Source organism: Tympanuchus pallidicinctus, unplaced genomic scaffold, assembly GCF_026119805.1.
Source record: "Tympanuchus pallidicinctus isolate F22 unplaced genomic scaffold, pur_lepc_1.0 scaffold6, whole genome shotgun sequence".
NCBI lineage: Eukaryota > Metazoa > Chordata > Aves > Galliformes > Phasianidae > Tympanuchus > Tympanuchus pallidicinctus.
Genome location: NW_026294780.1, coordinates 28,827,923 through 28,900,011, shown reverse-complemented (window position 1 = coordinate 28,900,011; position 72,089 = coordinate 28,827,923). Strand labels below are relative to the sequence as shown.

The 72,089-nt window shown below is 39.0% G+C and overlaps 2 long non-coding RNA genes across 4 annotated transcripts; both read left to right on the top strand.

The window, feature by feature from the left end:
- The first annotated feature begins 24,297 nt into the window (after window positions 1-24,297).
- Window positions 24,298-57,444, top strand: LOC128071606 (uncharacterized). Of its 3 annotated transcripts, XR_008201896.1 has the most exons (6): window positions 24,298-25,230; window positions 28,583-28,679; window positions 30,223-30,334; window positions 40,301-40,424; window positions 45,540-46,603; window positions 50,112-51,604. It is a non-coding gene; the product is annotated as an uncharacterized LOC128071606 (long non-coding RNA). The 3 variants fall into 3 exon arrangements; XR_008201897.1 differs by lacking the exon at window positions 30,223-30,334; XR_008201898.1 differs by lacking the exons at window positions 40,301-40,424; window positions 45,540-46,603; window positions 50,112-51,604 and adding an exon at window positions 55,045-57,444.
- A 2,314-nt stretch (window positions 57,445-59,758) lies between these two features.
- LOC128071623 (uncharacterized) lies at window positions 59,759-63,628 on the top strand. The gene is made up of 2 exons (XR_008201920.1): window positions 59,759-61,377; window positions 61,410-63,628. It is a non-coding gene; the product is annotated as an uncharacterized LOC128071623 (long non-coding RNA).
- Window positions 63,629-72,089: the final 8,461 nt, after the last annotated feature.

Sequence of the window (72,089 nt, the reverse complement as noted above, 5' to 3'; positions counted from 1 at the left end):
AGTGCCTATAGACTTTACTGGTTACATCTTAAAAGATATCTCTACTGCTGCGATGATGATGAACTGTATACATCACATATGTTGTAAAAAGAAAGGGATAGGGAGAGGAGAGCAAACAAGCGCCAATTAACATCTGGTTTCACCTGGAACACATGGGTTTCACATCTTGGAGTCTGTTCTGTTTTAGAGTTCACATACGGGCTTCGTGAGAGGCCAGATGCACATGCTGATTGTAAGCAGAGTCTATCCTTCGTGTATAAGTACCTAAAACTTCACTGTCTATTGCTGTACCCAGAGAGAATCACAGAATCATAGAATTGCTCAGGTTGGAAAAGACCTTAAAGATCATCAAGTCCAACTGCAACCTGACCATGCTATCCTAAATCTAACAACCCATCTCTAATTCATGTCCCTGAGAGAAGGACAAAAGCACCCACATTCATCTCAAAGTTGTAGTCAGAAAGGGAAATAAAAATACACATCTGTTGTCCAGGACATTACACTGTGTTTCAGTGGTTTCCCAGTGAGTTGCCCTGTAGACCCTTTTGCCTCTTTAGTAAAAATTTTTGATATAATTTTCCTCCCCAGTATTAGGCTAGCTCTTTTTTCTAACAGCAATTAACAAAAGGCACAAGAGATCTGTTTGAACAAGTGGCCTGGAAATGCCAAATTTTTACTGCAGTGAAGTTGAAGGTTTGTGTAAACGTCTTCAGCCTGAGATCTGAGTTCAAATATTGGTTAATTCAGCATGCTGGAAAGAGCTTGAGAGTTTATTTGTGTGCATCTCAAAACCACTGCATAGTTTGGCATGGGAAGGGAATAGCAGAGAATTTGCAGGTCAAGAATGAGGTTAGTTGGCAGAAGGGTGAGGAAGCTTGCACAATACCTGCCCACAATTGGTTTGGCTCTTGCTGATACAAATGTCCCTTGCTGTCATGAGCTCTGAAATCATCTACAAATCAAACAATTTTAAAGAAACATCTAGTATGTTATAGACATTTTAATAAAACTGTAAACAGGAATCAAGCTTATTAATGAAATGGTCTTTATCAATGGAAAAGGGGGTCTGGTTCTTGAGGAGCAGAGATTGATGGGAGAGGTCTTTCAGGGGAGGGAGAGGAGCCTCTTCTGTGCAGTGAAATGCATCCATCTGGACTGTCCCCACCAGGTGTTTTGGTGAAGTTCTCCATAGGAATGTGTACTCATAAAAAATGGAGATTCAGTGAACAAGCCAACAGGCAGGGATGGATTTATGTCCTTGGCAATCCAGACCGGTCTCCATATGTTGTTAACATTAGATGGCGAGAGAAATTAACTGTATCACATGCTGTTGCACAGCCTGTATTTTGAGCCTCTCCTGTTTAAAAACAGCGTAAAACAAATGGAAAAGATAAAACAAGTATTTTCCTCAAGTGAGAACAGATGGCAATGTTTTCAGGTGCTGGAAGGCCTCCATGACCAGGAGGCAGCAGAGGTGCAATGAGTGCTCCTCAGGGCACTGGATGACCTCTTTATGCAGCAGGAATGTCTAAATCCTCCAGAAACACACTTTTTGTCACAATAATGTATATTTTTTAACCAGCTGATCTCCTTTTGCCTTACTGTGGCTTAAAGTTGAAAATGTGAGTATGAAGTTTCTTGATGGACACAATTGTTACTCATTATGATGGTTGGTTCATTAGACTGAATTTTTCCCGTTGTCCTGCAAATCTTATGGGGCCTTTAATATGGCACCATCGAGCATCTCAGCTTTCTTCCTTTCATATGTTTCAGGAAACGTGGGAGTTTGTTATTGATTTTTGCAACATCTAATTTGCTTGCAGGCTGCCTGGCCAGTCGATATCTTCAGCCGTTTATGGGCTTCAGTGCCAGGAAGCCAAGGAACCGTGCCTGGGTTTGGGTGAGGGACCAGATATTGGCAAGGCTTGGAGGTAACCTCCCACTCACATGAATAAATCATGGAGTTGCTTTGGAAAGCAATTAGCTTAATAACTCTGCAGTTCAGCCCTATGTATAATTAATTTACAAAATATGTGGGCTGACTTGAGCTCCTTAAAAGCCTGAGTTGGAATGTTGTTTAACAATGTGAATTTTAAGTCTCTGCAACACAAAAAAATTGAAACAAAACAAAATGAAAAAAACCCACTTGATATTGTCCAACAATTTTGTCAGTAGAGCATCTGTTTGGAGAGACTTCAATTCTGATTTCACCTGTGGGCAATTTCAGCTTCCCAAAGGGGTGCCCCAAGCACCAGGTTGACTGGGAGCTGTTTTCATTATCCCTGATCACATTTTCTTCTTCAATAAAAACGACTGGCCTACTGAAATAATATCATTAATGAAGTTGCTTTACTTCCCAGTAGAACACCCTAACCAATAGGCCTTCAGGTCATTTCCCTCTCTTTGTTCAATCTATATTTAAGTTAATTAATTGATACAAAGTGTGGAGTGGAAGGGTTGCAGCAGGAGAGCTGCAACTCCCCAGAGATGGCAGTTATGGCTTTCAAATCCCCAGCACGGAAAATGGGAGCTTGTAGCAGTATCTCCCAAACCTTGCATGTGGGCTGCTGGATAAATGCACTGCTGCCTTTCTTTTGTAAATGGTACCTAAGCAAAGCTGTTAAACCATTAGGAAAGAGGTTTTGCTAGTCTGGTATTGTTTGGTTTTGGTTTTTTTGTTTGTTTGTTTGAGTGTCAGTGAGAACCCCCTTCTTCAAACTACTTTTTGCTTTGGAAAAAAATAGCTTTTTCGGTTTTTCAGTGGTTTAATGCCAGGCTTAAGTAAAACAAACTACCCAAATGAATTTGTTTACCCATCTATAACTACCTGGGCCTTGCAGAGAAAAGGCAGAGGGGAATGCAGCTGCAGGGCAAGGAGAGACCTTGCTGTTATTTCATCTTCCATCTGCTGCAAGATGATGAATTTTGCTGCATGTGGAAAATAGTCATGGCTATAGGATTGCAGTTTAGCTCTGACCTTCCGGGCAGTTCATAGTACTGGGGAGCTTGACGGTTTGATGGGTTTGCAATCGTCGTTGCACTTCCTTACACTCCGTAAATGTTTTGAAAGCAAATGCTCTAGCTCCAACCACTAGAGACTTTATTTTTCAGTGTAATCTGAGATTGGAGAGCATATTTTGCAGAAGGGCTGAAATGCAGGCCTTTGTGAAATATAGAGCAAAGGCTGCCATCATTTGTTCATGCCTGTATTTCTAATCACTGACAATCTGGAAACAACCAAAGTGCTTTATACCTTCTGCAAATGAAAATGACTGAAATACTAGGCCAGCCAAATGCTGTGATATGACTACAAATAAACTACAATGTCTGGACAAATCTAGAGTGGATTATCTGTCTAATCAAAATTTGTAAGGTGTTTTCAATGGAACAGAATCTGAATTTCTCAGCATCAAATCATCAAATAACTTAACAATTGGCCAGGAAGTCAATTGTTTACACTAAAACAGCTTTCTTTCAAGGCTTTGGGTGTGGATGAATCAGAATATTTATTTAATGGTGGAGATGAGAATTTACCATAAACACATAATCTTGCGTGTACATCTTTGATGTAAATACCTTCTTATCCCTAATGCCTCTAACTGCTGCAATTATGTATTGTGCTATTTATACAATCAGGAACATACAAATTAAAAGAGAAAATCCTACACAGAGTGCGCAGAAGCACCTGATGCAGGGAACCGGAGCCCTTGCTTCCTTATGGGTTTTGTGTTTCTAGCAAAAAAGATGGCTTCCAAGCACAAATGTTTTCCTTCTTCCATTTAGTTACAATGTAGGTGACTTCTAGAGAAGAAGAATCAACTTCTTTTCTCCATCTTCATAATCATAGTATTGTAGGGGCTTGCAAACTTTGTCCTTTCTCCTTTGCTGGGTTCAGCAGTGTGCTGGCTGTGTGCTCGGCAGCACTTGGAGCAGTTAATGGTGAAGTGATCACTGCTGGAGGAGATGCTTTGCAGGCCGGTTCCATCAAGGCATGTGTCTCCCTTACTGAGGATTTTAAAATTGTACACTGGGAAAACCCTACTTGCCAGAACAAGATCTTTTTACTCACAGCAAGAACAATCTCCTATTGTCTCCAGGGATAAAATGGTGCCAGTAAAAGATAAAATCCCCGTGCCAACATGGTGATACACAGTTATGTTAACTGCTTCACCACTATGTTTAACTATGAGGTAAAGGCCTCAAAGTGATTTTTTTATTTTTTATTTTTTCCCTTCTGAACTGAATCTGAAGGAACTGAACACAGCAATTACACTGAAATAAAAACAAATTATATGTTCACAGTAAGAATGAGTACTGCCATTTTTGGTGGGTTCTTAAATCCTGTCTGTATGGCAGGGAATGAAATTCTGAGCCTAAAGGGTGCACTCTCCTTTCCCTTTGTGCACCTCTGTTATCTCATGACCCAAGTGAAAAATTGCATCCTGCCTGGGGACATCCATGCAGCATTTTGAAGCTTCGGGAAGGATGGGGCCTTTTACAAGGCTACATGGTGGCCCATCCCTAATTGGCAAAGTGATGAGCTACTTCTATGCAACATGCACTCTCTACATAGCCCTCTTTGTGAGAGGAACCTGGAGCACCTCTTTTAAGAGCCATTGTCAGCTTAGGGTATGAGGTTCTGTGTGCACCAGAGCAATTCCTGGAAGAGATGCTGGATGCAGCAACACTAAATTTGAGTGGAAAAACATTTAGCTATCCCGTGCTTGTTATTTTCCACCATAGGGATGTCTTCAGGACATGATGTAGGGATTCACAGGGCATCTTCTTGTGGCACACGAGTGTGTTATTGCTGTGCTGGTGTCTCTTCCCGGACAACACTCTGCCAATGGCTGTGTGCCCAGGAGATGCGTAGGGTAGACTGCAGGGGAGATGCTGGTAGACTGCAGAGCTGTCAGGCTTAGGCACTGCTGGTCAGTAGAGGCTTTCATGATCCTTTGGCTACTTGGATATATGCAACGGCAAGGAGAATTTGGTGGTCTGAGGCGTGCTCTGTGCTTTTGTCTGATATTCCCTACACAAACTGCTGATTGTGCCAGCAGTTTCCAAAGAAGTCTATGGCTTCTCCTCTGATCTCCCATTGCTCTTCCTGTCCTGTTAAAGCCCACTTTGTAAGTTAGCTAGAGGATTGACTGTCTTTCATAGCACTGGTGTTATTTTTGAGCAGTCCTCAAATGTGTGTGATATGTCTCATCTCACCTTGCTTCTCTTTCTTTTCCATGTTCCCCTGCTCCAACTTCCCTTCACTAAATTAAAAACATCTCTCTTATTAATCAGGCAACTGAACAGTCAGTAGTGTATATTGCACTGTCTGTATACGTACAACACATATACACATTCATGTCTATGCATATGTAGATAGAGCGTTGCAGAAGAGCTCCAAATTCAGCATAGCTCCTAAATGCTACTGCGTTACAAACAACCAGCCCTGCTTTCAAAATCTTTTTAAGTTCAGATGTGCTCATTGTGGAGAGCTGGCCCCATTATGGGACTTGCCCTTTTCCACTGATTACGTGGCACCAAAATGTAGAATTGAATGCAAGTCTAGGTTCATGCTGAGAAAACCCTGCTAACCTCAGGGAGAAGGAATTAGTCAGTTTTGGAATTTTAATTTGGTCCTGACTGTATTTCAACTTTCTTTCAAAAATCTGAAAAGCACGAAAAGCAGGAAAACCATGCTACATAGATGCATGTCATTGAGTTAAAATGTTTGTTTGGAATAAATAAATGAAAGTGCAAACTGTTGCAAACAATCTGGCTGCAGATTGTTGTCAAAATTATATACACACATGTATATACATTTTCATTTCCTTCCTCTCCAAGATAAATTATCCCTTAAGCTTCTCCTGTGGAACATATGTGTCTCTGGAATTTCAGGACACTAAAATGTGTGGAAATGCAACATGTGAAATCAGAAATACATCTGGTTATGTACTTTTTGACTCTGGTATGGCTCAGCTTCTTGCTTCTCAACAATGTTTAGATTAAGCCCTCCAAGACAAAAATCGATTCTCTTTGTGTCTCTAAATTTGCAGCCATGAAAATTAAAAACAAAAATAAAAATAAAAAAGAGGTGCTTTTTTTTGGTAGGGTCTTTTCCTGTCTAGCTTTACATCTTTTCTAATTGGTAAAATCAGCTGTTATGACAGAGGCAGCATCATAAATAATAAGCAGCAAGCTGTCCAACTCAAAGCTTCTTTCTCACGCTATTTCCTGCGGAGTCAGATTGTATGGATGCCTGCGAATATCTAAACTTGAACATCCCTATTACCTTTCTGAGCTTTAGAGTCTGCTCTTTGATTTGTTCTCTCAAGCTCCTTAGAGCTCCTTCTCTGCCAGTTTGGATGATGTGTAGGAGTCTGATGAATACGCTCATTATCTAATACAAAGTGGCATAAAACACTCATGCCATGAACTCCGCCACACAGCTATACCCTGCTGCAATTCTCTGATTCATGCTGTACGAGATTAATAGCATTTATGTTATTCATATATCTTAGTTGACCTTGATCTGTTAGAAACTCCCTCCTTTTTATCTCTGTCCCATACTGGGGAGGTTTTGTCCCACATTAACAATGGATCTTTTGTACTTCAAAGCACATTCCCCCCACGCCCAACATCCTGAGTTTTAATTTTCCTTACATATATAATATCTGCTCCCTTCTCTTTCCCTCTCATATTCTTACCTGTGTTTAATGGGCTGATACTATCTCAGGAGCTGCAAGCTTTTATTTTTGAAAAACATCATCTGAAGTTAACCCTTTGGAAGCTAATTGCAGGGGAAAAAAAAAAAAAAAAAAGATTTTAATTCTGTTCTCTTACTGAAGGAAACAAAAAATGTGCTGTAAGACAGCCAATGCTTGTAGCTTTTCGCTTCAGGGGCTGTGGAGAAAACAGCTGGGAAGCTACATAAGATGTGTGCGTGTATTGTATACAAGGGGGAAAGATGATATGAGAAGTGAAATGAGGGGAAAATGTCACAGATACGATTTTTTTCTGAAAGCTATGGTTCCTGCAGGAGCTAGCGATGAGTCTCACTATGAGCTAATGACAAAAACGGGCCTCTGAGTATGCTGAAGAAAGCCTGCCTTTAGCTCTGGGGCTGGCCTCATAGCTGTGCAACCAGCATCAGGGGCCACAGGCACTCAGCCCTACTGGCCTATCTCACTTGGCTGTGAATGCTGTCCCCATGTTGCCATTGCTGTGACACCACTGCAGGTGAGCTGGGAGCTCTACTTTGGCTCCTGAAGAGCACACGCCAATGCTTGGGGCTGTCAGAACAGGCCCCAGTCCTGAACACCCCAGTCCTGAACCTGCAGCTGGCAGGAACTGTGCAATTCTTTGGGGTAGAGCGGCTTTTCAGCCTAGTTATTTATTTACTTAGCCCTCTGGATTATGGTCAGCGGCTCATTAATTTTTGTGCCCTTGGCTGTCCTGGCCTTAAGCATACCGTCAGACTGCCTCCAGCCCCAGCCCTCCCCTCTCCCTCACGGAGTAAGGATGATGTCTGGCCCCACTCCACATCCCAGTGATGCTCCTGGCTGCAGCGTGGGCTGTGGGAGGTTTATGGGAAAGGAAAGAAAGCGACTGTGCAGAGGAAATAAAGCACCTTTCCTTGAGATGTTCTGCAAATTCCTGCTGTTTTCTGTTTCTTGTTTGCTTGGTTTGTATTGTTTTGTTTTTACATGAATTACCATGGAATGGAGTTTTTCTTATGAGTTTTCCTTGTGCATGTGTTGTTGTTGACACCAGGTCTGAAGCACACTAAATGGTCTATGTTATAATCCATTGAATTAGTCAGGGGAGAAGAGAGAGAGAGAGAGAGAGAGTTTTTTTCTTCTAATCTCTGCTTTAATCCTTCACAGAAAAACCTGACACTTTCTGAAAGAATTCCTAAGTGATAACAGCCTTATCGTACTGGACCTGTGGTATAACTGTGCTGTACTGTGCTAAAGGAAAGCTCTGTTGACTCTGGGTTTGCAACAGAGCATAGGCTGCTTTCACGGGATTAGAAACCCATATTCTTCGGCCTTGTGAAATTGTTTTGCTTTCTTGGCATGTTCGAACTTTCTGAGGAAGTGAAGGACTTCCTCTATGAAGGGCTGCACTGACTTCATTTCTTTGTGCTCCAAGTACTGAGACAGCAAGTTCCTCGGGAGATCTGTTCTTTGTTCACGTTGGGTTTATTTATGACATGCATCTGTCTGCCTTTTCCTCTCTGTGTTCAATACGAAGAAGAAAAAAGAAAGAAAAAAAGCACAAAGAAGAGAAGCCCTTGGTGCTTCTACAAAACCCTGTTCTCCAGTCTTTATTCAGGAACAGACTGTCACTGTAATGCATGGTGAATTACATGGCAGAGTGCAGTGCCAGCAAGTGTTTCTGAACATCAGCAGGGAGAGCATCCTGCCCACCACCTCTTCCTGGACTCTGAGGAGAGGAGCTCTATTATATATTTTTTTCTATTTCTTTCTCTTACTCTTTTTTTTTTTATTATTATTTTCTTTTTCCCTTGTAAATAATGAAAGACAAACCATGCATCAGTATGGACAACCATTTTCTAGATTTATGGCCCACCAGGACCCACCTTTTAGGCCCAAAATTTTCTGACTTTTGAAGCCTGAAGTTTTTCATGTGACACTATGTGACAAATTCCTCTTTTCCACGCAGGCCATTTGAATTCCTGCAAGTGCTACAACACACAGGTACAACTTTCAAAGTGGCGCAGGGGTCTTCATTAACAAGGTGAGGTCCCAACACAGTGCATGAAATGGGGCTGTGTTGCTGCTGTCCTGGGACACCCACATTGCTTGAAAAAAAGACTTGCTATCCTGAAAAGTCTATACCTGAACACTGTTAATTTTTGTCGTGGATCAGACAGATAGATATGTAGTTTGTGATCGCAGAGTTGGTTGCTAAATTGAAAGTTTCTCTGTCTCCACATTAAAGTCATTCTTTAATATCCTGATTAGTCACACTCAAGAGGAACAAAGGTGGATGTGGAGTGAATTACTTTACAGGGATTCTTCTTCATTCAGGGGTGACCCAGGTGATATGCTTTGACTAGCTGACACCATTTTACATATCCATATTTAGTCAGAGTGAATCCCACCATGAACAAACACAGGCAGTTCCCAGCTGGAAGCCAAGAGAATGCTTGTAACAATTCCTCAAAAAATCACACAGCTTAGATCTACCCATGGGACTTCCTTAAAGGATGGATGGAGTTTCTACCTATTAGACATGTGACAGCATGTACTTAGCTGCTTGCCAGTCCACAACATAACATCGTGAAGAAGATGCAGTGGAAGGAAAAAGGGGTGAATGATCATGGAACTTAAATTACTTCTTCCAATAGGAGAGGAATTATTTGCTTTTTGTGTTCATGGGGTCCAAGAAGTAATTTTGTTTAACTGGAGTGAACACAATTTTTCTGGTGTAAAGGTTGATTAAATGCTAAGCTGAATGAGGAGGCCATGAAAATCTACCACTATGGTTATTTCAGTAAGAGATTAAACAAACTTTAGTTTAGTTTAGGTAAAGAAATAAGATTAGTTGAAGAAAGATGGATCTTCCTTGCAACGGCAACCTCTGGGCGCAGAAGCCTCCTTCCTATTTCCAGTAGTGAGCAGAAGTTCAGAGGAGACTGACTTTCACAGCATTTGAGAATGGCTCAACTGACGAGTCTGGATTTGTGGGAAAACTGTGAAGTGCTGACAATTCATGAATACAGGGATTATAACAGAATTCTGAATAAGTACTTCATTGCTCATCAAGGGCTGCTGAAAAGCCATTTGAATTAATGAGTTACATGACATGAACCTGGAAACCAGGCAGCCAAGCCCTGTCTGACATCAATTTTAACAACTTGGTAAAACATCTTTGAGAATGAATATAAAATAACTAAGCATTTGTTAGAAATTCCGGAAAATGCACTGAATAGAGGTAGTGGGAAATGTGACAATACAGTGATTATATGATGTGTCTTGCTGTGCATGTTTTTGTGTGTCCCTGCCACTGTGTTCGCTATAACCATCTGCAGTTGTTGCCTGTCTTGTTTGGAATCAAGACAGTGGCTGTATTTAACTGCCACCCTTTAACTCCCACCCCTTTAACTGCCGCCATATTTCATAGTTACATTGTGACTTGTTTCTTAAGCTCCTCTTAGAACTGGATTCAAGCTGGCACCTTAGATCGGGCTGTTGTGCTAAGGGATGTGGCACAGTATGGAAACACCAATTCCTCTTCACTTACTGAAGAGGGAGCTTAGAGGACTAGCTTACGTTGCACATTCATCTATCAAACTGCTGACATCAGATTAATCTAGCTCTGCCACCAGTAAAATCAAACCATTAGAGAGAAAGTGCCGGAAAACAAATCCACAGAAGTCAGTACAGAATGGAAAAACTCAGCTGGCTGTTAGGAAATACTTACTGAGATAGTGAGGTTTAGGCAATGCTTCTGAAAGTGCAATATCTGTGTTGACATTGCATAGAAACGCTTGCTGGTAACTGGGTCACAGCTATGAAACAACTCCTGGTTACCATACTGCATCTTCTCTCACAAAACCAGCAGAAGATGGGGGCCATATCCCTGGCCAATTGTTAAAGTATTTCATGTCAATGTGAACAATACGAGACTTTTCTTTCTACTTTGACTGTTATTTGAAGGAAATGGCTGGCTTAATTACTGAAGTCCAAAAGAAGGTTCTTGGCTGTGAATTCCACATGTTCACATGTAGGGAGGCAAGTTCCTTGCTGTCCAGACTTAGGTATATATTTTATTTTGAGAGAAGTAGAAAGGAATGACACAAAAACAATCCAAGACTGGTCTTTACAGGCCGAAGTTTGTGTAGTCTCTCAACTGTCTGTCTTTTGATGTGAATTATGTGTCAGCTTGCTTCTTGACATCTCATCACATCTTTAGGTTGTGTGAACTCCCAGGAGAAATTTTTTTTGGTACTAAAGGAAGTTTACTAGAGAAACCATGAGTTAGGTACTTCTGAGGTTACTTGGCATCTAAACAGAGAATTTGAAAATACAAATTTGACCTCAGAGATATAGAATAAAACAACCGTAACACAATTCTGTCCTAATAGTTGCTCTGTATGGAATGCAGAATCCCCATTTGAGTCTTCAGCAACTTTCACTTGTGCAATGAATAACAGGCTGTAGGGGCTAGAGGACTTTCAGTTCCTGTGACTAAAATTTCTATATCTATAACTGGCTGTCTATCTATCTGTAGATAATAGGTCTCAGCAGGTATACCAACCTTGAGGAATCAACTGACTTCATTGTGTTTTGCTACCGAAGTTGTGAACATTTTTACAATACGCTGCAGTGCCAGTTCTAACTACTCTGGGAAAATAGACCCTGTACATTTTGGATACTTTGCTTTTAGCCCCTAAGACTCAGAATTTTAGAGGCATTGAGGTCCTAATTGTGTGTGAAATCCCTTGTAGGAAAAGGAATCATTTGCAGAAAGGAGGTACTCCTGCCTTTGTGACACAGCTGAGGTGACTGTGACACCTTTGTGCTGCTTAGTGTGGGGACTTCGTCTTTGCTATTATCACAGACGAGACCTCACATTTCTCCTTGAAATGTTTATTTGCAATTAATTTGGAGACAGCATGAATTCATGTGTCCTAGGTATAGGTGTTTGGGGGACAAAAAGAGAATTGTCTTATACAACCTGTCATGTTGTATGATGCTACTAATCCTACGTGTTTACTTTCAATTTACATTGTTAGCTCTATTTATCGCCTTTTATTAAAGCTTATCAGGCTGATTGTCCTGTTATGAGAAAGATGAACACCAACATGTAGAACAACCTAGATAAAAAAGCTGAAAGTAGTTGAAAGCTTCCATACTCAGAAGCACCTTATTTGAACTTCTTGCGTGGGAGTATTTACTTGCAAAAGACAGGATATTGATAATCAAACGTACAATTAACTGAAAAGGTTCTGTGTTCTTTGAGTTAAACAAAAGAATATTGCATAAAATCTCTTGCAGTTAATTTTTTCAACTTTTTTTCACTCCTTTAAGTGAATGAACATATATGTTGCAATCTGCTTTACCGTAAGCTGGCTAAATGTAGGGACATTATGTGAACAAAAAAGATCAGCTTTCAATGATTTAAAATCTCATGGAACTGTTGATATAAATGGCTTCATCTGTGCAAGCTGATCTGTCCATCTGTTATATTTTAAAGTGACTCATTTCTATATTTTGGTCAGAGGCTCATTATGAACTTCCTATCAGATCTCCTATGTAATTCAGACCACAGCTCAAATAACAGTTTTGAATCAATCCTATAGTGTCTACAGGAGCTGAAGAGTCTCTTAAATGACATCTCATTGACTTAGAAATTTATATATTATAAACTAATGGCAAGACATTTTTGCCTTAATACCCCCTTCCATTGCATTTCAGAAATGATTTTATGTCACCATCTTCCTGTGTGAGCCTTTCTAGTGCACTTGTTTCTTCCCTTCCCTTCCCTTCCCTTCCCTTCCCTTCCCTTCCCTTCCCTTCCCTTCCCTTCCCTTCCCTTCCCTTCCCTTCCCTTCCCTTCCCTTCCCTTCCCTTCCCTTCCCTTCCCTTCCCTTCCCTTCCCTTCCCTTCCCTTCCCTTCCCTTCCCTTCCCTTCCCTTCCCTTCCCTTCCCTTCCCTTCCCTTCCCTTCCCTTCCCTTCCCTTCCCTTCCCTTCCCTTCCCTTCCCTTCCCTTCCCTTCCCTTCCCTTCCCTTCCCTTCCCTCTTTTTCTTCTTCCCCCCTTCCTCCCTTCCTTTCCTCTTTCCCTCCTTATGCCCTCCTACTCTCCCTTCCCTCTTCCTTCCTTCCTTCCTTCCTTCCTTCCTTCCTTCCTTCCTTCCTTCCTTCCTTCCTTCCTTCCTTCCTTCCTTCCTTCCTTCCTTCCTTCCTTCCTTCCTTCCTTCCTTCCTTCCTTCCTTCCTTCCTTCCTTCCTTCCTTCCTTCCTTCCTTCCTTCCTTCCTTCCTTCCTTCCTTCCTTCTCTCTCTCTCTCCCCTTCCCCCTCTGCCTCCCCTTCCCTCCCCCCCCTTTTTTTTTCTCCCTTGGCTTCTCACAAGCATCTGTGTTCACACTTTTGAGTGACTATTTGCATGTCACTTCACCATCTGACACCCTGGCTCTGTGCAGGGATGTACTTCTACAATTCCAGTCTTTCCTATTTCCTTTTCAGTTGTCATTTTTATCCTACTCTTTACTACCAAATACAAAGTTACCTTTGTGCTTTTGACATCTCTAGCAGATGTCTTTATCTGATCTGAGCCCTCCCCAGCACCTGTTAGTTTTTCCCCAGTTCCTGTTTTAAATAACCCCTTCCCCTCCTAATTGTCATCTTTAACTTGGCTCCACAGCACTACCGTGAAAGATCCTTCCCTTCCTTATTCCTAGCTTATCCCTTGTTTAGGAAAAGTAACCCTCCTTTCACACATCTGCTTAACCCTCCATTACCATCTGCTGCAAGGTGGAACAATGAATAGCGGTTCAGGATTTATGTGGATTTTCATACATTGGAGAAGAAGCCCTAAGGACTGGGTAGTCATACTGGAATAGAGATGTGTGCTGCATGGTGCACCGCTCGCAGGAATAAATCGCACTACTGCTACATCAGCCACGTTACCCAAGTTCAAGCATAGCCTAAGATTGTAAGGTCAAACTGGTAAGCAGAACTTAAAGGGTTCAAGAGAGGATTTAATTACCTAGAAGTTTCAGGATTGAAACCGAGTCCTTAATAATTGAAGCATTACTCCCATGATTGCTTAACTCCTCCCTAGACATGCAGGGTATGTGGATACACTGTGAGGTACTGTTTGGTCTTGTGGTGACATCTGAGGTCTGATGGTGAACAGTGCTGTGTCAAAACAGCTGCACATGGGTGCAGCAACTCCTTCCATAGATGACATAGAAAGTAGGAATATGACCAACTGAAGATTTTCCCAAACTTTCTGAAACTATAAGAGAGTGATCCAATCTGATGCGCTTCCTGGCTTCTCCTAACCCAAATTCGGGCTCCACAGCTTCAAATCAAAATCAAAAAGATTTGCCTTTTCTTAAAACTGCTCTCCCCCTTCCCACTGCCCTAGCTGGACAGCTTTTTCCCCATTCCCACACCTTCATGTGAACGTCTGAGCTAAGCTATCCTTCACATTTTGGAAGCATGGTGCAGAATGTCCAAGCCTGCCCAGATTCAGCTTATTTGCTTTGCTGAACTGCCACCCTTGTGGGCTTGTGTCACACAAGTGAGGCATGGGTGTACTGGCAGCAGCTTGGCATGCAGAGCAAACCATTTGTTCTATTTTAAAGTGAATAAAACTTTGCTCTTTGAACTGTGTGGTATGAACATCTCTTCTAAGAAATGTTTGTTCTAAGTGAAGGGAGAATACGTCATCTGTAAACCCATCGACAGATTCTCTGCATGTGGAAAATATGATCTCTGCTGAAATCCAGCAGGTGTATATAAATGCAACAGAAAGTGTTGAGATTCTCTTGTCAAAATATGTTTCTCATTAGTCGGTACTGACAAAATACTGTAAGGTGTGAGCTTTAGCATGCTGGTATTCAAGAGTTTTCCCATCTCTTTCCCTTTTACTTCTCCTATCCTAAAATTGCAGGATGTCTTGCCCTGTTCCCGAGCTGTCCCATTGAGCAATGACTGTATTTGGCTGTTGATCTCTGGTCATACATCTTATGAATGATTTGTTTGCTTTATGGAGGGGCTAAGAGCATTTAGTAGCCTAGGGAAATATAGGGGTGACATGTAGGAAAACAACCACTATCACAGACATTGCCACTGAAATGTGGCCACTTTAGCTGCTGTCAGCCTGCACGGCCACCTCTCAGCCTTCTGAGCAGCCAACAGCACATCTGTTCCGGACCTGCAGCTGCATTAACCTTGGGATTATGACATCAAGAATGGCATTTGTACAATTAAAAATGTTATCTCACAGGGCAGCCCCCTGCCCCTGGCCACCTTCGGGTAAATTGCGTTGTAGAAAAGGTTAAAAAAAGCTGCTGGAACTAATCCTTTTGATGAAACATTTAGCAAGTATGTCAGGCCGCTCTGATCCCAGCCCTAGCGGAGCACAGCTCTAGTTAACATTCCCGACGCTAACTCCCTGTCTCAGATCCTCTTTCCTGCAGCGTGTTTTCTTCATCAGTTTGTATTTCTGCCAGTCAGTGTCACAAAGCACTTCCTGTTTCATCCCTGCTTGACAGGGTTAAGCCACGCTGATGGTCTGCAGTTGTGTGCAGCTTCATTTTTCATAGATTCTTTCTGATAACCATAACATGAACTCTGGAGTATGTGTTAGGAACTGAAAACAGGCCAACTGTTTTGTATTAGAGCCTGTATTCCCACATTCACTAATTCTCCAAGGGTTGGAAATGTATCAGTGACATGTATGAGAAAAAAAAAGGCTGAGACCAAAATCAATTTTCCCCCCTCTTGCCTATATGAAACAAAATTAAAAGCACAATGAGCTGTATTCCTTTTTCATTTAAGGCTTAAATTCTACTGCAGCCTGTAAAGCAACTCCTATTACATCACCATAACCGGATGGAGAATCGAAGCTGGTGTCTTCTGCATATGGCTGTTCCTTAGAAAAAGGGGAAGTTGCAGAGATTTTATATTAACTTTCTCTGTTTTTCCTTATTTTTCTGAAAAAGCCAGTAAATATTTTATTAGCATGGTTGGAACCAGGCTTTGGAAAACTGTATTTATCAAGCTGTGTAACCCACTCTAAACGAACAATTTGATACTATCATATACATGAGTGGCTTTCAGTATCACAGCACCAGTCACCTTGAGCTGTCAGTTTAACACCTATGTTAGCACAGATCAAAGAGAACAGAAACAAAATATAAAAATTAGCAATAAATAACCCAGCATGCTTTCTTATCTCCAGTGAGAATTTTATATTAGACTGGTATATTTGCTTGGTATTACACAGTCTTCTCTACTTCCGTTGAAGAAACTGAGGTGAGAAGCCACAGTAATCCTTCCGACAAAATGGAAAGAGTTATTTATGCCTGCACTATTAATAGATACCTCTCTCTTCTTAGAAAACAGCCATTTGTGGTGTTTTACACCCCTTTTATTATTATTATTATTATTATTTTTACGGTAATGCACACCCGTGTTAACAATTCTGCCTTCCTGGCTGTCAAAGAGATTTCCTGTGGTTGGTTTTTGGCTGTGCACTCAGCCAGTTGCAGTGTATATTAGGCATTTGTTTAAAGAGTAAACAGCCACCGTCATCACTGGCATAAAAATTAACCCATGCTGTGCAGGATTTTCTACTTTTCTAGCACGAATCCAAGAGCCACCCAAAGACTGGAGGAGAGATGGACACAGCTGAGGAGCTGCATGCAATTGGGGTGATAGTTGCCATGTAGAAGGCAAGTGATGCTATCCAGATGTTAAAAAGGGGTAGTCATGGATGTACTCCTGTGATTTGGTTCCTCTGCACTGCTTTGGTTCCTCAACTGGAGTTGAGGAAACACTACTGGGGCTTTGTCATCTGGGGACAGGGTGGAGATCCCTGTGGCTCTAGCCCAGTGTGCCAGCACAGCACCAGTCTGGGTGCAGCCTTCAAATCTCCCTACAGAATGCCAAGTTCATTCTCTAAGAAACAGATCAGATACAGACAGATTTCTTGACATTATTTGAAGAATGACTTGTGTTTTCCCAAGTCACTTCTCATGGTAAAACGTGAAGAAAAAGCTACATTACTCTACGTTGGTCAGGATGTAGGGGCATGTATATTCACCAAGTATAGAACCTTAAGACTTAGAAACCCAGTAACTTTCAATTTTATTTTCAATTTTTTAATTTTTTGTTTTTTTTACACTTCAATTTTGAAATGAGGTGTCTAGTCCTGTTTAAAACATCAGATCACTGTCTGGCTCTATCTCAGATTTCCTAAGTATTAAAAATGTTTTTTTCGAGGCTTGCCAAGAATGCTATGTAAGTGAGTAATGCAAACTGACCTACTGAAAGGGTTCTAATGCAACATTGATTGAATGCAACAAACATCTTGCTGAGCAGTAATGCAGTTTCCTTTAAAAGCTGGTGAGATACCATATTATAAAGATTTGCAGTGCATTACTTTCAGACCTGGCTACTAAAAATTGTGCAGCACACAGATTAAAATGCCTAATTAGTAACTTCAGCTTTGAGAATGAATCAGTTTACATTTCTTACATTAAACTGTTCTTTTAAAATAGGTGTCATTAGAAACAAATTCCTTTGTAGTTGTGATGTATAATAACACATATTCCAGAATTCTCCTATTATTTCTGATATAGAAAAAAATGTTGATAAACTGTATAGAGGAACACAGATTTTTCTCATTTTTAGGAAAATGAAACTCAGGTTACGCAATAAATTTCATATACACAAACTGCTGTACAAAGTCATCATACAGGATAATTTGGGTAGGTCTCACTTCATCCAACTTATTCATCCAAGTTAGGTGCCAGGAAGTCTCCAGATGCAGACACTTCTAGTCAGCTATACATCACACAGAATCACAGAATGACCAGGATTGGAAGGGACCTCAAGAAGCATGAATCTCAACCCCCCCGCCACATGCAGGGCCACCAACCTCCACACCTAGTACTAGACCATGCTTCCTAGGGCCGCATCCTCCCTTCTTTCAGGGACTCTTGAATATTTGTTAGCCCTCCTTTTATTTTATCATCCCAGTGGTGTGCTCTAAGATTTTACGTTCACTCAAAAGAACAAGGGGCCCATCCTTTCCCAGATAGTTCCAAACTGTCAAGTACAAAGCCCACACCCCAGGGAAACTGAGTGATTTGTACCATGTCTTCAGGAAGTGTCCCTGTGTAATGTTACAGAGCAGGGCCAGGAATGGGGAAATGTCTCCAGCTTCTTCCAAGAGAAGCTGTGGATGTCCCATCCCTAGAGGCACTCAAGGCCAGGCTGGATGAGCATCCTGATCCAGACGGTGTCAGCCCTGCCTACATCAGGTAGTTGGAACTGGATGATCTTTGAGATCCTTTCCAGCCTAAGCCATTCCACAATTCTATGATTCTTTGATTCAGCTGAATCCTGCCTGTGGTACAGCAGTGCTGCACGAAACTGGAGAAGCTCAGGAGAGAAGAGACATTGTATTGTGTGTCAAGAAAGAGACTAGGATGGGGATTAGAGGAAGATTTGGGTTTGTGTTGGAATGGCGGTTCTCCTTTTCTATGTCATGTCTGAAGTACAAAGCATGTGCAGCCCAACTTGCTGTTGCAATTCAAGGACTGCTCAAAAAAGATGATTCCAGGATTTATCAAAACAAAGAAAAAGAAGAAATGGGAAGTGAAAATTTGGAGTTAATGCTGTTCTCAGAGCAGCAGGAGTGCCTGGCTTAGAGAGTGGCTTGGGAAAGCACTTCACATTTGGGGGCCCTTTATGGGATGTGACATGAAATCACTTCCTAAGCTGAAACCCTGTACTTCAAGTGCTGATGAAGATGCCATTGCAAGTCACTCATTTCACGTATTAAGTGGATCAATTATTTTGGCTCTCTGACCTTCCACTTCCAGGAATGCCCTAGGCTTTTTTGTTCTTCCCAAGCTGCATTTCTTTTTTCACAGACCACGAACCCAATTCATTTCTCTAAGGAACATGAATAAAGTTTGTTTTTTCTAAATTCCTGGCAAACAAGTTGATGAAATCCATATGGATCACAAAGACTGAACGCTTGAGTACAATGTTCCTCATGTGAGCAAACACTTGTCTTTTAAAATAGATGACTTTAGCTGTGTGGATTATATATATACATATTTGAGATCCGTTCTGTGAGCCATCAGCTAGATTTCAAAAGCATAAGACAGGAAGCTGACTGCCTCTGAAGGTGTTTTCCTTCTTTCTATGTTAACCATACGTGCATTTCAGATAAGAGTTGTTAATTTTAATTTGTCAGCATATCCAACAAGGAAAGAAGGAAAAACAGTCAAAAAGGGGTTTGAAGCTGTCAGACTCATGCCTTCACCCTCACCACTTTCTGGCTTTAAAACTCAAATGTTCTCAGCCCAAATGGCTGAGTTTTAACCTTGTCCTCACAATTGCCAAAACCCCATTAGCACATGCATGCATTCTGCCTCTACCACCTTGGTCAAGCTGCAGACAATTCATCCCAATGGGACTCTGAAGCAGTGTATATTCAGTATGTCCTGTGCGTGCCTCCATGCCCCAGCACATCCTCCAGCCCACACCTTCCTAGCACCATACTACCTGAAACCACATATGAATGCAGGCTGGAGAGGGAAGGGACTTTTGTAGGGAGCAATCTGAGAGGCAGCTTCCACAGTGAGGGAAAACCGTGCCTTTCTCTCCTTTTGGAAAAAAAAGGGTTGGCTATCCTTGGAAATAAATAAATAAATAAATGCTGGGAATTTCTTTTTTGTTGTTGGATAGTTTGTTTTTTTGTTGTTTTTTTTTTTTTTTTTTTTAGTTGTGAAATGAGTGGCAGCAACATGAATTTTCAGTTAGCAGAGTTCATCTGCATATACTTAAAATCTGCATGGTGCTTTCTTATCCATGTCTGTAGATGGAATGTAGCTAAGGTGCTGGGCTGTCCTGGCTGTTTCACAAGTTGGGGACTGTGGCCCTTCATTTCTGCACCGTTTCTGGCTTCACCATGCATGGCCTTCCACCATCCAGTGTAGGAGTGAGAAGGTGTGTTTACCTATATTCCCTGCTGTCCTATCCCCAGATCCCTTTGAAGAACACAGAAGTAGAAAGAGTAGGAAAACTTCCTTGAAAACTGCATAAAATAAAGCTGAGAGCCAACAGCATTGGTAGTAGGAGAATGAGTAGCAAAATGGGGAGACAACTAAACAGGATGGTTAGACCTCAATGGCTATAAATGGCTGTGAGTAATCAGTCGCCATCCTTTGGTTTAAGGGACTGGATGGGACTGTGCAGCTGCCCATACACATGGAGGTGGCTCCCAGCCATCCATGGAGGCTTTGCTCAGTGGTGCACAATCATCAGTTTATCTGCAAAACCAAGTGTAAGCTTTTTAATGCACAGCCTCGGAAACCTTGAAGATGGCACGAGAGAAGCATTAAAAAATTAGCAAAATATGTGGTTAGAACTGATGCAGTTTCCTCTGTTTCTTATTTTTTTCTTTTTCCAAACTGTTTATTCTGTGAGAGTGAACAGTGTGTAGTGAAAAAAAAAAAAAAAAAATTAAATAATTGAGAAAAGTTTTTCTTGGCAAAAAGAAAGCATTTTAAAAGCAGCAGAAGATGAAATGTCATGGCAGCTGTTGGACTGTTGTTGCTATGGTAATCATAACACAACACTTCAGAGAGGCACATGATGGAGATTGTGGGTAAGAGTCGGGGGTGGGAGGTGGAAGGGCAGGTTGTTGTTTCTTGAGAAAGTTTTAAAGCCCCAGTGCAGAGAAGGATCTGGCCTCTTTAAAGGACACTGTATGCTGAGTTTTCCATTAAAGTGTGTTCAGATGCACATTTTGCAGCTTTGAAAAATGCTTCCCTTAAGATTAGTAATGGGCACTTCTTGCCGAAAGAGTCCTTGTAGGACCAAAGGATGACTCCCTTAATATGGAATCTGAGCCTTCCAAGTCTTTTATGTACTGACGTACACAACACCCAATGGAACAAGGAAGTTTTTTATTTCCATTTTTTCATGGGGACCAAGAGGTGTGAATGTATTAAAAACATGGGTATTTTTAACTCTGTATCACCTACTGCAGGTACTTCCAATGAGGTGAGACAATCAATGCAGCCTTTGAGGCTGGCAATGCTACCTGGATATTGGTCCAGCCCTGGTTTCTTTGTGAGACATCCCTAAGTGCCAAGCACATCAGCCTCTGCCTCCCAGAAAGTTCTAACTACTCACCTAGTGAGTTAAGTTCACCCAAGTTTCTATTTTTGCAGATAATGACATGAAAGAAGCACACTGAATGCGAGGCAGAGATTTCCTTCCTGCTCTCCTCCACTTCCCACTAACCAGAAGCGAGTCCTAAATACGGTCATTTTTTGAAAAGAAAGAAACTAGTCTGTTCCTTCCTGCTTCTGAATAAAATACCATGGAATGAGACTGTGGAATAATTCCTGGTGGAGCTGACTGAGGATATGTCCAGGTAGAAGAGTGCGGACGGGTGTGACATCAGCTTTTCCCCTGCTCTGAGCTGCTGGCTCACTGCAAACAAGGACATTCCAGCATGGTGTTTGTAGCATTCCTTTGCACCTTTTGTCTGCTATGATTATTTTGACTAGAAACTCCTTCACTCCTTCATGTGGTGCTAAGGGGTGAGGGGACTGGCTTCTATTACATGTGTGCACAGCATTGTGTGCTTCTGAGGTGTTTTGTATGTCATGGGTACACGTCACCAACATCACCATTGCAAACAATACAAATAATGTGAAATATTATTTCAGTGTTGAAAGATACAAATCACCTAGGATTACACACTGACTGTTTATCCTTTGTCTTTCTAAAAAAGACAAATCAAGATCAACTTATTTCACATGAGTAACTTTGAACAGGAATGACAGATTGGAATCTTGTAAGCAGGCTTCACAAGGACAGATTTTCTTATTTCTTTCAGAGCTGTTACCAATTTAATCAGGTGCCGTACCACACTCAGAAGTCATGGTGACAAAATCTCCATTTTGTCTGTCAGACTGGTTTGCAGGGCTGACACCTCAGCACCTGGTCTCAGCACTTCAGCCTCAAAATTCTGGAGTAATACATACATAAAGTAGATTCCAAAGCAAACCCACAAAACCTAAAAGGCAGAGATTTAAATCCTGTAATTGCCCAAAGCTTTGCTAATTGTGAGACCTCCAGCTGTGATAAAGGAAATTGATTTCATCAGTTGTCAGTCATCCTTTTTTTATTAATGATCAGAAATTCATGTCTCCTCCAGGCAGTGTAAAGTTCTTCTCTGCTCTGCTCCTGCCTGTCATGCTGAAAGGTTTGTCCGCAGCAAACCATTGCATGTTACATGGTGATTTCTCTCATGGTTTCTCCTGCTGGGATCACGCTGAGATGAACCCTTGTCCTAGTGACATCATTCGGAAGTTTCTTGCCAGGCTTGTTTCTTCACCCCTTCAATTATTAACTAATATATCTGACTTCTGGGGCAGAATTTTCCTGTGCTGTGGCTAAACTGGCTTCTGTTAAACACAGCTCGACAGCTACATTGCCCTGAAAGTGTGTGGTAAGTGTAAAGAGTAGTACAGAGAAGAGGTACTACACCAACAGCTTCTAAGAAGGAAAGAGTTTGCTTCTTTCACATTTATGTGACAATGATTTAACAATAGCCATTTTGCCAGCAAAGGTGTTGGTGGTTTTTGACTGTCAGTGTAGCAGGAACTGTTCCTCTCCATCTCTACCTTACTGCGGAGAAAAATTAACTCTTATGAAAGTTGACAAAAGGTGAAATATTGCTGGCTGTGCATCCATCATTACTTGGTCATTAGGTCTTCAGTTTCAGATAGATGTCTATTGACAAACCATGGCACTGCTCTTGGAAAAGTGAGAGGTCTTAAAAATAATTTAAAAAAAAAAAAAAAGTAAACTAGACTAGGTGTGTTCTTCCTCTTCAATCTGAGCAAATGGTACTGGTACTGCTGGATCTAAATGGAGGCAAAGCTGTACCGGACTTCGCAATTGTCACACTGGACTTTGTTCTCAGTGAAAGCAGATCATTTTAAAATTTACTTAGGAAAAAATTCTGAAAAAAAAAAAATGTTGGGAGTCAGATGAAATTTTTGCCTAGACATTGACTTTTCATGGAATCTTAGAATGGCCTGGGTTGAAAAGGATCATCATGATCATCTAGTTTCAACCCTCCTGTTATGTGCAGGTTTGCCAACCACCAGAACAGACTGCCCAGAATCACATGCAGCCTGGCCTTGAATGCCTTCAGGGATGGGGCATCCACAATCTCTCTGGACTCTCTTGTCTACTGAATTCAGACTTGTCCATCTAAGTTTTAGACATCTGCAGTAAGGACGATGAATCCCCATCGCTGAAGTCTGATAGAAAAATTGGTATTGCAGTGCACAAGTTCTGAATAATTGTGGGGCCACATCTTCAGTGTTTCATGCAAAAATACTACTGACTCTGGCACTGGAGAATGATTGCATAGGAATGAATGGATTAAGCGGGTCTTCGGATCTGCACTGTCCATGCGAAACAGTGCTATTCATTAATTTTGAAGATTAATTAAAGCCTTGTGAATGATGACCTGTGAATTTCACTGCCTTATTAAGAATTTATTTGTGGAAAACATAGCTTTATCTAATCTCAAGCTCTTAACATCTTGGAGAAACTCAATGTATTTTAATGTAACATTTGAATCATAGCTGCTCAAGTGAAAATATTATTTTTATGAAAAGAATATATGAAGGAAATGCATGATGTGGAGTCCCACACAGCTGCAGCAGTGAGCCTCTGGGGTTGCTACACACATACATACATCCAAAAAAAAAAGGAAAAAGAAAAAGGGATTTGAGTGCTGCCTTTTATGATGTGCAGAAAGCTTCTCTGGAAAGCTCATGTAATGAATGCTGTGCAGTTCCAGGAAGAGTGTTGTGGCAAGAAGAACGTTTCTTGTAGTTTCTCATCACTGTGTGACCTTGATATGTTTTATTGTTTTAAACACTTAATTGTGTTATTCAAAACCTCTTATAATTACTCAGTTCTCTAGAGGCATACTTAGGGCTTTTGCACAACAGTCCTAGGTGGATCCTGAAGAAATTATTGAGGAAATCCTGTGAAATACTATATTGTAGAAGCACTCTACGGGTTAGTTATAATAACTACAGGAATGCACATAACATGCTAGCTTACTGCTTCTTGATGCCTGCAGTAGGAAATCACAGCTCCGCAGAGGCAGTACGAGGAGTGCAGTACTGCAGCCCCTGCCAGAAGTGTTTTGCTCCACAGTTCTACCCGAGCGTTGCTCTTCACCTGAGGCCATGTCTGGCAGTACCAGAGTCCAACTACAGTGCAGACAGACAGAGGTCAACAAACAGAAATGCTAGTCCTTACAGCTGTTGGATGGCTCTTTGGGTTGAATTAACTTTTTTTTTCTTTTTTTTTTTTCTGTTCTTAGATGCAGCTGTAGTTTCAGACATGTACTAAAAATTAATAAAATGTAAATTACAAGTAAATTCTAGTGGTTTTTTTTTTTTTTTTCTTTCCTCACCTGCTTGTTTGGATTTATGGAGTAATTTCTGTATAACCTTCTCGTAGAACTTCACACTGTTCTGTGTATTTGAAAAGTTTTTCTCTGTTCTGCTTAAAAACTTGGAGTGGTACAAAACAAGCATAGCATTTTGGCATCCACAGCTCCTTCTCCTGGAAGTGCCACTTTGTGCAGGCAGGAAGCCCGGTGCCCCTTTGAAGAATGTCTGCAGGGGAGAACAGATATTTTTAGAGGCACCCTCCAGCAATGAGCAGTTCATTGCCAGCTTATCTCTGTGTTTAAACAATAATCAACCCCTTCCGCTCTCAGTTGGTGATTCACAGTAATTTTGTGTTATACGGGCTCTAGACAAGATGAAGGCAGCTGCATACATTTGATCAGACTCTCACATTAGCTGGATTCTGACAGGCTGGCACTGTCCTCTTTTAGCAGTATCCTTTGTGCATACAAATGTGCTGGCAAAGGATTTCCTGAACCGCGTGGCTGAGTATGACCAGCATGGGAACGCTCCTACCACAGGGAGTGAATCGGTGCCTTGCCTACAAGGTCCAGACAATTTTGTTTCCTGTTTCGGGCACTGCACTGGAAACATGATACATCCAGTTAATCTTCAACGGGCGATTTCAGACGTTATAGGTCCACTTATACCTTGTGATGAATTACTGCAGTGTTTGGCAAATATTAAATAACATTTTTTTGTTGACATGGAAGTGAGACCTGCAGGCTGCAGCTGGTCCCAGTGTTCGGCACAGTTTGTGTCCTGCCGTCTGGTTCTTCCTCCCTCTGTTCACTTGCTATTGAAACACAGCTGGTTTACGTCCATCACAATCAATGGAAGGACATTTCCGAGCTGGTAATTGCTTAAAGGATCCGGTGCTGATGGCTTCTGGAGCTGCCAATCCAGGGAGCAGCTTTTGGCTCCTGCTGTGTACAGTATGTCTGCAGTTTGACCATTTATCTCACTTTACATACTTGAATTGAAAGAAAGGTTTGTGCAATGACTTGCTCTCATTCCCTGGCTTGTCTGCTACCCCTCCTCTTCTCCTTCCCTCCCTCTCTTGCATGTTATCAACTATTGCAACAGTACTAAAATGTGTTATATAAGGTGAATGATAGCGCCTAGATCCAAAATAATGCTAATGGAGAACTGAATCATTGTATAATATGTGACTTTGAAATAGTCATTTGTTGATGATTATAGGAAAAGGTATGTAGTTATACTGGCTGTATTTTAATTGATTGCTATTGATCCAGGCTTTGATTGTCAATTGCAGGTACAGAAAATACATTTGGCTTTTTCACTGTCATTTTTGTAAGCTCAGAATTTTCTCTGCTAAGGAGATACAGGAGGTGAAGGGACCATGAAGCCAGTCTTCTTCTGTATGTGCTTGAATAGCATCAATTACAATATCACAGGATAAAAATATTTGGTGGGATCCAATCTGCAGATCCTGTTTATTTTAGGACTTCCATTTCTAGAAGCCACTCTTGTTAATCCTGTAGGCATCTAAATTCACTCAGCCACTAAACCTCACTACCTAGCTGAAAGCTCCTTGGGTTTGTGGTTTTATTCACTTGTAAAAGCTCATATTGCTGCTGTGAGGAAATTGGTGTCTATCTGTCATCCAAAGCAGTTTGTGATTCAAGCTGAGGAAGACAGTACTCAAACGCTGCTCCCTTACCCACAAAACCAAACCAAACCAAAACAAAACCCAATAACAACAACAAAAAACCTTTAAAAAAAAAAAAAAGACCAACGAACAAATAAAAAACAAAAAAAAACAAAAAAACAAAAAAAACCACCAACAACAAACAAATAAACAAAAATCAAAGTGAACCAAACCTGAAAAATGAGGTTTTATCAAACCAGTAATTAGTTTCCTTTGACATAATGACACTGCCCATGTGTTGCTGAATAGCTGGATGTCTAACATGCTAACATAAGAAGGGCAATGCTGAGTGGTTAGCACACTGACAGAAAACTGACAACGGAAGGGAAATGCTATTTATCAACTTTCTTTCATCTCAAAGGCATGTGGATTCTTTAGAGCTCTTACTGGAGACCCAGTTAATTGCAACATGCATCTCCATTAGATTGGATTATCAGTAGATAAAAAAAGAAAAAATGCACTGAGAGCATTCGTCTACTTTTTCCCCTTCCACTCCCCAGTGTTTTTTAAGCTATACAGGAAGGAAGTTCCCCCAAAAAAAATTTTACTCTTTTTCCTTCCTTTGCTTTTTCCCTTCCCATTCCCATTCCCCTTCTCCTTCCCCCCATCACAACTTTAATGATTTTGCTCACTTCAATGCATATCAATTCATAGATATTTGTACAGGGAGGAATGCTATCTTTCTGCTTTGACATCTGTGTTTTATCTCACCTGTTTCTCATGACTACTGCCACCCTTTTGCTTCCCAAGCTCCTTGGAGACTGCATATAAATCCAAATGGACAAAAAGCATCATAAAGCATCTGATTTCTGCAAGTCAGATACTGAGAAAGCTCTGATATGTAGCTATCAGATAACTGGAAGTAAAAGAACTCCCACCTCTACAGAATATAGAAAGTTCCTAATAATTTCTCTTATTTTTTGATTTTATACATTCAATGAGGTGTCACCAGATAGCAAGAAATGTATTTAACTTCCCCCACCCTACTTTTCTCCTCAAAATTTTCATCATTAGTCCATTATGTCAGTTCTGTTCTGGGTGTAAGATAGATCATGCTTGACAGAGAAGAATGCTTCTTTTCTTTACGATAGACTGGATTTAAACAACTGCTATTCAGATCTGTAGAAACCTCAATCCATGTATACTAAACCCCTCTGTTTGGTTGTGTTATGGTGTGCACATACATAATGTGGCAGAATACTTGAAGGTAAGAAAAAGAGTGTGACAGTCTGTTTCCTTTACAAGGAAGAGCCCTGGAAGAAAGAAGCTCAGCTCAGAGATGCAGCAGAATGGAATCCTTTCCTAGTTTAGTTGCATGAACATGGCCAAAAAAATAATAAATACATTTTGGAATGACTTTCTGGCTCAAAACTGTTTAGTTATTGAAATGTGGCCAAGCAATATGGAAGGGGATTAGCAATTAATTTGACAACTGGCAGAAATACCTCTGTGATACAATCTATTTCTAGTTATTATTAAATTATATATATATATACATGCCATGTCTACTAAAGTGTATTCTTAAAGGAAAAGTCTTCAAAAGAACAGGACTAAACATGAGCAAAGAACTTTCTTGCTGACTTATTAGCAATGCCCATCAGTTTCGTATTGGCTGCAGATGACTACAGATAGAGTGCAGTAGAGCAAATCAGACCATAGGAGAGTATCTACAATAATTAAACCTGTAGGCAACAAGGCGAAAGATAACTGTCACAAATACTTAGCTTTTAAATAGGAATTGAAACGTGCTAACTCATGTTTTTAACAGGACAGAAAAGACTGAAATTCAAGAACTTTTAGTATTATCTGGGGCAGTCATGTTCCTGCAATTTTATAGTCTTTTTAAGAAAATTTCTGTTTTCCTGAATTTTATAGGAGTAGATGTTTGAGTAGAGAAAATATCATAGTGAGAACACTCATAGGGTGCATGTTCAATTATAGTGAACAAATTTCTACATTCAAATGTAATACAATTTGCTGTCTGAAGATTTTGTAGGAAAATGTGTGTGCACTTAACAGACAACCTTCATTTATTTCTGTTAAAATACTAATTGTAGAAGTGACATGGGCACAGCAACATGCAGGCTTTAATAGTCCAAGATATCATGGGGATGCTTTTCTCTCAGTGCAAAGGTAGAATTACCATTTTCCCCATAGTTTGAATTTTAAATTAAGATTTATGAAGTGTAGATTTCCTGCTGTCTGGGATACTTACCTGATGGAATAGAAATGTTTGCCTGCTTTTGCAAGATATAAAAAACATTAATTGAATATGAAATTTGCCAAACTTTCCTACGATTTATAAGTGAGTGAACAGATTAGAAGAGAGACAAATGTCATTCATAGTTTAAGTACTCCTGAGCTGCAACACAATTCTGCAGAATTTATTTTAGCCAATAGTGTTTCTAAGACAGTCATTGTAGATTTGGTCTTATCCTACACCAAACAAACAAGTTCACAAATATGATGCATTTATCTGAAGATTAAAAGAAGAAACCCTGAAAATGGCAGTGCCTTAATAAAACTACAATAATGAAAAAGGAACAGTAGGAACTGATCTTCCTGTTTGCAGCAAACAGCAGGTGGACTAATGCATCTAAGCTCCTTACATGAAATAAAAAAAGATAAAAGCTCGTTCTGAATTGTGTGCATTTCTCTTCTATTTCCCAGAATAAACAGTGTAAATCTGTGTCAGACAACAGATGTCCATCACATTACAGCATGGTGGTCTAATTCCAAATATCTGAATGTTGCATGGATGCATGATGTGAGTATGATTGAAGTTTCTTATTCCTTAATAAATGAATAAATAAGACAAATCAGCAACTGAATTGTGCCACTTCTTAAGCAGTGCTGATTCACATGAAAATACTCAAAATGATAAATGATGCCTTCACTCTGACCACTAATTCTGTGGCAAATAAAGGGGACAAAAGGGAAATAGTCACAGATGAATGCATGATTCAGATTTGTCAAATTCAAGTGACAATCTCAACATGCCTCGGCGATGAATAAAACAGAGACTTTATGTCTTAAGGAAATAATTCAGTCACTGTCATCTTAAAGGCCCATATTCTTGTAATTCTTGTCCTGCAAGATGACTGCAAGATAATTAAAATAATATGTTAATTCATAACTGCAAACCTTTGTATCAGAGAGGAAATAACTAACAATTATGTAATCTGTGATTGTAAATACTCATAGAATATGGATGTATTTATATCACAAATTCTTTGGTATCTTTGAGACTTTTGGGTGGTACATGGAAGAGTAAAGACACAAAAGTGAAAATAACATCAAAGAGAGAATAAAGGAAACAATGGAATATAAAAAAATCAACTGTGTGGGACAGTACCAGAGGTTCTTTTATCCCAGTTTCTTCTATCTTGCATGCATACATATTTGTTTATTTTGTTTGATGCAGATAAATGCATCATATTATGTTTGTTTTTAGCATAAAGAAGCATAAAAGACCCTCCAGAATTCCCTGCTCAATGTTATCTACTCTTCACACAAGGATATATTGCGATTTTATTGTTCATACCAAGCAGTATGAAATCTCTAACTGTTCCCTTTTCTTTCGGTTTAGTTAGCAGATGTAAGACATAGTTTTCTGATCAAAGGTTTGATGTTTGATATCTTTACAATAAAAATATACCATACATGCTTACAATTTTTTTATAGCTCACGTTTAATTTCATTTTCTCTTTGCCCCTTAAAATTGGCCTCACATAAGTGATTTTGAAACCCATAGTTTACTGTTTCATACAGTCAGAAAATTTTGCTGAAAAGAAAAAATGAGTGGTGAACTTAATTTTCATTTGTTATGCCCTTATATATAGTATCTCATCTGCTTGACTAAGTCATTAACACTATGAGTTCATAAATAACATGAACAACTTGCTTTTTGAGAGCATTTTCGATGTAGTCCAGTCAGGCTGAATTCAAAACATTCCTAGAGCTCTAAAAATATACATACTCATGGTTTCTCCTGTTACAGATTGGTTATTACACTTGATACTAAGATCTACACACTAGCAGCTCCAACATGGAATTTTCTTACTCATTTGTTTATCTTTGGCTCAGATTTAGACACAATAACACGGGCTAATAACTGCCTAGTTGTGCTTGCTGTCATAGAGCATTTTCTGTTCTGTGTTGTGATAGTCCAAAAAATAAATAATAGTAACATTGATTAACTCTGATGGCAACGAGGTCAGACTGTGCAATTCAATGGACTCTTCATAAATATGCTTCTCAGCATTTTAGAGGCTTAAATTCATTTTCTCCTTCGCTATTGTTTCATCCAGATTTATTGTACATCTATTTCTGGAAAGCTTCCTTTGGCATCCTACCAGTAATTTCCATTGTTTAATTCTACTATTACTGCATTTTGGAAAGAAAAATCAAACAAGAATATACGTAAGTTTTATCTTCATCTTCCTTTTTACAAACTCTTTGAAATATCAGAACTTATTTTCTTTTTGCTTGAAAACAGCAGGATGAACACAGGTAGAGCCTACTTCTCATCTTAAGTTTTCAGTTTGTCAGTGTAACATCTTCAGCATCAGTACTTGACTAGCAAGATATCAGATATTACCTACTACTTTAATTAAGACATCTGTTTTTCTTCCAAGAGCACTGAAAACTTTCTAATCTTTGGGGGGGGGGGGGGGGAAGGGAAAGAAGAATTAAAAAAAGCTTATGGGTCTCTTGTTACTTTGACCATTGAAAGAAGCTTGGGACTTTTCAAACTCACTGCTCATTCAGGTATCTAGTGCGTATGAAAACTTTAACTGGGCATTTAGTCAAAGGGATAGGCCATGTTTAAATGTTACAGTGTACAAGTATGTCACTAAAATCAGAGTCACTAACCTGAGAACATGGACCATGAAAGTAAATTGATCGATTGCACCTGAATGAGGATGGTTTGCAAGTTTTTCCATTAGTAATGGAAATGATGAAATCTGTCTTATACATTTGTTCCCTACTTCCTTGCACCCTTGCAGTTAGAACACTTAGTGGAACACAGTTTGCAATTCTGACTGTAAGTTCAAAAAGCTTATAAACAAGCCTGGTTCCTTTTCTGCATCTACTCTGGGACAAGATGTAGCCTATGGTGTCTGATTTTGGTCTCTCCACACATTCGTTGGCTGGATGAGAAGTACAAGCGAAACATTCAGGTAAACAGTGAAACCTCATAATCTTTAGTAGGAAACCCATCTGGAAGACAAGTGGAAGAATGGAGAAAAATGGAAAGCTTATAGACTGAGTTGCTTATGTGTCTTGATATCTGAATGTGCTGTGATCATCAGATGTGATACACATACCTTGGTGGCACACGTATCTTTGTCTAGCATGGCACAATCCTCAAATCACCCTTGTGGTAGAAAGAAAGGTGATGGTAGCAGACACCAAGAAATTCTGGGTCCAACTGGTCTGGGCCAGCAAGAGCAACATTGTAGATGACACCACTCACGTCCAGCAGATATGATATGTACAATCCTGAGGAATCCAACAGATATATGTTTCCAGCAGTCTCTAATTTCTCACTGATCATTCTAGGGTAAAGTGATCCTCAGTATCACAAAACAACTTGTTGCCAACTCACTGTTCTAGTAATCTCAGAAATAATGTGTCAAAAGGGCAGCTTCTCAGTTTCAAGGTTCAGACAGCCTCTATTTTTTGTCTGAGCATCCTGATTCTGCAAGGGAAACCTGCTCAAATGCTGAAGAAGCCTCTGAGCATTTCAGCAAGTTTACTAGTCTGTATGGCCAATCGACCATGACACAATCACCTGCCATTTAGATGTTTTGTGTGCTGTAGCATGGTTTTCCCCTTAGTCGTGATCTTTTCTAAACAGCAGTCTTTGCATAAATTCAAGTTATGTCACGTCTGTGGGCACAGTTGTCTGAACTCGTTGGAACTGCTGCCTTTATGTGCCTTACTAGGCAATTATCTCACTGACATTCATGTCGCTCCTTTCTGGAATGTGGAATAAGACTGTAAAATGACTTCACTCACGTTGCTAAGAAATAGAAGCACCGAACCCCTGATTGTCCTCGCAGATTAACTGCTGGTTCACTTTCTGAGCCCTCTCTTGTCTGGGCTGAATAGCTTCAAGCTCTCTCAGCCTTTCCTCATAGGAGAGGTGCTCCAGTCCTTTGGTCATCTTCATAGCCCTATGCTGGACTCTACAGTACGACCATATCCATCTTGTACTGGGTAGCCCAGAACTGGATGCAGTTCTGCAGATACAGGCTCATTAGTGCTGCCTAGGGATGCAAGATCACCTCCCTTGACCTGACAGCTGTAGTCTTTCCAAAAGTCCAGGAGGCTGTCTTTGCTTTAAGAGCACACTGCTAGCTGTCAACTCTGTGTCCATCAGTAACTTGAGGTTTCCAGTCAGGTGGTCCTCAGGGTATTAATGCCTACAGTTATTCCTCTCTAGATGCAGGACTTTGCATTTCCCTTTATTGGACTTCATGAGATACACTTTTACCCCGTTCTCCAGTTTGACAAGGTTCCCCTGAGTGGTGGCACACTCCTTGTATTGGCCACTCATCTCCTTTTTTATGATGTTGGTGGTGATTCTTTATTTTTTTTCATCTGTCTACTCTCGCTAGGTCATTAATGAAAAGATTGAACAGTGTTGTTCAATGGTGACATTTCTCCACCTGGACTTAGTGCCACTGATCACAATCCTCTGATCCTGAATATTCAGCCAGATTTCAATCCACCTCACCATCTACTTATTTCACCTGCACTTTATCAGCCTGTCTATGAGAATGTTATATGACATGATGTCTAAGCCTTACTGAAGTTGAAGAAAAAACACCTACTGCTAGCTCTATCAAAGTCAGTCCTTCTACATGGTTCAAGTGATTGATCATTCAAGAACTTTTGTGTGTGTTTGTCCATCAGCAAGATGCAGCCAATTACCTTCTTCAAGATTGCCTCTAACAGATTCTTATTGAAGGCTACAAAAATATCTTCTTTTTTTCTGTTTTTGTTTTTATACGAATGATAGGTGTATCTCCTAACCACAAAATCTAGTCCAGTGCAGTTTTGTCCACTGATATGTACCATACCATTAACATTTTTAAGATAGTTGAGTTCCAAATAATGCACACATAATTGAAAAAATCCACTTGATATTCCTAGGGATATTTTCTGGATACCCTCCACAGCATTTTTAGCTATCTGTGGCCTACCCAGACAAAGTATTGAACATTTAAATAAGATGATGAACAAATTTTTCATTTTTCGGAGCACAAAATTTTTTAGGCCATGCACACACCCCTAACTTTTCATTTTTTGCCTTTTCTGTTGTCTGAGAATGACAGTGTGGAGACACATGGACAAATGAGAAGTGAGTATTCTGCAATGAATTTTACTCTTTTCAATAACATGCTTTATGCTTTTATCTCATTCCTATTTTTGTACTGTAATGTTCTCACTCATGTCTTTCCCTCTACTATTCAGCCAAGCAGGCCATGATGGTCCTGACCCTTCTGTGGTTCTTATTCTTTCCCCAGAATGTTATTCTTCTTTGATAGAGTTTCTATCCAGTTTATTACAAAATGTTATTTCTATTTAGAGAATATCTTTGGTTACTTCTGTCACTGCTCAGATTCTCTGATTATGGTCTTCAATTTGTTTTTCCTTGGACAAAGACACTATTTACATACCTTATCATCAAAATATTTACTAATTTTCATTGAAAAACAAAAACAAACAAACAAACAAAAACGTTACCCAATGCAAGCTAGATGGAGGTTTATTTTTCAGAAAAGACTGATCAATAAAGACAAATATTTTGCTGTGTCTCCAATAGCAGAAAAATATTTGATATCAATAGCACCTCAAAAAATTTACTTTGCAGAGATAATATTCTCTTTTTTTTTTTCTACATTTATTGATTATTCTGTGCCTATACACTACTGTGTCTGCCATTTCTCCCTATAGTGGTTTCTTTATGTTTTCTCTACTGTCTGGTATGTAGAGGAGCTAGTCTTCCTCTGATTTTGCACAAAGGGAACTTTCACAGTAGCTAGTCTACCTGTAATGGGCAGTTCACATACCTGAGTTTAATCTGCTTTCTTTCTTCAGCCTGGACTCTTCTTATGGTGCTATTGCCATTGTTTCTGACTTCATATTAATCTGTATACCCACCCACCTTAATCATGATATCTCAACTGCTTTCATAATCTTCTGATGTTCTGCTATGATATAAGCAAATGCTCCATTAGGAAATACCATTTGAGGTTATACTGCTGTTGCCATATTTGTTGCCCAAGCAATGAAACTGGACAGGTTTGCAAAATAATGTTCTCCATTGCAATCCTAGCTTTTCTACAAGGTGCCAAAGATTTTCTTGGCTTACTGTATTTAGCAGTATGTATTTAGCAAATTGAAGTTTTGGGACTTAAAGAAATTCAAGGAGTACAGATATAACTTAGGGATGTGTGACAAGCGAACATGGTCTTCTCCAGGAGGGCTAAAGCTGAATGATGTGGATATAAACTACTTGCAACACTTTTACCAAGTGAGGATCTAACTGAGGATCACTTCCTCGGAACAATGCATTTAACAGTGTAGCATATTTATGTACCATATGAGCTGATGAAGGGTTGGCAGCTTTCAGACTTAGTTCCCTAGCAATCCAGTTCATAGCCTATCAGCAGGGCAAGTGAAATGACAGGAAACGAAACAGTCAGCTTTTGGATGGAAACTTTCAGTATCAGCAGATTCTGAAACCGAACTATGCTTCAAAACTTTGTCTGCCTCATATCATTTCTGAGAAATATCTCACTTTTGAATAATCACCTGTCTTCATGCAAAAAAGCTCAATTGAAAGCCCAGAACCTTTATCGTATGCATGGCTATAATTTGAAGTAGACTTATACATAATCAGGATTTTTTAAGACAAGTTTTTTTAGTAACATAGAGTAAAAGTCTGCTCTGTCTCACAGGGAGCAAGGAACTGTTGACACAAGATTAAAACGAACCAAGAAGAAGATAAGCAATCACACTGTATTAGCTATCATGTCAAACTGAGATCCCAGTTTATCAGCATACTTGGGGACAGCCTATCAGTTTTTGGACATTAAATTTCTTGACTTTTTATTTTGAAGTGATGTTTTCAGTTAAAGTAGCAATGACAACAAAGCAAGAAAAAGATTAAAAAGTTAAAAAGGGGTGGTGAGTTAAACTACAAATTAAACAATATCTTTGATAGAGGGTTGAAGTATTTTGTACTGACCCAAAAATATTCCTTTACAATCTTGCTTGGTTCTTTCACAAAAAATGTCTCAATTTGATTATTTTCACTTTCTTATTCTCTGCTCTGGGGTGGGGGTGGTACTTTACAGAACAAAATTATGAATATTCATCCCATTTTTCTTTCTGAGATGACTGTGATTTCTCTGCATATGTTCCAGTCCTAACCAGAAATATATGAGATCATGGCTTTCACTGAGAAAGTACTAGAACTTCAAAGGAATAGTAAGAAATCTTTTTTTTATTATTAGTACTATACGAAACTATTAAGACATAATTGAAAGCCATTGAGACAAAATAAAATTCTCCAGCAACTATGGCCACTCCTGTTACATACCAGATTGTAGATTTTCTTAAGGATTCTTTCCCTTTTAGCTCAATTCATTTTGATAACTCCCTCCTTTGCATATCAAAAAGTTGGATTAACAGGTCCTGGAAATTGTTAACAAAGGATATACTTTCCAGTTCCAATTTGAGGAATCTTTTTCTGCTTCTCTTTCCAACCTGGAGAAAGTTTTCTTTATTTGCAGTTTGTCCAATTCTTCCACCTGTGTTAGCTGACTGAGCAGAAGATGTTACCTTCATCTGCAAATATTGTCCTGCCATTATATTTTGATTATCTTCACAGCAAAATATGATATTTGAAAGACAAGGTTACTGGATAGTATCTTGAACATCCTTCCTTTCTCTCACTGAGAAGCATGCCACTCTCCTAATTTAGGCACTTTGTTAATTATTTTGAAAGTATTCTGTGCAAAATCTCTACTCACACTTTGATGCTTTCTTGCTGCCTTATTAGGTAGCCAACTTTATTCAAGAATGGTAAAGATTTCTATGTAGCATTGTCTGAACATGAATACAGACAAATCTATGCAATGCAATAAGAACAGTGTTGATTTATTTTCACTTTTTAAACGTCTAGTATTTAGACTGCAGAATAGACTAGACTGAATATTATCTACTGGCTCCTTGTCACCAGTGATCCTAGTGGGATGATGCCTTATCTTCCAGAGACATGCAGTCCCATATCATTGTGTTACAGCTTGCAGATGCACACTCCATTCAAAAGAAGGTGAAGGCAAGGAATACCATCTAACATATGTACCTTGTGTGATTTGTCATAGTCAGAAAGAAATCATTTTCTTGTGATAACTCAGACAGACTCTCTTGAAATTGTACTTCTGACAATACTTGAAAACTGTGTAATCTTTAGGGACTCTGTGGGGTCTTTAGTAATGACGACTGGCTGAATGCATTGCAAAGTCAAAGGGAACTGTAAAAGGAATGGCTGCAGAACTTAACGGGAAAGGTGAAACAATGGCCTTAGAGAAGAGCTGCAGGTTCCCAACTTCAAAGAGGTTCAGATAACAATGGCTAGGCCATTAAGTGATGGGAATCATTTGCATGTCTGGCTCCATCTCACTTGGGATCAAAAGACAGAAAAACCTCAAAGACCCTTGAAAAGGGAGGGGACGTGGTTGAATCAGGAGAGTGCCCAGATTATGTCAGTGAAAAAATGCTGGTGGGTTCCCTCTTCCCACATTAAAGGAGGGAACAGGCCACGTCTTTTGACACAGAAATTGGGAATGAAACAGCCCTTCCTTCAGACAGAATAGAGAAAACTTTTTAAATAAATGTGGGTAGCATAATTTGAAAAATAATTTTTCTAGTGCTGCATTCCTTCTGGCAAAAACAAATGAACAAACAAAAAAACAAGAACAAAACAAATGCTTTTCTTTCCCTTGGAAATATTTTCCTTATTACTGTAGAAGATATTCAGGCTCCAGGAAGAGGGCTCTTATGATGGTCAAGACCAGTTATATCTGTCTGTAAATCATAACTTAAAAGATAAAAAATGCAGACGGTCATATTTGGGGCATGCCTTGAACACTGGATTCAATGGAATCTGTCACTTTTGAAGGTGGTAATGTTCGAAAAGTATTTCAACCCATGCACACTAGTAAGACCACGTAGAAAGTGTTCAGACTACATATTTGCTTTTCTCTCAGGATACTCCTCTGAACACAAAATGTTGTGCTCATCAGACCCTCTCGCTCAGCACGCAGAACATTTACTGCTGTCCCATAAATGTTTGTACATCATGTGCTCACTGACAACACCAAAGTTAATAATCATGAAAGCTTTTCCAGTCTATTTGCACCTGTAATATGTATTACAGGAATACATCACAGGTGTTGTAGTTTTAAAGCATTCATGACTTGCTGATAGACTTCTTAGCAGTTGTTCACGGATAATTGTGAGAGACCATTCTTCTTTCTCCAGCTCTTGTTTTAGCACTTGTCTGTAAGACATTTCAGTAGGAGTTAGCAATCTTGGACCAGTATTTTCAATCTTAATAAAAAACTGAAATCGTGTATTGTCACTCCAAATAATTAAATGATAGCTGCAAAGAGGAAATAAAGATTTTTCATTATTCTACTAGGTTAGGAAAATTAATACCAGTGAAACTTTGCATTTATTTAGGTAAGATTTGAAGAAAACCAACTATGGTTATCAATTAAAATAGCTGCAAATGGATCTCTGCCTTTGAATATTTTTGAGAACTGGAGAGACAAACATCCATCAGGATCACTGAGTGTTTGCTATGCATTATCAACCCCACTACAAGAAGTATATTATCTTATCAGATTCCTTGTGTCCCTGTTTTCTGAGCTGTATCTCTACTGATAAGTCTGTCTAGGATCATTTTCTCACATGATGCCAGCTAGTACAGAGCACAGTATTAAATCCCTTTCCACCCAAAACAACATGGCCAACTCCACACTACTCATAAGGAACACTGCCAAATAATGCTCAGAAATGGTTTTAGTTCGCTAACTGAAGTCCGCCACAGTTTTGTAGGCATCCTTCTAGCACTTGAACTCATCAGAATTGTTCAGGAACATTCCCTGGTCCAGTTTAGTTTAGTATAACCTATAGTACTGTGGCCATATCTGTCCACACAATTAACAGAACTGTTCCAAAATTGAAAAATGAAATACTGAAATGTTCTCTACTCCTTAAAACCATTTTTTTGCAACTTGTTCTAACTAAGGAAGCCTCCCTGTAGCTGATATTTAAACTTCTATCCTTTTCTTCTCAGTAGAGGGCATCCTTAGTACAGTCACTTCAGTAGTCTGTATCCATACAGCAAATAGTGGTAGTAAACTTCATATTGCCTTCAAAACAGACTAAACTGAGTAAGCACTTGGTACGTGTGCATATTAATGAAAGAAAAAAAAAAAAAAAGCCAACCTAGGACTTGTGGATCAATTTGGGTGAATATTCACTAGAATAGACTGTCTCCTCTTCACCATAATAGACAAAGGTGAAATAGGTACTGGCAGATGAGAAAGCACTTGCAAAAATGTCATGCTTAACCTTATTATTATTAGTAGTACTAGTAAAGAAAAAGAGCCAGTGTGAGTATGGAGTTAAAATTACATATTTAAGTTCTTTTCAGAAGGAGGAGGGGAGTCTCTGCTAGCTTTAATTAAAGTTCTCCACAAGCTCTTTTTTTCCCCTTAGGTTTTGGAGCTTGGCAGCCTTTATGTTTTTTAAAAAAATCCAGCTTGCTCACTAGGCAAATTTTCCCATGCTTTCAAAGCTGTACTGTTTAGGCAATCAAATGTTAATCCAACCACAGTCTAGCTTTTGCTTTCTTCCCAACAGCTTGATATCTATTGCCACTAATGTTATAACCTCACATGTAGGGTAGACAGTGATGTCGCTGTCCAGCACGTAACTGGTAATGAACTGTAGCACAAATAATGAATTGATAACATGCATGTGTTCCTCACTCCCAGAGCATGTGCACGGATAAGCCAGCTGCAAATAATTTATTCTACGTACCAAAGCTATACTAAATCATATTCTATGTAGCAAAGCTATACTAAATCAAGCCAAACAATATTGCATTTTTTTTATGAGTGAAGTATTTCCCACAAAGCTGGTAACTTCTATCTATTAGCTTATGATCTATATAATCCAAATGTTTTGTTTTATAATACTGTGCCAGTGGTAAGCATAAAAGAACCCTGAAGTTAGTCTTTAAAGGACTGTGTTAACTCAGTAACTGGAAGAGTAAGTGTACAACCAAAATGAAACAACAGAGAAGAAAAGAAAAAGTGAAGAAGTGAAAGTCAAAACAGTTGAGAGACCTCAGCCTTTGAAAATAGGTTTTTCACTGAGTCTAATCTGCAGAGAGTTACCATGTTGAATATATTGAAGAGCAGACTGAAATATAACTTGAATCAGAACACTTAAATCTACCTGACCTGTATTGTTCATCATCTGTAGCATTTATTGAAGCATTTAAAGTTCATATAGGATTCTGCTTTATCTGGCAATAGGAAGAAAATATGGAGGAAGTTTTAAAAAATGCATTGTTACATGTCTTTCCAGCATTTTCATTATTAAGGAGGTTTGCAATGAAATGTATGATAAGAAATGTAACGTTTCTTTGTTAGAAGCTAAATTTAAATGACAATAATTTAGCTATGATTGTTTTTGATGATAAACTGGAAACAGCATACAGTGATCACTACCACATGTATTTAGACTTGGGTTGGCTAGACTTATATTCTCCCAGGGAAACTGGGTACTTCAACTGGATTTCATTTTTTAAAATTTATATCTCACTGAGAAATTTCCAACTTAGTTTCCAATCTATTTATTCGCAAGAATTCTTAGGGTTTCCACTAACTGTTGCAGATGTTCTTTGCTAGCCTGGGTTCCACAGTCTTGGAACAAACTCTTGGGAGTGAAAAGTCCTATTTTATTGGATCAGGCTGTTTATTCACACTGATGTCAAAAGGACTAACTGTCATGTTGCAAACAAACAGCAAGCTATCTGAACAGATAGACTCCTTTTTGTTACATGCATAAATGTACTCATACACATATATATGCACAGATAGATACATAGGCACATGAACACATACGCATGAACTCTTTGGGAGTAAATCTGAGAAAGAAAATGAGGGAGGGATGAGGTTAGAAAAAGTTAATGGGAGAAAAATAACCCCCTCAGGCTTAACTATGCTCCTGTCAAAGAGTAATAAAGGGGTTTTGTTTGTTTTGTTTTGTCTTGTTTTTTCTCCCCAGTGAAAACAGATGACTGAGGCCTGATCCTGTTCTCAGAAAAGCTATTGTAAAACCTGGAGGTGGAAGTTGAGCAAAAAGGGGCACTTACTGATGCTTTCCCAGAGAGAGGAGCTTGAAGGTTGAGGTACTAACACAGTAGTGTGATATTAATGTCAGAAAGTTCAGACTTTTCTTCTTTATTTACAAAAAAAAAAAAAAAAAAGTATCCATGTCTTTTTAGGTGCAGAAGTTAGATGTAGGCAGTGGTAACAAAGGACCCAGTTTCTCAGAGATTCTTAAGAGCTGCCAGATAAAATTAGGATTTCATGAAAGGCTGAGGGAGTGCAGACGCTCATAAATAACGATGCTGTCCTCCTTCCTTCAACAGCACGGCAGTCAGGCTCTTCTGGCAGCAGGCACTATGTTAACGCTTTTAATATGCTTTAAAATGGGTTTTATTTTCTTAATAAAACAGTTTTCTGTATTTCAAAAGATTTTTTTTTTTTTAACTGAAAAACCAAAGTTATTTTTGTTAAAACAATATGCCATCTCTTCGTTCTCTTCCATAATGTGGAATTTCTCCCTTGGAAATTAATGGTAAACTGAATAAACAACACAACCACCAACATCCTTGGGGTCAATCTGCCTCCCAGAGGTGCGTCTCTGCACGTCTGCCAATTCTATTCCATGTTCTACCTTATTTGGAAGTGGGGGGCAGAGGAGCTGGGGAGATTGCTTTCTGTGTTTACAGTAGATGCTCTGCTGTGATGTGCTGGCTCTGTCATAATGGTTAACAGCAAGGTGGAAGAGGAAAAGGTGATGTTTTGTCTTCTCTAATCCTTCCACCCAGCCCATAAATAATCCAATTTTATTTTCCTTGAAGTAAATGTGCAAGTTGCACTTAATTTAAAATAATTACAAAATGTGTATCAGTGATAGGCTGCAAGACTATCTAATATTTGGTGTTCTTTTGTGCTCCAGAAAACAGGTGTTTGCAGTGGCCCAGGCATTATCACATCAATCAGATGACTAAAAACAACTTAGTGTAAATGAGTCAGGAGAAAATGCCTTTTTGGGTTTGTTACTTCTCATCTGTAAGAAAAAAAGATTATATTCCACTGAATATTTAAAAAAATAAATACAAAAAAATGCAAATGTGAATCACAAGCCCAAAAGCAAGAAAGCATTTGTCTGAAATCACTCTTCTGTTTGATTGAAACCAAGAAAACCAAACAACTGAAGAAATTGTAGAACAGCTTTCCTTTACTATGGAATGTTGGCATCCTCAATGCACTTTGGTTTTGTTTCAGAAGGAAGTCCACCTTCTAGCCATTCAGCCCCAGAAGTTCCTTGGAACAGGTGTTCTCTAAGCTCCAGGGGGAACCAGCAGGCTGAAAGGGAAAAGCTCCCAACTGCCTCCTACCACAGCCCAAGAAAATACTTCATTATTTTTGTTTCTTTATGGGAATACAGTCCCTTTCATAGCTGAGGCAATACAGACAGCTGTTCAGCTGTTCCATTTATTTCAAATGCTCCCTGCTTCTGGGGTAGTCATTTAGAGTCGATAGCTAAACCTCTGAGCCACACAACTTCTTAAATAGAAATGAAAGCTTAGAGTTTGGGGACTGACAGGAAGATTTCTGATAGTTCTGTTTGATTACTTTAAATTTTGTTATTCTTCTTTGCTTTATCTTCGAGCCAGACTGTCTTCCTGCAGAAACTGAGGAAAAATAATAAAACAATTTGTAAAAAATTCAAAACTAAATCTTAATGAATGTAATCTCTCCATGGGAAAGGATTTTTTTCTTCCCTCTTGACTAGGCTCCAGTGCTGCCATTTCTGTGATTCCAGAATTTGTGAGTCATATCTTGATCTGAAAAGGAACTGGGGCACGTGTATCATCTTATATTGCACTTGCCTTTCCCACTGCTACTGTCAGCGAGTGCTGCCAATTTTATCAGCAAGGCTAATGGTTCTAATTTAGTTCTGGCTTATACTGGCGTCAGTGAAAGCAAACATAGTAAACCTTTACTTCAGGTGGCATCAGTAGAACTAGTTTTGTCATGCCGTGGGACAGCCAAAAGAAATACAGTTATTTCTGGGAAACAGACTTATTTACGTGTTATGCTCTTGTTAGTGCTATATTATCATAGCTGTGTACACTTAAGAGGCTTAGATGAGAGCTCTGGAGATGGATTATAAAAGAGGTAGGGGGAAGTTATGAGAAGGAATTAAAAATAAAGTGAAGTACTGGAAATAAGAGAGAAAACCAACAATTGATTCCTAGTGAAACATAAGACTGAGACAAAAGAATAATGAAACATGAAAGAAGAAACAGAATGTGATCAAATTCAGGCTTAAATAAAAGGTCAGAAAACGATACGCATTATAAATAAATGTATTCTGGTCTGCCCAGATGCACGTGAGCACTGTTATTGGCATACAACCAAAGCTGACTATTGACATTTGTGAAAAACTGTAGTTGAGCCTATCAATTCCTTTTTCACTCAAATTTATGGGACTTTTGTTCCTAATATTCTATGTATCAATTATTTTCAAAAGCTACGTACAATGCATACATATTCGCTTACAATGTAGATTATTTTGTCAGGATCAGGAAAGGAAAATATCAGCAGAACATTTTACAAAAAGATTTTTGAAAGAAAAGGACAAGTGCTCTCAGATAACATCGGTGTGACGCTCATTGATAATTAGTCCCTAAAAGCAGGAAAGCAGGGGCCTGAGCCATCCTCTGAAGACATTGGAGAAATACTGAAAAATGTTGGGCCTTGCCAGTCAGAGGACATCGGAAAAAAAAGTAATCATCGTTTGTGAGATAGGGGTTATGGGGAGGGCTAAAAGATTTAAAGATTGATAAATAACCCTATCTATCTGTTTTAAAAATTTGTCTGAAATAAGCCCAAATTGCAGTCTGTGCTGAATTCATAAATCTGCTGTGCAAACTGAGGTGATAAGGGGAAATTACGCTTTTCATTCACTGGCAAACTGCCAGAAGAAAAGATTAATCACTGTCATTTTCTTCAGTAATTTCAAGGGGAGTGGAGATAGCTCAGAACAACTCAAATATCTGAATCACAGACACCAAATGAAAAGAGACAATTGCAGCTGATTTCTGTGATACTTTGCCCAATAGCAAAATATATTCTCCTTCTGAGGAACACGTATTCCAGATATCTGTTGCTGCATTTTGTCATCTACTTGATTAGATGTTGTCCTTCCTGTTCTGGATCATATACTGAGCACATGTGGTAACTAACTCTTATCAAATCTGACATCAGATCACTGATATACTAATTCCTGAAAAATACGTGGAACTTCTTGGATTTAAACTCAAGGAAGTTTAAACCCAGATAGTCATCCTCCAGTGGGTTTTATGCAAAGCCACTCTAGTTGAAGAATATAAATAGTATTCTCTAAGAAATACCTCTAAATCAACTTTGAGACATTACAAGTCCATAACTTGTCTTGCTATAGGGAAATTGTCTGGAAACTTTAATTTTTCAAAGGCAAGCAAAGATGACTTTTCCAGATATCGTGCAGAGGAAGCCTAATTGTGACATCTCCAGAAATGCTCAGGCCATGACTGCCAATTTTAAAGCCAAGAAACACTCTGTAAAAAAAGAGTGACAAAAAATCTCTTTGGAAACTTTGGGTTCAGTGGCTGGCTGAGCAAATACAAATCCTGAAAAGACAAGACTCAATTTCTACATAATTACCAAGCATCAGAAAAAAGCCCAGTGGGATTTAAAGAGAACCTTTAAATCAATTCATCAATTTCTAAAGCAGAGATGAAATCTTGGGTTGAATATTTTGCATGGCTTGCAGACTTTCAGAAATGATCTAATTCTCAATTAATTTCTACACGACATTTCTCTATGTCTTCATTGGCTTCATCTCTATGATCTTTCCAAAGGACTTTTGCCACTTGAAACAAGTGAAAGCTGGCCTTTTAAAAGCCATGGGCTGAGGATATGTCTGTACGGCACAGTTTTCAGTGTCATGCAGAGATACCGGAAGCAGCAGTGGATGATCTTGAACACAGAACTCCACCCAGGCTTCTATCATTCACTTCTCAGCTGAACTATTAGCCTATGAAAGACTGCACTGATCCAAAAAGCTGTTTAAAACTGTTCTAAATAGAAGCCTGTTTAGATTTTCCTTGGCCTTTTTGGGCCATCATATCCTGTTAGGCAGACTCACCAAAAGTGGCTGGAAGGAAGAAAGAAAACCACTTACTTGTGTGAGAAATGACTTGTCCAATGTAAGCTAAATACACTGCATCCCCTATGGAAGGTGTAAGCAAAGGGGAATGCCAAATGCAATTATTTACTGTTGATCCTGATCTTTGAGATTCTCTTCCAAGAAACAAGCACACTAGTGTACAGCAAGGAGGAGGAAAGTGTTTCTAGTGTGGCTGAGTAGGTTAGCCACAGGCCTAGAGACCTGATCTAAAGCACTTGGGCTGAAGTTTTCAAATGCCTCTGCCTTCCCACTGGTGCACTTTAACACAGTGAGAACTAGTTCTTCCAAAGTACATATGACTGACTCCTGACTATGTATGAGATTTTAAAAGAAAGACATAAAGCTTCCTAAAATGCTGTGTACTATTATTCACACTATTTTGTGGTGATTTTGATTATTTTGAGGGAAGTCTCCACAAATCACGTGACATATGATTTCCATCAGTAACAATTTCTTTTTTTTTCTTTTTTTTTCAGTAGCCAGCTGTTTTATCTGCACTACATTAACTGCAATTTCTATTAAAAAATACACCCCCTTTGCAAAAGCCAGGAATTTCATTCACCATATGTGTCTGAATTCCTTTACGTTATCCTAACACACACAGTTGTAAAGCTAGACTTTAACAATGAAATTAGTGTCATGGATAAAAAAAAATAACAGCTTTAACCTTTAGGTGCACCTGTTTACAGCAACTCGGCAGACTCAGGCAGGGCGTGTATGTGTGTCAGTCTGCCACTGCAGCTGTTCCGTTACCATAAAAAACACAGTATTTATAAAGTTTTAAGGCTTTCTGAACTCTGTAACTTCGGCTTACAAAAGGAGGTTGTAATGCTATGTCTGGACTGTGATAATAGTTTAGATAAAGATCCAGCATGTGACTCCTAATGACAGCATTAAGTCTATTCTAAGGATCTATATCAAAATATAAGCAGTAAAACAGACAGCAAATATGAACCGTGAAGAATTAATGATTAACTGCTCACTGCATGCTTCACAGGGAACAGCACTGCCATTGAAAGAGTCCACTGTGAAAGGAGTTAATGCTCAATCTGAAGTTACATGGCAAGGTAAAAATCAGAAATGCGGTGTCTAAATTTGCATGTGCCTTTCTGTGCAAGAAGGTTAACAATTGTAAATAAATATCAGGTTTATTCATGTCCTACAACTGATTCTATATGGGCAGGACATCCCTGTACCTTTGCAGACCTCCACACCATTTAATTTAATGGCAGTCCCAGGGATGTCCAACATGTATTCAGCTATGGTGTAGGAGCTGAAGTTATGACATCCAAGTAATCTCTCAGACAGTATATTACATTTTAATTACTCTTTAAAGATGGCTTGTTGTTTCTTTCAAGAGAAATTATGTGCGATTGCACTCATTAATCTTTGTGTGTTCCGTAATTTCAGCAACCCATAACATTTGAAAGCTAACTCTCAAAGTGTTGCCTTGTAAATTATTTCTGTGTTAACATATGGGACTTCAAACTAACATCACTGAGAGAACTAACTGGAAACCCTGGAGAGTCCAATACCATAGTTTATGACAGCCTGTGAGAATGACTTAGACCTTCGTTAGCACTTGGAATTGCTGCCTCACAAGTGCTCTCTTCCTTCTCTGCAAGGCTAAACTCTTAGCCTCTGCTGCTTTGGGAATTCAGTGGCAGCCTGAGAAAGTGGACAAGAGCCTCTGCTTTTCTCAGAGACTAAATCCTTCCATCAGCTAGTGTGTTATGGGCCACTGCTGTCCACTTCAGCAGTTTATCGGTAAATCTTTTTTGCTGCTGTGCAGGGAGATGTTGGAGATCTACCTGTGAGGCCCCAGCTAGGCAGTTCCCTGCAGGCATGCTGCAGCTGAAATCTTTACCTGCCTTCCCAGACTGAATGCCAGGAATGCTACCGTAAAGGGTGTTACTGCACAAAACTCCTTCTGTAATCAAGGGAGGAAAGTAGACAGCCTCAACAGTATGTTCGTCCTACCCCGGATTTAAATTGCCTTATTGTGGAAGACTACACTGACGGCTTGAAACGATGGTGCTCCAACATCAGCACTTGCTGGAAGTAAGTGTGTATCTGTTTACATAAGCCAAGGATTGAGTAGGGAAGTCATATTTATGCCAATACAGTTCTATTTATGGCACCTGTATTTATCTTGCAACCATGAATGTGCCTAATGAAAATGAGGATAAGATCCAGTATAGTGAGGAAAGTAGGTTATGATGTTCTCTTCCTACAACTGCAGAAAAGTTTCAGAGTGAAACAAGTGCTTAACAGTTTGGGTTACTCTTTTGGCTAAACTGGTGTAACTTCTGATTGCTCCACCTTCTGGCATAGTATCTCACCACTTAACAAGCAGTGCAGCACAAGCTGATTCCATTTATACTTTTCCAATGTCTTCTAAGTTAACCTTCTGTGGTGGGCTGATGTTGGCTGGCTATCAGATGCCCACCCAGGTACTCTTTCTCTTCTCCTATATAGGCTTTCCTTGCATTATTGGCATCATGAATGCTGGGCCTTGGCCCTGACTCACAGAGGCCTCTGGGGACCCCCACAGCCAACTGTTCATACAGGGCACCTCCATGTCCTGGCTCTGGTGGGATGGAGTGAACTTCCCGTCATCCTGTGGTGCCTTAAATGACAGTAAGCATGCATTTAGAGATAACTGTGTCGTGCACTGTTGATCATAACATCAACCACAGGATTTGATTATCTGTTTTAAGGATTTTATTTCAAAATCTGTTTATTCTTTATATAGTGTTCGGGGCAGTTGTGATCCCCTTACCAAAAGACAGTAATATTTTGCATCATGAGGAGATATCATTCAGTACAAATCAACTCAGTGAAAACTCATCTGGTGAATGTGAGAATGAATAAACCAGCCTATGAAGGGATGCACAAAGGCTGTTCTGAAAGTAATGCCTTCTGTTTTATTATGTTGACCCACAGCGTCAGAGGCAGGTGATGAATGGCTGCAGAGGTTGAACCTACCCAGCAATATTCCATTACATTTTGTTGCCATGTGATGGCAACAGAGGGGAGGTCTGATAGAACGGCATCTGACATGGAAGTACATATGAAGCAAAGGTGTGTCAATGAAATCCTCCATGCGGAAAAAAATGGTGCCCATCAATATTCATTGATACTTGGTGAATATTAATGGAGATCAGCCAGTGGATGTGAGCACAGCGAGGTGGTGGGTGGTGTGTTTCAGCAGTGTTGACAGTGACAGTGGGTTACCTCCGCTGGTACAGATTTTTACAAGTGTGAAATACAGGCTCTTTTGTTCATTGCTAGTGAAAAAGCACAGCTAATGGTGGTCACTATGCTGAAAAATAGTGTTTGTGGCTGATAGTTTGCTCTATCAGATAGTGTTATCGTGCTCTTTGTATCTGTTGTTGTTTCCACGGAAATAAATAGGAGGCACTACTTTCAGAGCAACCTATCTACAAGAAAGGAGAGTGGCATCTAATATTCACAATTCATTTTCTTTGGAAAAAAATTATTCCTTTTTCTTCTTCCTTTGAAAAGGCGATTAGAATTCGCTAAACTGTTTTCCAGTCTTTATTTTAAATTAATCATTGCATTGGAATATCCAGATTTATAAATTAAGAAAATCATCTTTGCGTTACAAAACCACATTGTCTTTTAACTTAGTGGCTTCTTTCCAAAGCAGGAAGTTAGGAAAATACAGCAACTTTATAGCCAGAGTAAGATAAATAATAATCTCCTAAGGGGGAATGCTATTTATACTCCCTTTGTATTTGTATTTCCTATTCTGTCCTCTTCCCCATTCCAGTGGCTGTAATTAAAATCATAGCATCTAATGTAATTTTATGATTCCTTCCCAGTGCTAATGCTGTTTTGCCCCCTTCAGAAATTATAATGATGCGATTGCTGGTGTAGTCAAGCCAAAATGAACAGCCTACACTTTAATGTGTAATTTCAATCTGCTCTTTATAGGTGGGTTGACAAGGTTAAATAGGTTGTGATTTTGTAAATGTCTTATCATGAATGGTCTTGATGTTACACATGCTCTTAAAACCACACCACTGTACAAAAGTACTCATCTTTCCGAAGGCGGTATCTCAGAAGAGGAGGAGGTGAGATGGATTTCAGCTGGAGTGGACTCACACAGCTCTTTGTTAATAGTTCTTGTAGATCTCTCTATAAGTAAATCCGACTTTTTCATTGAGAATAGAGAAAAATGTTGTATAATTTGTCAGGATTGTGTTGCTTATCTAGGAAGATAGCTGTGAAGTGTAGGCATATATGTCCTAGAACTGCGTGTTCTAGATTAGTCATCATAGACCTGGATATAGACTGTTATATAAATGTGCTGTTGTCATCATCATTATCATTATCAAAAAAAGAGATTGGAAACAATTTTCGCTCATGAACTGCAAGGAGCTGGGAGCACATAAGCATAGAAGACACGAAGCACTTCAGGAAAACAGTTGCTCTCAGTGGCTGTGTTTATGCGGCAAAATGCATTTCTTCCTACTGAAGCAAAATAATCATGTCACTGTAGCCAAGGCAGTGGCACCAGTGGAGCGGCTGTAGGCATTGATGCAGGACTGGTGGAAGTGATCCCTAAGTAGCATCTCCCTGGGACAGCCCACAAGTCTGGTGTCACAGGGAGCCAGTTATCTCATTTCAAAAGCAGAAGAGCTAACTGGTGCTTATGAATCAGATGAGAGGTGTTAGATAGTCAGAAGTGAATGGGGTGAAGGGTGCCAAAATGTTTGGAAGCAGCAGAATAGCTATTATTTCCTAAGGTATTTTACTAATTTACTACCTAAGACATCTGTCCCACACTGACTCAAGTGGAGATGGAACATTTAAGCCTGATAGGGAATGTGCATTTCGGTACACACTTTGAGGACTATAGTTCTTTAATTATTGCAATTATGAGGGCATTTATAATGTAGCATTATTTGCGTGTTGTTCTCAGCAGGAACTTCAGAGGGCTGAAACCTAATACAAAATACAGCAGAATTATCCTATCAAAAACTAATATCTTTGGAGATGCATGAGTCACTAAGCAAATAAAAAAAGTAAACTGAAACAATGCAGTATTAATTGACAAGGCTTTTTCAGGATGAATAAATGTTCTCTCACACAAATCCAAACAGTGCCAGATACAGTGGCCTGCTGCTTAGTATCTTCAAGCACTACTTCTTTGCAAATGCTAAATAATAATTGTGGTTGGATGTTGATAAATGTTTTCTTCTCTCTCTGTAACTGGCTGTTGCAGTAGCTTCATTTCCTTCAAGTATTGTTCACCTCTGACTTCCCAGTAAAGTCCTGCTCTATTTCCTACTCAATTTCTGTAAGAAAAAGGGAAGCATAAGGCCTAAATGTTTGGAGTAGTTTTGTTTTGGTGCTTTTTTGTTTGTTTGTTTGTTTTGTTTTTTTGCTTGTTTGCTTGCTTGCTTTTGGTAGCCTGACACTAGAACTCAGATATATCTCAAATATGAAGGGGAAATTTTAAAACTCTGCTAATAAAGACATTCAAAGAACCTACAGTTTATCAGATCCCTGGCAACACCATAACCCTTTTCTTTTATAGTTTTGCCCAGTGGTGAAGATGAACTGGATGACAGTTTTCAGAAGATTTGCACAGAAACTGTATGAAGGAAAGGAAAGCTGCCCAGCCTATGGCTGCTTCATCACACTGCTATGAACATGGAATAGAGGTGGCAGAATTAAATCCATCAGAATACCTGAGCTGCAGTAAGAACAAGCACTGCCCAGTGTCTAATGACATAAAGAAATGCTGACATAAAACAGTGAAACATACCTTTATCCATCCCTCCTCTCAAGCCAACGACGGATCTGAGCAAAGCTCAGTCATACCTAGAGCTTTTCCAAATCGGTAATGTGCGTAAGAGCTGTCTGGCAGATGTGGAATAAATCCAAAGCAAATGCAGGCCGTGCAAGCTGACTGCATATGCAATGCAAGGGGCAGAGCGTGGGGCTGCTGTCTGCTGCTGCTCTTTGAGGTGGTCAGAGACCATCTCAGCAGATGGGACCAAACTGTCTTGTAGCTGGTGATCTCAGATATAAGGTTTTGACCTGGGCCAAAGCTACCAGACATCACAAAGTCACAAACAAGTCTATAAACATATCAAAATAAACCCAGAGGGAGCCTCTCAGTAGAAAGGAGGGAGAGGAGGAGTCATGTACAGAAAAATCTAGGAAAAACCCTCTATGTGCTAGAGTGTTTGCAGGCAATGACATGAAACAGATCTCAGTTCTTCTAGGTGTTCTCAGGCTAATGCAGTTCTTTTTTAACAAGGTTATTTTTTGTGAGACTATAAATGTTAAAATATGATCAAAGCAACAGTTTGTTCATTAATAATATGGCCTAGAACTGGGCAGTGATTCCTAATTGTGAAATGGGTAGTACTCAACCTTGCTTTCTGATTGGCTTTAGGGAGCTTGAATGCATGGCCTTATTTCACTGCAAAGCCCTGGCAGACTTTGCACATTAAAATTCTAAACTGTCTAAGTAGGTGTGAAACTAATTTTGTGTTTATTTTTTAAAAACCACCTATGATCATTTAGGACCATCCACTTCACTTTGGGAGGCCCTTACCTAGCTGCAGGTGGGCCCTAGGAGACAATAAAGCCCACCTCAGAGAGGATAATTTCTCGAATATCATAACCTGAATATTTATAGCTTCTGGAATCGTTGTAGCTACTTATCCATGTTTCCAGCCACAACTTTTCTTAATAAGAAGGGCTTTGAAAAACTTGCTAAATCTGGACATAAAAGGAAACAGAAGTTTTCCTAGTGCAGTGGAATTTTTTAAAAGTCACATAGTAACTTTATTGATGAAACAAGGAAGAAAGCACTTTTCCACCAGACTTTGCAGAGCTTATTTACAAAACACAAGATTTTTTCATTAACGTGTAGGCAAGGCAAAGTCATGACGAGGTTTCCTGCAAAGTGAGGACACTTATGTGGCTAGTCATTTCATCAGTGGGTTATCTTACTCTCTTGCTTGTGGTGTTTTAATATGTTTCTGAGAGACAAATCTTGGGGAAAAAAAAATCAAAGAGAAATGAAAGAACTCAAAGGAATTTTGCTTTTTAGAGTTTTATTTAACATGGGAAAATGTGTGCTACATCCTATTTACACAAATACAAAAATGTTTGCAAATCACCTTGTACATCTATAACATCAACTGATATTTCTTTACCTTGCAGTTCACTTAGTTACTTATAGAGGGAACTTACGTGTCAAAAAAATTTGTCAGTGAAGTCCAAAGAGCACTGAAATCACAATGGCTGTGGTTTGCCCTCAGATTCATAAACCTGAATTTGGGTATCTAAACAGGTATCTGCTAAGCTTCCTTTTCTGTCAGTGAAAAGCAAAGATTCAATTACCTAAGAATGAATAGTACCTGGGATCACCTGAGATGCCCAAGTGTCTCCTACCATGTTCTTTCTGATGCTCCAGAGATGATCAAGCCACCTGTATATGGGTCCTGTGTATTTCCGCTAGCCTTGTATAGGTGATCTGGATAGCAGTGGCTGTCTCAAATGCAACAAATGTATTAAGCAACAGAATCATGCTTTGTGTGAAACCAGTGCTGAACCCTTGCCTCCGTCACTTTGCATTAGTACACTGCAATATGCTTGTGCTACCTCATAGTATTTCTGTACTCTGTAGTATTTCTCAGTTCTACTGTTCAGTGATTTGTGAGAGGTAGGATGCTTGGCTTTGCCAGGCTTCTCAACCCTTATTTATGGTTGCACATAGCTCTGGGAAGACTGAAATTATGGCTTTAATAACATTCTCTCAAATAGACAGATTTGGAGAACATGTTAACAGTTAGCATGTAGTTTGATTAATGCAGAAACATAAACATGTATGTATAAATCAGTCATTTACTATATTGAGAAAGCCATGGCTAATAACTCATTTTTCTTCTTAGTATGTATTTATTTCTCAAACTAAAAAGATCTGATAAATGTCACAATAATTCTAGTTTGTGAATTCAGCTACATTCGGGACAGAAGCACTAAGCAGCTCTGTGCAATCAGAACAATGTCCACAGCTAGCATGAACAATAATATCCCTACAGGAAAGAGTTCTGATAAAGATGGGTGAATACTAGCTAAATTACTAGCTAAACTTACAGAAATTGGGCCAAATTTTCAAAGATTCTGCTGCCAATAACTTCACCATACATCTGGAAGGATGGAAAGGGCTTTTGAAAACGTGGCCATCCTTTCTCAGAGATTCAAGAAGATCCCAAAAGCACAAACAAGTGAGGTGGATTTACCTGCTGAATGAGGTTGCAGACCTAATACTAGTAGATTTTATATCACCTGGGGAAGTTATAATGCTTTTCATGAATGAAGAGTTACGAAGTGTTGCAGTTCTGTGGAAGTCGAGGCCTGTGTCTGTGTTACTACTACATCCGTAAACGTAGGGACTTAAAGCTAAAGTGTTGTTTTCCTCTAAATCAGAATAATGAATGTAAACGTGTGCAAAGAATGAGTCAGCAATACCATTCTCTATCCTGTGAGTAAACAATTGCTCTGGAAACTATCTACCATCAGTTCCAAAGCTTTTACCATAAGGCACTAAAAACCAAGAAACTGCTCTTTCCAACCAGGAGGACTTTCCTCCTCTAAGACAAATCTTGCAAACAGTAAACTTGAGCCAGCTCCGGCTCTGTTTGTACCCAGAAGGAGGAGGTTTTGGTTCTTTAATTAAGAGGTCTGAGTCTATTTTTTTTCTTTTTTCCTGTGCGGTGTTGGAAAAATAAAATAAGAAGACTGATTGATTATAACAACAAGCTGAGCACCAGATGTTTTATGAATATATGGCTTCCCCGGCCCACACCCATGTACATATAAGAGAAAAAGAAAAACAAAGGACTGTTTATAATTGTCAGAATATTAAAACCTTTGCTTATTCAATGTTCTTTCTTCGCTGGCCTGTTCATGCAGCCAAAAAATTGATTTATGACACAGACCATTCATTGCTTGAGTTTTACTTTCCAAACTTGGTAGAAATATTTCATGGACATAGTCAGATGTCTTTCTTTATGTAAATTTTGATAATTTTGAGGCTATCTTTAAACCAGTTCCTGAAACCACAGGCCATAATAACTCATTTGGTTTCAAATGCTCTGCTCAGTCCCATCAAGATGAATAGCTGGATTCAGTGTCCACTGCCAAAAGAAAGGAACATTCCCTTCTCCTGTTACATAACATTAAGACACTTGAGTGGGAGAAATGGAAACTGAAGCTTATGAACTAACAGGTATGCTGCAGCATTGGGGCTTTCTTCCATGCTTTAGGCTGTCTTTTCCAAACTGGTATCAGAAATTCAAAAACTGCTCCCCTGATTCGCTAATGCAGTTATTACCATTACAGCAGCATTGCCATGAAAGAAAGGCTATAGTCCAAAGTTTTCCTGCTTTATCCATACAAACACTTCAGTTTGCTTTTAAAAGACTTATTGTTTCAATGATGCAAGGTTTGGTCCAAGAACATAGTAAAAAAAACCTCTTCATAACGCTATTTTAGTGTTTCTATAAAAATCTGAGTTTCCTTTTCCAGAGCTGTCAAAGAGTAAAATCCTTCTTGGGATTCATTACTAACTTTAATCCCTTGGATAACAAAGCATTTGAATATGGGTTTTTTTATGGCATTATCAGTTTCATGGATTTATCATTTCACATCATTTGATAATATTCCAAAGCACGCTTCACACTTCACAAATTGGTTTGAATCTCATGCAGCCACACTTTAAAGACAGACAGTAAAACTGAGCAGCATGCTTTAACAGGAAACAACAACTTCCTTGCGTAAGGCTACTATTAGCTTTAATTAGGATCCTGAACTGCTTGAATCTGTGCTTAACATGTGCTTCGCTTTGATCTTACTGAAATGACCAATGACAATACTGCCTTGTTTAAATTTCAAGATGTCTAATGCCACATAAATTAGATGTCCAAAAAAGTGCCCCGTTTTTCTGTTAGAACAGCTTTCCAGATGTTTTTATAATCTGTGCATTTAAATGTAGTTATCTCCCTTAGCATTTTCTCTGAATCAGATACATACACATGTATGTTTGAGTTTAGCTTAATTTCTGCAATAACTAAGGCTTAGGCCATCACATAGTGAGGTCCATGTATCTGTGTCTTGCTCAGTCCTCCTCTGCAATAACTTTTGAACAAGTCACTATGTGAAACCCAAACTACCAAGCAGGAAGTCCCAGAAACCCTAACAACACTGAAGGCTGCAGAAACAAGAGAGAACCTGATAAGGGCTGCTACCAAAGGAAAAGCCATTATAATTTAGCTCTGTGGCATTGCAGATGACCAGTATGCACACACTGATCAGTGCAGGACAGCACATATTTCTGCTTTCCTGACTGAAAATAAGGGGGAATGTGTGGGATAGGAACTCACAAGGGAACAAAACTGACTTGACCCACTGTTCACTTTTTTTTTTTTTTTTTTTTTTTTTCCTCCCAGGGTGTATCTGTGGGTATGTAGCATAATTAATATGCTACTGGACTATGACAATTTTATGAAGTTGTCAACTTCCAGCTGAGGACCTTGGCATTTTCTTAGAATTCTTCCTTTTAACCAGAGAAGGGGAAAAAGGGAAAAAATGGAATTGAGATTGCAGTCCATTTCTGAGACTTAAATATTTTGTGTACCAGACATCCCACTCCAATTCTTGATCCTAATGGACAGGTCAGCAGTGCTTTTCTGGTGCATAATGGAGGTGAGATTTTGTCAGGATACTTATTCTCAGAAATATCATCAAATATACTGCAAAGTTCCTCTTCAGTCTACAAGCAGAAACATCTGATAATACACAGATGTTTATGACTTACATACTTGAAATCGAAGCACCAGATTTCTCTTCTACAAACAAGATTTCAGTATCCTCAATATTAAAATAGTGAAAAAGTATCATAGCCTAGAGAAAATGCAGTATATTTTTAGCCCTTTTCCTAACCGTTTTGATTTCTTGTTGAATTTTTTTTTTTTTTTTTTTTTTTTTCCCCATTGACAACACCAGGGAATGTTTTTCAATGTCTTAATGCTAGACAAAATATACGTGAATAATGGGACCTAAAAAGCATTCCAGTAAATGAATTCTTTCTTACGGTATATAGCAAAAGTAGATATTGCATGAATAATATAACTAGAACACTAATTAATGCATTTAATTTTAGAATAGGGTCATTAAGAATCCTGATTATGCCAAGTAATAAGTGGAAATTAATCTCCTCAGGCTTTTTGTGTGTGTGAGTATGTGTGTCTGCATTTTCCCTCCTAACATGGAGACATGGAATGAAAGACAGTTTTGAACTAAGATGTGGATTAGCTTTGAGCACATGGTGGCAGTGAATGCAGTCTTTTTCTGTGTTACAGAACTCCTAGTTATTTACAGTGCTCTATAATATTGTCAAAGAAAAAGATTTCAGCAGCTGACATACAGTAGGTGGTTAGCAATCGGAGAAGTGGAGGCTCAGGAGAGACTATTTTGCTGTCTACAGCTCCCTGAAAGGAGGTTATAGCAAGGTAGGGGTCAGCTTCTTCTCCAAGGTATCCATAAATAAGACAAGAGCTAGTGGCCTCAAGCTGAAGCTGGGGAGGTTCAGGAAAGATAGATACCTAGATGTCAGGAAAAATTTATTCTCTGAAAGAGTGGTAAGGCATTGGAACAGGCTGCCCAGGGAGGTGATGGAGTCACCATCTCTGGAGGTGTTCAAGAAAAGTAGAGATCATGGCAGTGAGAGATTTGATTTAGTGAGCACGGTGGAGATGGGCTAACAGTCTTTTCAAGACTTAATGATTCATGGACTCTATAATATTCCTGGTTTTTTTTAACACCTCTGCCAAAAGATATCAATCCTCTTTTCTCTGTTAAACATTCATTTAGAATTATCCTGCTTTAAAAAAGATACATATAATTGTTCTTGGTGGAAATAACAATAATAAAATATCTTAAACTGGGAGCACAGTTCCTCCAGGCTCTCTACATAATCTAGAGACACCTGCAAAATGCAACTCAAAGTTTTGATGGGTTAAGTCACTTACTCTCTGCTAAGTGCTCTTGAGCAGCTCTGGCCCTACCAGTGGAACCTCTGTACTGCTGGTTCTGCCCAGTCCCTGAGCTGTGAGTGCCCTCAGCATGTTCTGACATCAGCTCCACATACAAGGTACATGGAGGAGTTTGTATTGAGTCTCTACTTATCAGTAACTTATTGCTGAGGAAGAGGTATGTGTTAGGGGAGAAGATGAGGTCTTTGGAGATGTGGAAGAATGAGCTGATTCCTTTTACGCATTTAGATTCTTACAGTTTCAGTGTGAGCTACTCGTGAAGCTATTTCTAAAATCTATATAAAAGCTTTACCTGAATCTTCCCCTGGCTTAAAATCCTCAAAGCTACTCAGGTGTGAAGAGCTCAGTACTACTTAGAGTCTGGGCCTCATTTTCCACCCGTGTAAAGAAACGGCTGCCATGTGTCATAGGAATTGAGGTATTGCAAAGGAGCTCTCATAGTACAGGCAATAAAAGCTGAATGTACGTTGTAGCCTGTGTTTTCTGCTTGCATGCTTCAATCACAGATCAGAAAATCCTTTAGTTTCCAGATTTTACACATAATTTCATCTGAATTTACACTGAAATGCACTAAAATCCCTAAAGATTTCAATTCATCTAAGTAAATGCTGCTCTCTGTAGCTAAATGTGGATTTCAAGAGCCTACATTTATAATGACATTTCAAAAATTGGAGCTGCTGAATTGACCGTGGTCTAAGAATATTCCATGCAGTGCTTCAGAGAGCTGTATCAAGACTGGGGAGTGGACAATGTAACTTTGAACAGCTGAGAATCTTTTTTTTTTTTTTTTTTTTTAAGTTAAGAATGGAAAATACATGAAATATCAGACAGTTTGGCAGTTAAAGCAGACAGAAGACAGCAAGAGAAATCATGATATAATAAATAAATGAGAGGAAGAAATATTTCTTTCTCTACATTTTCCACACAGGAACACTTAGGTGCAACTTTTCATTTTTCTTTTTTTTTTTTTTTTTTAATGGACCTATGTCAAATACATGAGGAACCTGATAATGACATTAATACTAACAAAAGATGGAATTTGATGCCTTTAAATATGCGCGTTGTGATCTCTGATTTATTTTACACAAACCAGACAGTATCAGCCAGAGATAATCCCTGTCACAGAACAGAGACAGTGTTTCTCATTCAAAAATAGACTTCTGCTATATATAGCCTACTTTATTATAAACTTTATTCTTCAGTGATTAAATTATTTAGCTCCTTATGAGGTATAATAGTGTAGTCCAACACCAAAAGAATCTCTCAAAGCTGATCACTTCAGTTAGGATGCATTTCCCTGTTCTCAGTTTTTAACTCAGTGGAATAATGGGGCAACAATTTTGATTCCATTCATAAAAGGAAAAGAAAAAATATAGCAAAACAACTGGAAAACAATCTTTTGGGGAGATGGTCCTGCCACATTTTGATTTTATGTGCCACATAGTGCAGAATGGCTGCATCCCTTTCCATTCAGAAGGACAGCCCATGCAGGTACCCATCATTTGAGCAAGAACCCAAAGCTCAGTGTAACCAGGAAATCTGAGAGCAATTGCACAAGCAATGACTGAAACCTCCATGCCTCCTGTAGAAGTTGTGCTACCATTTAGTCAAAGCTTACTTAGAAAGCTCATAGATCAGAGATAAACAGTTTATTTCCTTCTAGATCCAAATTCTAGGGATAAATGGGCTGCTGGTGAGAAACACATGGATTCAAATCACTTTCCATTTATCCCATTAGATCTTGGATTCGGGTTAAAAATTTCCACTGGGGAACTGAATGTTAATAACCGGGTTCTTCAGTGGCCCTCTTTTTCTGTCTTATTAAAACAGCTGCATTTTAAATAAATATGAATTGAGTGAAGGAGATGACAATGAGTTAGTTAGAAGGGAAAGGTCAGTTTTTATATCAATCCTGGACTTACGGGTTTTGGATGATGAAAAACTCAACATGAGCCAGCAGTGCGCACTTGCAGCCTGGAAAGCCAATGGTATCCTGGGTTCCTTCAGAAGTGGGGTAGCCGGAAGGGCAAGAGTGATGATTATCCCCCTCTATTTATTCCTTGTGAGGCCTCCAATGCAGGAAAGAAAGCTGTTGGAGAGGGTCCAGAACAGGGCCATGAAGATGATTCAAAGGCTGAACGCCTCTTCAATGAAGACAGGCTGAAGGAACTGGGCTTGTTCAGCCTGGAAAGAAGAAAGCTGTGGAAAGACCTCACTGTGGCCTTCCAGTATTTATAGCGAGTTTATAAATACGGGGGAAATCACCTTTTTACATGAGTAAATAGCGATAAGACAAAGAGGAATGGTTTAAAACTAAAGGAGGGAAGATTTAGACTAGATGTCATAGGAAATTTTTTTACTGAGAGAGTGGTAAGGTGCTGGAACGGTTGCCCAGAGAGGTGGATGCCCCATCCCTGGAGGTGTTTAAGGCCAGGTTGGATGGGGCCCTGGGCACAGAATCACAGAATCACAGAATCACCCAGGTTGGAAGGGACCTCAAGGATCATGTAGTTCCAACCCCCCTGCCTAGCAGGGCCACCAAACATCCACATTCAGATCAGGTTGCCCAGGACCCCGTCCAACCTGGCCTTGAACACGTCCAAGTACGGGGCATCCACAACCTCCCTGGGCAGCCCGTTCCAGGGCCTAACCACTCTCCTTGTAAAGAACTTCCCCCTAACATCCAACCTAAATCTTCCCTCCCTCAACTTGGATCCATTGGGCAATCTGATCTACTACTTGATCTAGCAGCTGGCAGCCTTGTATGTCTGTGAGATTGGAACCTGATAATCCTTGAGGTTCCTTCCAACCCAAGTCTTTCTATGATTCTACTGTGGCTCTCTTGTGACATGCAAAGCAGAATGGTTTCCACAGAACAGCTTGTGCATTTGCTAGCCTGATTATGTGCTTTGAAACACTGAAGGAAACATTTTAATTTCACATATGTATGAGGCATAGAGAAGATTTGAATGCTGTCTTCCTACACTGGGTAAGATTATTCTAGCCAGTAAGACATATGTCTCCTCTGATCTGTGAATTGCTTCAAAACTCCTCAATAAATGTAGCCACTCTTCATCAGCTTGTTGCAGAAAGACTCTGATGAACAAAACTGGAATTTTCTAACCCTTCAGGGCAGAAGTACGAAGGGAGAGATTCAATCAAGGCAGCAGCATAAGCTGCCAAGTCTTTGGACAGGAATAAGAGAAATCTTCAGCTGCTAGTGCTAATCCTCCCAGTGTTACAATTTGCTCAGAGCACTGCCAATCATTTTTACTTTTTTAGCACACTGCATTCCCGTATGATTTTCTTTTCTTTTCTTTTCTTTTTTTTTTTTTTTTTTTTCCTGTGGGATTTGAATAATTGGAAATTACTCTCTGAAGCTGTGGAGAAATTTCCCTGTTGAAGCATTGCAGTGTCAAGCCCTACACAACTGGCATGGCCTGATATTACTGCATTGCTTGAGTTAAGGTTTGCCTAATACTAAATGAGAACTTTTTTTTTTGGAGGGAAGTTATTCAAAGATGGTAAATTTTAAATAACAAGGTGTGAATGACTGATAAAAATGGTGTAACAAATGTTTTGTAGAATCCTCCTACATTTTAGAGCAGTGCAGAGTATCTGGAACTAGAGAAGTTCCCAGAATTTTGCTTAAAACAACAACAACAAAAGGCTCCTGTTTCTTCTCAGCTTGAAACCACCTGATCCTCATCTAAACCTAGAAGACTGACATTCTCTTTGTTCTCCGCTTCAATCAATTAAGAATACGTACACAGCTTTTTTGAATCTACTTACTGCTTACTTATGACATTAGAAGGATGTTCCAAACTGGTGGTCACTGAATTCTTTTACTTAAATCAAAACATTCTGTAGAAATCTAAATTTAACCATCTTTTCTTTCCCCGAGACTGATAATAAGCAGGCTTATAAACTAAAGAGATACTGTATCTTTTTTCAGTACAGTGCAAAGACAGAACTGCATCGTATACTTAGGCTAGCAGATAGAGGCCAAATTCAGTCTTCTGGTGCATTCTTTGGGATCATATTGAACTCAATGAGAACCACCTGCACACAGAATTTGACCCCAAAATGAAAGCCTAGCCAGAGATTTGATTGGAATTACTTGACTTAGAAGTGAAATAGTCTTTTTTTTTTTTTTTTAATAGTATTTTTTGAAGTATATGTAGTAGTAATAGTAAGTACTAGTAATAAGGAAAAATAAGTAACAATTTCTCTACAGAATTTGTAAGAAAAAAAATTAGAATTACTTTTGGAAAGTAGTGATGGCCTGCTGCGTTGTACTGTCTTTTTAAAAGTGTCATTTTCCAGTGGAATATCTGAGACATTATGTTTGAGATATCAGGGCCTTCTGATGCCTCATGAATTCACCTGAGGAACAGTCTGAAAATCAGCTGAGTCTCATTTGGTACTAGGACACTAGCTGGTCTCTAGCTGTTCTACAATCAACAAATAACTTCACCTACCCTACACTGTAGGTAACTTGTTTGTAATGTCTTGTTAAATTACAAAATGTATGTTAAAAATTTGTCTCCTACAACTGAAAAACTTGGTCAAAAATTTCTTAAATTTCATCAATTCATCAATTGGTTATGGTAATAACAAAGTGCAAACATTCTTTTACTTAATATGTACCTACCCATGTGCCCATCAACAAAATAACACGGCATCTGAGGTCAGAAAATCCTCATTTCACTTGCCTTGTAAATAGTAGTCCAGTGGTAGCAGCAACATCTAGTTGTTAGAAGTTGAAAGAAGAACCCTTGAAATATTTCATATATTCATGTACTTGAAAGTGAAACTTTCATTTAATAAAAGTGTGATCTTGAACAGTTGGAAAGTGTGAGTGATTAAAACGTACACTAAACTTTTGAAATATAATTTCTCTCTCCTTCTCTTTCTTTGTCTGCTTTGTAATGAGAAAAACATGAGTGAATAGTACAGGCAGCTCAAAGGTGTGTACTTAAAATCAAGTGACTGGATACCAGTGGTATTTTTAGGGACGTGGGAGACATTGACTTAAATCAAGGACTGAAACCACTAGAACCTGTTCTTAGGCATATTCTCATTCGCCTTCTACCCTTCTCCTTCCATTCCTCCTCTTTGCTAAAAAAGTGTTTGATTAAATAGAAGAGCTCTCTTGATTTTTGAATAGTTACTTATTTGGGGCCAAATCAGATACCTTTTCTCAGAGTGAGTAGTACCCTCCTCCACAAGAGTCCTTAAGATTGCAGTAGTACTAATGGCAGTGTAAGGTGTTCCTTCAGATATACATTCAAAGAGAGCAGTGCACAATTTTCAAAAGCAGATTGAAAGCTTAGTTCATAGCAGGAACCATCCTGATTTTGGAAATTTCTCAGAGTGTAATAGATCACATATATTTGAACTACAGACAGCTTCTTTAGTTTGACCACTACTACCTATCAAGCAATGTTTGACTTTAAGCACTCACTGGAGATTGTATGTTTCCGTTCCAAACAGTCTTCTCTTTGTTTTTATTCTTCAGGAATGTGAACATGAATCCTAAAAGCCCCAACAGGCTACAAATAAGTCCAAAATATAGCTACTGTAGGCCTGCAATTTATTTCTTTGATTATTAGTCATATTTAGTGAGTGGGTAGAATTTTGTTTTCTGAAAGTGCTTCATACAGTTTATTGAGTTAGTTGAAATTAGCAGAAAAAATAACTGGCAGAATTGCCTGCCTCTTGGCCTGAGGGCTAGGAGCACATGAATGCACTCAAGTCAGTATCTCCCAGATGGCATCCCCATTGCTGTACCCACTTGAGTCAAGGGACAAGAAGTAAGTACTCCTTTGAAGTACTACATTAAACAAGAGATAAGGAACAGTAAACTTAACTGAAACCTAACTGATGTCAAACAATTCTGTCTTCCCATGCACAATTAGCAGCTGCCGAAACTGTCTTTCAACCTGTATAATGTAATCATGACAACAATCAACCAAGCCCTGGCTTTTTTTTTCCTCTTCCCATGTTATTCTTTTGCTTCATCTGATCTTCCCTATAAAGCTGAGTGATAAGACTTTGCAATTCCATCTATGTGTCAGAAGAAACAGTGCACAAGGTAATGACAGGTTTTGTCACCATAGTAGTGGCTGTAAACAGTTCCCAAGCTTCCTGTTCCTGAATGATGTTGCAGTGGCTTCCTGCAATTACACAACACATTGTCATGCAGATTAGCTACGGGTCACTGCATGAGGATAGGAAACTTCAGAGGTTTCTGTTCAACCTGTCAGGTTGGTAAATCTAACATAAGGTCGGGATCACCTCCAGCATTTCCATCCATAGAGTTTATTGCAGATACTCTCTGAGAAGGGGGTGTGAAAGGAATTGTACTGTTTCACTAAGGAAATGCTCCAAATGCCTGTTTTAAGAATGAACATTCAGAGTCTAAATCCTTGTAGGCTTGTAGGAGTGTAGAAGTGTTCCTTCTGGAAAAACAGGAGAGTTGAAGACCCTCATGTCTTCAACTACAGACCCTCTGGTCTGTATTTCTCTGAAAAGGGGATGTAACTACAGTTTTTGAGAATGAACAGACAGTGAATGTGTGGCTTCTTCATTAATATGTCAGGGACAAACCCGTGGAAGAGATGTGCTCCCTTGGGCTCAGAAGATGGCGTTTAACAGTGATCTTTTTATGTGTCTAGAGTTAGGGGAAATATCACAGAACCTCTAAGAGCTGAGGAAGAGACATCAGAGATAACCTGTAAAGCTAAATTTAGAAAGGGGAAGCTGAGAAAAAGGTTGAGGCTAACATAAGCAAGGAAGGAATCTGTCACAGGCTGACTGTCTGTGATTTAGCAAATCTCACACATACAAAGTAAATTACAATTAATTTGGACTAAACCACATGCTGATATAATAATATAAGCCACGTATACTCAAAAGAACAAATGCTGATTGTATTTAAAATTAAAAAAAAAAAAAAAAAAAAAACACCAAAAAACCCAACTCTAATGATTTGGGTATTTTATGACAAAACTAGGCTTAGAAATTAATCAAATATATTGCAATGAGAGGAACAGCTATGTCATGAACCTGATCAGAAAGCACAATGATGTTCCAATGGTAAGATTAGACAGCAGTTCTAGGGTTCTATGTCCTCGTTTTGTTGTTTATGTAATCCAGTGTATAGCAAATGTGAATGACTCCAAAGGACATTAGCCATTAGCCATTAGCCATGAAATGTTTTCTTCTTTTTAGTGGAGCTATCTCTGAGATGAATTGGCACTTCCCCCTCATTTGCAATGAACAAACTAGTTCTCTATGGAAATATTAGTGATTATCAGTATTAATCTTTCCTCTGCTTTTCAGGGGAAGTATGAGTTAAAATTTTGATAGTATTCTGAACTTCTAAAAAACTGCTAGAATGGCCATAGAAAACTTGTAATACTTTGGTTTCTCTTCTAGCTCTTTTCACTTTAATCTCATGCTGAAGGCGTGAGTTTGGTATCAAGCATCCTAAAAGCTTACTGCTTCTCAGTCTGTGGTGCTATTATTAGAGAAGAAGAAAGCATATATTGTATATTCCTGCCTTGTTCTAAGCACACAGAAAAGTCACTGATATGAACCTTTCCCCCCACCCCCACATTTATTTCCCTCTTTTAGGTTATGTGAGTAAACTACTGAAATTGTTAAAAAAAAAATTATCTGTACTTTCGTTCAACAGATGGCTGTCCCTCCTTTCTGTGTCACTGCTCTTGCAATTATCTTCCTGAAGACATATGGAGAGGAGCACAGGCCAGACATTCACTGAATTGACTCACTTATTAATCATTATCTTTTGTAAGAATGAGCAAATTTTCTGGCCTCTGTCTGAACAAGAGTTTTCTGAGCAGATTCTACAAGTCAGCATTTTCTGAGGCTGAAAAGAGCCCAAAGATGAGAAAAGCGCTGTCTCCCTCCATTAATTCTCTCGCAATCTGGTGCTTACTCTGAGTAGCTGGAGTAGCCAAGATGTGGCTTGTGTCTTGGCACGCGCTTTGTGAATGCAGAACATTTTAACTTCTGTCATGGTAGAGGACTGTGTTCTAACAAGCTGGTTGAAGCTTATGCTTCAGCTTGTCATGGTATGTTTATTTAAAGGCTTAACAGCTTGCCATGGTTTCGCTTGATGTTATTGTTAATAGGAAGTGTTTTGTTTTGACTCTTTTTCCTTCCTGACTTGGGGTCCTTCTTACATCACAGCCATCCCCAGACATCTCAATGCACTTTTCCTCACTTCTTTCCACATGCTCTGCAGTGACATCCATACAGTCAGAGAGCCAGCACGGTGTTCAGAATAGCTAAACTCAAGCTCTAACTGTATATCTCAAAACCAAAATAATTGCTGCCTGGCTAATAGTAGAAATAGCATGATTTGAAATCTTGAAAGATAGAATTTTTCACCTATCAAAATATCCTTTAAGCCTCAGTACTGCATAGACTTAAAGGATATATATATATATATATATAAATTCCTTCTGACACAAACTAATAAAAAATGTTTGAGAAGTATTGCAGAGAAATTTAATCTGTCATTTCAACTGAAATAATGTGAATTATGATTATCACGAAATGAAAAATTTTACAGAAAATAGAAAAAAATGTATACATCAATGGGGGAAAAAAGCAAAAAAAAAAAAAACCCTTCAAGTTTTACTAGAATTAAATTTGAAGATGAAAGAACATGCCTGCATCAAAATCTGCTAAGCTGAGTGCCACAACTCCTCTTGACTCTACTGGTTCTGGGTCAGGGCCTGCATGACTTAGTTTCCACCAAAGAAGGCCATTTTGTAGGTAGTTGATCAGTGTAACTAAATTCTGAAAACAAGTACAGTAGCTGCAGTGAGCTGATGAATATAGCTAAACTGCTGTTCTCTAAACAGTCAAATAGCTAAATATCACTTAAGTGGCTAGGCTTAAATTACCTTGGAACAAGTTACTGTGAAAGGGAAATGAAAGCATATAAATGAGTCTGAGACACTTGTATTCATTTGCAGAGAAGTGAGGGAAACAATTAAGATAAACCAGAAAATGGCTGGCGTGTTGAGCCATATGGCCCTTTCCTGTTTCTAACACTTCTTTTGTTTAACTTTTCCAAAGCAATTTTGTCACTATTATTACTGTGGTTGTTTCAGTTTTAAACATGTTTTCCTAGCATTCAATCTTTCCCACAGCTGCTCCTCTGACGGAGAAAAAAAAAAAAAAAGAAAAAAAAAAGAAAAAAGAAGAAAAAAAAAAAGAGAGAAGAAAAAAAAAGACAAGAAAGAGAAAGAGAAAAAAACGCAAACTAAGAACCCCCAAACCCTCCCAACCCAGTTAAAATTATATGCTAGAAAAGTCTTGAAGATCTTAAAGATGCTCTTTGGCTCATGGTACCTTTAAAACTTTGCACTGTATGTTAGTTTTTATTGTTGTCTTTTTTTTTTTTTCCCTTCTGCCTGTTGTGCCCAGCTGTTGGGTGCTCCTCTGTTCCGCCATAGTAGAACAGATGCAGAGTGAGGATTGCATGGACTGCTCCGTTGAATAAAAGCAGCCTTGGTCATTAATCCTGTCTTTAAGTTCTTTGACTTTTTTTTTTTTTTTTCAAACAAGTCTTTTTAAAAAACTAAAATTCAGTCTTTAATCATGGTTCACAAAAAAAAAAAAAAAAAAAAAAAAAAAAAAAAAAAAAAAAAAGAAAAAGTGTGAGATAGAGATCCAGCAGGCTGCTGTGAGCTCCAAAGCATAAAAGAGAGAGGATAAAAAGAAGCTTTTATTGTCAGGAAATGGGAAATACCTAGCTCAGTTTAACAATTCCGTCTGGCTGCTAGAAAGGGAAGTAATGCCTTTGGCAGTACGTAAACTCTTGTTTTCTTGCCCTTTGTCTTCTGGTGTAAAACAGTGCTGAAAAATTCACCTGTCCATTGCGAAGTTAAACTTCTGGCTTTAACACAGTTGCATGGGAACTTCGGTTTATTAACGAATACAACATAGCCTCTGTGATTTGAATGCTTTCAGAGTGCTGAAAAGATTCAAAAGGCATCGCTTCCTGCACCAGCGGCATGCCTTTATACATCTCAGTGGTTCACCCCTACCCAGCTGCTATATCTCATTAACAAGCATTTGGCCATCGCAGCAAACTTTGCGGTGTTGACACTTGAAAGGCCCAGGCAGGCGCTGGCAGGCTATCAGCTATGGCAACAGGAAACTGCCCCGAGACAACACTGAGAAAACAGCAGCTGCAAAAGCCAAAAGCAAAAGGGGACGGAGAGAGAGCTAGGTGTTTCCAGGCTATATTGTTTTCCACATAGATTGTGCAGCGGAGCCATGCCAAGGGAGGGGAAGAGAAGAAAAATGAAGGGAAAGAACGTTCTAATAAGGAGGTTGACAGAAGCTGGGTACACCATAGAGCATTAAATACATTTCGTTACATTTTAATGGCTTCCTAAAGTCTATTTTCATGCAAATAAAAGCCTGTCTGAAGCGCTCACAAAAGCCAGTCCTGGGGTCTGTGTTAAGTCAGGCTCTCCAGCCATCCTGCATGGAAGTGACTGAGGCATGATTGCTCACCCCTCACAGTCCCTTCACGGCTTTCCCCTTCCCTACATCAGCACTGCCCTACAGACATTCAGATAGTCAACTCCTGTGACTCCTTTCCCAAATAGCTACAGTTTCAAATAGGCACCGCTTCATAATTTTGGCTGGAAAAGCGAGGTCCAAGCACCTAAGCCAAAATGGTGCTTCACTATGTGAAGAACATCAGCTGTGCTACTGGCCTGCATAGCAAAGCCATTTCTGTAGCAGCCGGAGAGCTCAAGTGCATGCCTCTTGAGTGGTAGCCCTCCAGCCATAGCAACTGCACATGGCAGGCAAGGAAAAATGCCCTATGTGGGCATTTTTAATTTTAGCCTGGGGCAAGCATCAGCCAGAGCATACCTTTTACCAAACTTACAGAAGACAAAACTATCAATACCAGAGATGGAGGGGAGGAGTGGGATGAATTCATCCCATAGAAGCCTTTGGGATGAACAGTTTTATACCTGTAAAATGGAATGGATGAAGCTCATTGGTAATTGATTACAAAGTGAGGAAGCTATAAAGGAATGGTGAAATCTGAGCTCTGAAATGAGGATTCTCGATCTAGTGCATATATTATACTGCTATTTTTTATATATAAAGAAAAAGTAAATTTTGGATGCAGAATTTCCGCTATTACTCTCTATTTGCATTGATATTTCCAAGGGCAGACTGTGATCAGGCAACAGGGTAGCTAAAACTGTAAAACTGTAGAGTATTCTTTCTGTATACATCTGTGGCAAATCTGCAAAGAACAACAGTCGAATTCATGTAACAATAATGTAAACAACAGTGACAGAAAGCAAACTGACATGGACACAAGACTCACCATCATCTTAACATTTTCTATGGACTGGAAAAAACCTCTCAAATATATATATATATATTTAATAAGAATCCACCACTATTTTTCCTGTGGTTCAAATGTTGCACTAACCATTACCATGTTTCTTTCTCGTCTTCTTTAGGGGTTTTGCAGTTGTGAGAGGCCTGCAGGCGGATGTTTGGATAATCCAAGTTTGTATTTTACATTTACAGGTAGAAGTTGTATACACTAACACTATTACAGAAAATGGAAACTATTTGCTCAAGTCTCATGCGTGTCAAGCTCTGTGGTTTATACTAAATGTAGATTTTATAGCCTGTTGTGTACACTGTGCGTTTCCTGTGCCAAGGATCCACAAGACAGAAAACCTGAAACCTGTGAAGTTCCCTTTCCTCAGACCTCAGTATAGCATCATCATCAATGGTTTCCATGACAGTGCAAGCTTCCAGCTCTCTAATATGTGGTTCAGCTATGGTGTGACTCCGGTGGTGATGCAGTAGGTGGCAAGCTTCTTTCTGTCAATATTGAATTTATGCCCCGCTATCTGAGTGCACAGCACTGTTTAAAGTACTGTCTTCCCAATGTGATACAAGAGCTACATGGAGACTGGTTACTAAAGATCCCACAGCAGTCAATTTTTTGCATGGGTGGAAATGTTAACTCTTGAGCATCAGCCAGGTTTCAGTTTGGAGAAATATGTACTGCTTAAGCTTTCCTTTCCTGTCCTTATGCTGGCTTGTAATCTTACTCTTCCTGATGGCTTCTTTCCACATGACACAAGGCTGAGTGCTCCAGTGTGGGAGATGATTTCTCTGGATCCAGACAGCTGGGGATATTGCTGGTATCCTGAATTAAACAGTAAGAAAGCATTTCAGGACTGAAATTAATCCTGATCATTAGAAGTGTTCACTCAACCTTTGGTCAATCACCTAGAAATGTTTGAGTCTTGGACTCTCACATGATATCTGTTGGGAAAAGAGCACTCAAACAACAGGATAGGACAAATGCAGGCTTATCATGTAGCTTCTTATCACAGTACAGGCCACTTGGAAATGTCAGATAATCCTGAAAAAGTTACCTTACTAATAAGAGCTGTGTGCTTCAAGAAGCACTTAAATCCAGTTCTCATGAGTTTCTTCTGGTTGTGGAACTAGTAGAGATGACACTGTCATTCTGTATTGTTGGTAAAATATCAAGAGTTGATTCTGATATTCACAAAAGTCCTCCACACTTCAGATGTGTGCTAGTTAAGAAGTGATGCTTATGGTAATTAAAATGAGCAATGCTTATCCTCAGCTGGCATTCCACTGTAGCAGAGCAGTTAGCTTCCACACTTTCATGCCAAGAATACGTGAGTGTGCTCGTCTCTGTGTATAAACTCTTTCTTTGGCTCATTTGTGCAGCTTCATAGGTACTTTTTCTTCCCTGGTTGACGCTTTCATGTTTTCGTATGAGTTATCTTTCTATACATGGACACAGCCTCTGCTCTCTTCTATTGCTTGAGAAAGAACTGCAGGACTCACTCTGTGACTTGCAAAACTATGTCTAGAATATATACAGATGATTCATGATTTACTTTGTTGCCTGTGGCACTCATAAGTAAGGAGTTATCAGTCTGATGAAATAACAAAGTTATAATTTGATTTTGGGATATATATATATATATATACGTATGTATATATGTGTATATATATATATATATATATATATATATGACAGAATATAACCTTGCTCTAGGAATGTAAAAAAAAATAAAATTGTGTATCAGTCCCGGCAGATTCAGCACTCTGGCTCTCTCATCAGTTAGTACTATTTATCATTTATACACATGAAGAGAGCTGTATGACAAGGAAAGGAGAATATCATCAAATGGTTGCTTTATCGTATAATTGTGATAAGCTATGGCTACATCCAAAAAAGACACAGTAAAATAAAGTCACTTTTTCTGTAACATGATGTCAAATGTCACTCATTCTATACAAGATCATATATCTCAGATAGTAGGACATATTGTGTGTGTTATTAAGATTGAATCTGCTTCTTTACTATGTGGTGTAATGCAAGTATTTATATTATGGTGTCTTTCTTAAAACTCATCAAACCTGGAAAAGATACATCTGACCTTGCATGTCTTCAGTGAAAATAAAATAATTTTCCATTTTAAAACTGATCCCCAAAAGGAATATTAAGCAATTACTTTTTTTTTTTTTTTTTTAACCTTGTGTAAACAGAAGGAAGTGAAAATTTGAATTTAAAGATCTATCACTTCAATATTATCCAACTTTCAGAAACACTGACTGAGCAAAACAAAAGTATGTCTCCATCAAATAAAACTTACTGTAATTTTTGGAATGATATTTCAAACGAAAGCTTTACTCCACGGCAACTATTTTTCCCTCTTTATAATACTTAGGTCAAAATGAAACTATAATGCAAATATTAACATTTCCCTAATTACATGAATACCACTGAATTATCTTTTTTTTTAAAAAAAAATTTTATTTTATGAAATCCTCATCTCACAGGATGCATCTCTGTATTTTAGAGTACTTCATTTGAAGTAGTGACTCGGCCATATAGATTGCAAAGCAATCTTTGGGGTTTCTTTGTGTGAGTATCTAAGGTTATTTCTGGTGAACAAAACAGCTAGGCACTGATCCTTAAAGCACACAAACATTTACACAATTTCCAGTTCATGAAAAGTACCGTGAAAATTAATCATATGCATATTTATTTAAAATATTTCTTTGTGTTCTGCTTCAGGAAACACTAGCCGATTGGAAATTGAGAAAAGTGCCATAAAATGGGTTTCTTCAGCTTGATCAGGTTCAGTGAAGATTGTAAAAAACTGTAAAAGCTTAGATTTATTCAGTCTCGTGCCTTTGCAAGCATCCTGTGGATGTTTTGTATCATTGCTGTCAGATGTGATTTTCTCTGCCTCTGCAGATGTGCACAACAGATTTACTGTTACAAGTAATACACAGTAAATTCCTGACATAGAGGCATTTAGGGCCACTGCCAGATGTCTCGTTTTAATAATACATTTGTATATCCTAGTGCTAGAGAGACAATTAAGCTGTGAACAATAAAGATAAAATCAGTGGAGGACAGGTATTACCACTTTATTGTTGTAGTCAATCTACAGTGCTCAATAAAATGAATGAATTCAGTTTTTGTTTTGTGTTGTTATAGCAGGATTACTATCATCTAGGTCTCTTTCAACAAATAAGGGATAGGCACATGTCTTTATTACAGCTGTCTGCATGGAAAGAAAGTTGTCTGCTGTTCCATTTCTTCTCTGACAGTTTGAAGGCAGAAATTATCTGTCAGCTCCAGGATGCATTAGGCAAAGTATCATTTCCATCCTCAACAAATTAGTAATGCTGAGAGATCTGTTGGCTGGGCACTGCCAGTTTGTTATCTGTGCAATTGCCTAGGAAATATTGCCTGACCTTGTGAAGGACTTATCTGTCTGCTGCAGGTACAGGGAAAGAGTGCCGGGAGGTTTTAATGCTTATCCTCCTATCTTTCACTCTGAGATCTTGAACTGGTTTTCTTTAACAGGTATAAGTAGCAATGTCTTCTTCCAGTAACAAGGAGTGTTCTAAATAAGTGCCTCTACCTTAAACAGAAAGAAAGAGAGAAAAACAGAGAGCAAGTCTAAATTGTACTTGTATTTAAAATTAGTGGGATCATTCAGATACACAACAAAACAGTAAGAAGTCCCCAGTGTTTACTGTAATATTGAGTCAAGACCTGACCTTTTCAGAAATTCACTGTTTGAATTGAGTGTGAAATTCGGACATTGGTACTTATGTTCTGTGTTTGTCCCTACAGTGCTTTTGAAGACACACCAGGATTTTGTGTTTAAATATTAATACAAAGAGGTGGATGGTCTACAGTAATCAGAACAGAGAATAAAGGAAGAGCAAGTCCTCCTTGAAATTTGTTGGTTTACAATATGCTCCTATCTGGCTTTAGGTAATCCAATCCTACCTCATCTAAAGAGGTCATATAATTTCTTCCAGTTAACTCCTACACT